Raw genomic sequence first — 71,886 nt, 5'->3', positions numbered from 1 at the left:
TCTAAACTAGGAGTAAAATACAATGCATTTCATGAGGTACTTTAATGAATTTGTATAAACCAGTGAAGAGATGTAGGCCAGAGATTCTTTGGTCCAACTCAAAAGGATGGCAACATACTTGAAGAATATTTTATTATTGCACTTTCTAAGAGGAAAGCATTTCCATTGCTATTAGAAATACAAAGAAAATGAGTCTTGGCTGGAAAATGCCACATGTCCAAAATCAGTCAGATATATCAGTGGCAATTTCAGGGCTCAAGCTTTTGATTCAGGCCCCAATTTTGATTCCAAAGGCTGCTCTGATGCAGAGGATCTTGGGTGTATAAACACAGAGAGTCATAGTTGCTCTGCAGTTCCTACTACCCCTAAATACTAACTTTTGGGGTTTTGTAGAGCAAGGAGGTTTTTTCCATTCTAGGTTGCCAAAGAGCTGTTTCTTGAGAAAGCAACACAATTCAGCTTGAAATAAGCTCTTTCCTGCCTTTCTTATACATAACTCATCACACCCAGATTTTAATATTTGTGTTTTTGTTTCAAACCTACTCCTCTAATTTATTGTATGAGTGACGTCTTGATTTTCATGCTGTTGAGCAAATTTCTCAGAAAACTTCTGGTTTTAGTGCCAGGTATTATTAGTGGGATAGTTGGACCTGCTGATATAAGGCTATATACGTTAGTATTAGGAAAATACTGATTAGTGCTTACATTTAAGCATAAAAATAATCTGCCATATATTCAGTGAAGTATTTCTGGCTGGGCTTTACTTTAAGCACACGTTTAAATTCAATTACCTTCATTTTAATAATGGACTTAAGTGCTTTGCTCTCTCAGGATAATAAGACCATTGGCATTTCATTTAGCTGGCTGAGCTTGTTTTTAAGTAAATTTTGTGCTCTCAAACACAAACTGACAAACATGCAAATAAGAGTTACCTTTTTGCCTAAAGACAGAAAATGATAAACCAAGTAGTTTTCCAGTCCATGAGGGGAAACACCTAGGCAAGGAATAGCTTTTCATTTCCCTGATACTATCATATTAATTGTCTGGAAGTGAAACATTGCCTTGCAAGGAGGCTTTGTGCCATCTTTGATCTCCTTCTGTGCTTGAGCAAGGAGAGACATAAATGTTGTTTTCCATTGAAATGAAGAACGTTTGTTTGCTTGTTTTCTAGACAAAAGCAAATGTCTTTGAGACATTGTGGGCCATAGCTCCACTTGATACAAATTGGCATGTCTCTTTCATTCCAGGGGAATTACACTAATTTTACACCTCAGAGTACATCTCAGAGACTTTCCACGTCATGTATAAACTTGAATAGAGACATTCTGTATCATGAGATGAGATCATAATATGCAAGACACAGAACTATGAAGTCTGGGAATGCTTGATGGTAGCTAGTAAATACAGTATGGTCTAGTCATTAAATGGGACCAATTGTTTATAAGCAGAATAAACCAGTTGGTAAGAAGAGCCAAAAACCAGTTTTATTTACCATAGCACTCCTAATTAACAGCTTTTCCTCACTCAAGCAATAAAATGAAAAATTATAGTTGTATTAAGCCCTATGTGGCTCAAAAAAAGCCCTTTCAAATATCATTAACACTTGATCCATTCACCAGAGAAGTAACCATTTTAAAAAGAATTAAAAGAATAATTGAAAATTTTGAGCATAAACCAGCTTATAGAATTGGCAAGGTTATTTCTGATGCAAATTGTGAACTGGCCTAAAACAATGCCAATTTTACCACCATTCAATGTTAAAGGAAATAAATTGTGTTATGTTGTCATAGTTACTTCAATTAATGTGAAATAAAAGAATTGCAGTATTTTCTGACACTGTTACTATTTATAGAACGAGACCAAAAGCAAGCCCAGCAAAATTGCAATTTCTGGTTTTCATTCAATTACTTCTATGAATAATATTAGCAAAGGCTCAGTATGAAAAAATACCTTGAAGACATGTAGCATACTTCCATTTTTATATTGTGAACATTGCTGTGATTATTTTCACATACAGGAAGATGCATTCCTGGCTGAAGAACAACAATACTGAATGGGTATTGGGAGAACATCAGACAGGAAATTTGGTACCTTCAAATCCAAGAGTTCTGAGTGACTCACAGCCAGTTTAGAGCAGTTCACCTCTGCAAGAACTGTCAGGTGGCTGTGGGTACAATCAGCACCTGAGCTGCTACACTGTCTTGGTTTGAAAGACAGGTATCTGCTGAGAAAGGCAGGAGTCTCTTTTGAAATGGAAAATGTAAAACCTCTCCCTCCAAATTATTATAGTTTTGAAATTAAGGAGTTCTCAGGCAAAGATATAGGAATAGGAATAACAGTTCTTTACTAGGAAATAAAAAATAAAATAAAATAAAATAAAATAAAATAAAATAAAATAAAATAAAATAAAATAAAATAAAATAAAATAAAAATAAAATAAAATAAAATAAAAATACAGCAATACAAAACAACAAAACCCTGACAGAGTCAGAATACAACCTGACATTCTATCAGTCAGGGTGTTGGTAGCAGTCTGATTAAATAGTGGCTGCATCCTCCTGGAATGACAGGTGTGGTTCTGTTGAAGCAGTGGTTCTGTGGAAAGGTTTGATTTTCCTCTGGCATCCAATGGAAAAAGGCTGCTCTGATGTTCCAAATCTCAGATTTTGTCTACATAGGAAATGTTTGGCTCCTCCTCCTGGCTGGAGCATCTCCCAGTGGGATGATGTAATTTTATCAGTCATACAATGGGACTCATGGCCCATTAACAGAAGATATATCCCTGGAGGAAGAATGGGTTGTGGAAAAGATAAAGAACACTGCCCCACCTGCTTTTAATAGATGGTGATAGAATAATTTTGGCTACAGCCTGCTTTGCAAGCCAAGACACGCATACTTGAGCATATCCATCATGTACCCCAGGGAGATGGTCCAGCCCAGAGAGATGGAAGGAGAGTGAGCTTTCCCTCCTCCAGGCCAGTTCATATGTGTAAGAATTAAGTGATACTTTGAGAAGTTTGCATGAACACTTAGGGGTTTTCTCTCAAATTAAAGCATATTGATGCTGCTGGTGGCTCAAAAATTTACAGGCAGTGTAATGCTAAGTAGGATGGCTTCCCCAAGTCCTGCCCTTCATCTGACTGGTAAACACCTTTTTCTAAGTTGAAGAAATACTGTTTGGTTTGAAGAGGTCCCTCTGGCTGACTGCTCCCCATGGCCTGCCTTTTGTCCCTACTCCTTACTTTCACAGGCTTTGCATAATCTGTGTATAAGCCCTAAAGATATCATTTAGTCCTCTCTTCTAAAAGGTAAAAAAGTCTGAGGACAGAATGATTTCAGGCAGTTCAAATTCCTGACAGGAAAAACCCTGTGGTTAGTCAAAAGTAATCCTGTTATTTCCACCAGTTTTACAGCACTATAACCATCACTTCCCGTTGGGTGGTTTTGAAGCTACATCAATGCGAAGGGAGAACAAAGTTGAACCATCCCATCTTCTGAGTACAGAAGGGCTTTGGAACATCCATAAAACTTCACTTCCTTGTTGTAAATGAAAATAATTCAGGACAATTCTTCACAGGTTCTTTGCATTTAAACATCAAATGATATGCAAGGCTTCAGTAACACAATCTGTGCAGTGAATCAGAGGAAAAGAAAGCAGTGGGAGTTAATAACTTCTTTGGAGCAAATCATCATTTACAGCTGGTTCACCATTAATGTGTACCTGAGCAACCACTGTGAGTTCATAAAGTTCAGTTGATTCAGTAAATTTAAAAGAATTATTGTACATTAAAGGCCAAGTCATATGTGTTTTTATGTGGGCAAAAGCTTCACTGTTTCTTTCTGAATAGGGCCTGATTAACAACAGCAGAATTCAGCTCTATATTAATGCACTGTTTAGTGCCCCACTTTTGCACACTGCAGTGCTGCATCTTTGCCCATTTCATGTTCTCAGCTAAGTTAAAAGCCAAAAAGAATATTTTGAAATGGTGCATTACAAGTGTCTCACACATAGTCTTGCTCCTAAGTTGAACGGCTTTTTATGTTACCAAAAAATGGCTTCCTTTCCTGACTGGAGACCTTTTCTAAATCTGAATCTGGCTTTTTAAATTCTTTATGGTAGCAGAGAGAAAAACCCCATAATCTACACTCATGTTGTGCTTACTTGTCCTCCTTGCATGGGGCACAAAGAGCTGCCTGGCCGGTGTGTGTTTCTGCGGGAATCATCCATTTCTATCACTTTCAGTTATTGTTTCCTTCCCTTGCCACAAATATTTCCCACAGTGCCACTGTTTTCCCTTGGCCTCCTTACTCGTCCAAGCTAATAGTTAGGGGCACACTGGGTATTCTGTTATGCTTTTTTTTTTTTTTTTTAATGTTCTGGTAAGCATGAAAACACTCAGTAGGGATTCCATTATGTTTTCGCACTTGTGTTGAAGGGTGAAATAACTTCACAGCCTGTCAGAGGAGTGATGCATCATGAATAGTTCCTTCCTTTATTCTACATATTTTTATTTAAACATTCCTAGCCATGTTTTGTAACAAGCTGCTTTCACTGTACTAGACTGTCCAGAGGAGGAGGATCTGTTTTAACTTTCAAATGACCCTGAAAGATTGGAGAGAAGCAATAAACAAGAACATCTCTGTGTTAAGTTCTCAAACTTTTTGCAGGCTGAGGCTGGAAAGCCAAATATTAGCAAAGAATTTTTACCTTCGTTCAAAGTTTTGCTACCCTTGTTTTCAAAAATTGTTATTGTTTTCACCTTGGTATTGATTTCTTCTCAAACTGTGACAATTTTATCTCTCTTATAATTTCTTTGAAGGCTGAATGTGTCAGAATTTAGATGGAGGGAGCAATGGGACAACCAGTGTTAAGATCCCATTGGGTACCCTTTTACTGAAAATCTTCAAATTGTTTTCATAAAATTCTGTTTCCAGCACAAGAAAATGTCAGCTTTGACATTTTTACTCTGTTGCAAGAATTCATCTCATTACCATATCCAGCTAAATAGCTGCACCAATCCTTTTATTAATGGACATCTCTGATGAGTGAAACACCCAACCTCCTTTTAGGATATCAAATGTGTGAAGGTCATTTAGCCTTAGTGGGTGGCCCTGCCTGGAAGGGACTGTGACACAGTCAAGAATGGATCACCAGGGAGTACAGGAAGGGGCATTTTCCTTCTCTTGAAGCTTTTCACAGTGCAGTTCTGTTCAGGCCTGAAGTTACTGAGTATTTCTGACTCTTCATCACCTCTATAAGACAAGTACCTCAACAATGGAAGGGTTTTGTATATGCACAAGTTGAAGTCAAGTCACAAAAGTTTGCAAAGTCTTCTCCATCTGATAGTTTCCTTCTGGCTTACCCAGCTTCCTTTTGCATTTGCTTTTGGAAATTCTCAGGGGTTGGCCAAAGCCACCAACTCTGATGGTGCATCAAACCAAGATAACACATAATCAGCACTGCAGCCTTTATTATCTTGCCTTATGCACTGGCCTGTGCTTGCTGTTAACATTGCTTAATTAAGCCACAACATTTTATGCCCCTCCAGATGTTCACCTTTAAAACCAGTCTAGATATAAATTACTGAATGCTAAGTCAAAAACCTCAGAGTGGTATCTTCACAATTCTTGAATACTTGAATACTTGTCTGAAACATCTGTTGTCCCTTTGCCCAAGGCCCCACTCATGGTAAGCATGACACACACTGTCCAGAGGCAGGCTGAGAGTTAAGTCATGACTCAGGGTGATGTTCATCTTCCTTCCCCAGGGTTTTCTTCCTCCTTGTGTCCAGGAAGTGGGTCATACACCAACTTTCTGCCTAAAGACAAAGTTCATTAACAATGTTCCCCTTATAACCTGAACTGGGAAAATTCTTTTCCGCTCTTGACTAGGAATATAACCTAAGAATGGCAACACAGTATTTTCCTATTGACACAGTAGAGAAAGTTTCAGAACTGATTAAAATATATGGCTGTGTGGATTCAGTGGCACAGATGTGCAAACTAAAAGATAGCACTAAAATAATACCAGAAAGCTTTAGAAAAGCAGTAAAACATTTTGAATCTGTCCTCAAGCTGCATTTCCATTGATTCACTATAATGGGAAGAGTTGAAAGGAAGCTTTAGCCTCAAAACCCAAAGGAAGCAATAACAAGATCCCTGAAATAAAATGGCAAATTTACATAAAATAAGGAGAAATTTTGGGGAAGTTCTTCACCATGTAACTAGGCTGCTCTTTTAAGAAGTCCACATAGTGTCTGTGGTTTGCAAAAGCTATTCAGTAAGTTTAGCAGCATGAAGGTAAGAGTAACTTGGGGATTTTTTCATTCAACAATATTGATAACAGATCCCTTTTCTTTTTTTCAGTTTTCTGTGAATTTGGAAAAAAAAACACCTTTTTTCCATTTTTTTCAAAAGAAAATCAGCTTTGCTTTTCAGATCTATTTGTAATGGATGCAACTGTGAAAGCAGGATAAAATTACTGGCTGCATACAGTGTGTGCATAAAGGACACAGACCAGACTTCAGGCTCCCTCCTGCCTCACAGACATTTTATCAGTTGGAAGAAAATTAATCAAAACCCAGAACTGATTTGCATTTGCAAACTCAATAGAAGAGAGGGAATGCAGAAAAGGTAATCACATGGGAATTGACAGAATATTAAAACCAGCAGCAAAAGAGTGAGTGTATAGTCAAAACACAGGTGTTTCAGCACCATATTTTCACTCAAGTACCCCTATCCTCAAATAACCTGCACAAAAATCCCTGGAAGAGGTGGTGGGAGGACTCTGGAGGATGAAGGAAACAGTCTGAGGAGAGCATGGAGCTGTAGAATCACAGGCAGCAAAAACATTTTGGGTTAAACTTCTTCACATCAATACAAAGCTGCCAGTCACAGGCTGGGCTCTGTACTGGGTGACCTGTTTTTGTCTTCCCAGAAGAACAGATAGGACCTAATAAAGAAAATGGACCTTTAAGGTTTTCTTGGTTGTAAATTGTACAGTTAAGTCAACATGAGGTTGAGAAGCAGCCCCTTGCTGAAGAAGGGAAGAGGAGAGGGCAGGCTGGACAGCACAGAGCTCAGCAGTGCCAGCTGCCATAGTGAGTGCATTCTTCATGCTGAGTGTGCTGGAACTGAATCACAATGAAGCAGATGCCATAAGTCTGGAAGTGTCTGTGTCGTGTTACTCTGGTCACACACTCCTCTTGTCAGGGGAAGAAAGGTGCTTGGGCAGCCAGAGCCACTGAAGAGATTTCCTGTACACACTTTTACCATCTGGTCAGAAGAAACAGGAGAGGAACTGTGTGTGCCCATAATAACAAACCAGGGGCCTGATCCACAGCCTGTTGAAGTCCATTGAAAGGTTTCCAATGACATTAGCAAGCTCTGTTGGGCCCCTGGAGCTTCCCTGCATGCTCACAACATCATGACTGATGTCAGCTGGATCTTTGCTGGGTGAATTTTGGGACTAGCTCAGACACCCAGTTTCCTCTCCTGTCATGATGGGTAAAAGGGCAGCCTGCAAGAACAGGGCTGCAGGTTTTTAGGGTGGGTCTAAACAAGGACCAGGCTTCTGCATATTGTGCAGCAGCCTTGGGCTGTGCTAAATTAATGCCATCTGCTCCTGGCCTTCCTCCCTTGGCCTCCTCCCTCAGGGGGCTCCTGACAGTAGAGAATAGCTGGAGTACAGTCACAAGCATCACGCCTCTTCCTGTCCCTAACACACCCTTTGCACCCTTTGTTTCTCTCTAAGTGTCATGGGTGGAGTAGGATCCCAGTAGCTGGCTCCAAACCAGCTGGCAGCATCTGGCCAGCCTCAGCCCCATTTCTTCAGGCTTGGAGGACCTGAAGCAGGCAGAGCCTCGGCTCTACAATCTCCAGGGGTTAATGAGGGTTTTTTTTTCACCCAGGAGAGGAGTTATTTCCAGTGACATCACTCCCAGCTGAAAGCTTATGAACTTTCCAAATTCAGAGGAGAACTGCAAATACTGAGTGAAATCTTTCTCACCCGAGCCAAGAGCCCTCTCAGGGCAAGGATCCCACTGCTAGTCTGAAAGTTCAAAAGGTAGGAGCCATTTCTCACTATCAGTGTTTGTGAAACCCAACTGAAAGGAAAGATCCTAATTACATTTGGCATTTCTAATAGTCAGTCTCCCGCTAAACAAATGACATCATTTGTGGCAGTGGCAGTAAAAGAGCCCACTGTAAGGGACTGTAAACAACAGTCCGTCCAGCCTCATTCTGCTGCAACAAAGGAAAGAGAAAGGGGGGGAATCTCTCTAAATGACCCTGATGCCCACTTTTTTTTCAAGGATTAGACATGTCCTGATACCTCTGCAGAATGGAACAGTGGATGAAGCACACCCAGAAACTGGGAGCTTTGGAAATCCCTGCACTCTGCAAGGTGCAGCAGCTCAGGCTGGGGGCTTTCTGCATCTGCATTTTGTGGGTCTGAAAGGTCTGTGAGGTTGGTTTGAACCTATCTCTGATCATGCAATGCTGTATTTGATATTTCCATGGGATGCATTTTCCAAAACTCTCAATTTCTCTTGGAAAAATGTGTGCTCCTTCCTCTGCACCTGAGGGGCTCACAGCTCACCCCTCTGTTGTGTGGTTGTATGTCAACCTAGAAGGAGCTCCCTCTAGAGAGGAGTTATCATCTCTTTCAGGGATGAACTCCACAGGATTTTGGGGTAGAAATGGATCAGCCTGGCCTTACCAAGGAAATGCAGGAGCTGTGCTCCAAATCGTAATTAAGGGAACAGAGAAAAATCTCTATATATAATATGTAAGGCTGCTGAATTTCAATCTCAGGTTGTGTATTTTCTGTTTTTTTCTGTGCAGCAGCATGTCACAGGGCTTTGCTTAGAATCAGGACAACGCCAGCTCAGAGTGACCCATGCTGCCAACGCAGGAGCTTCAGAGCTCTTATTACCTTGTAATGATCCTGCTTGACTCTGCTTAGTTTGTGATATTTGAGGGCATTGCAGCACGAGGTGGTACAAACACAGCCCATTAATTGTAACAGGATGCGGGTAGGGGAGGTTTGATATCTACATGCTGTAACTGTAACCTGCATCCAGCTATTTTCAGCCCTTCATGAAAATAAAAGCAACATTTATATTCAGATTGCCCTTAGTGCATAGATGTGATGGATAATAAATTAAAAGTACAGTGCAAGGACAATACTCATCTGTGCCATGGCAAAGGGTTGGTTTTTGGGTTTTTTTTTTGTCTTTGCCAGGTTCTGTAGATGGATGCCTTTTGCCAGATTTCTTTTTAGACAATTGCACTCATCACTGGAAAACAACTCTTCATTTGGGCTGGGAGATGGAGTGTTGTCTTTATACTTTCCCACTACTCAGTTTTTGAAGTTTTTTTGGTTTTTTTTTTCATTTGCAAAAATATGGGATGCATTCTTGATCCAAGTCTATGGGAAAATCCCCTACTTATGAAAGGGGATGTGTTCATAACGTTTCTTTTTCTTATTAATTTAGTTACAAGGCACTCTCTGGATCCTGTGCAGTATCACCATTCAAACCCTTTCACACTAGTTAGGCTTCATTCACAGGAACACTCGCCTTGTGGAGTGTGAAAGAGGCCATTTATGCTTAATAATGATAATAACCAGCAGTTGGGAGAACTGGGAAAATAAAGGAAAATAAAACCCTGCAGAACTTTACAGGAAAGGACATTTGGAGTTGCCAGGAGGGTGAGGAGGTCAGACATCTGGTGGTTAGTCTCACCCTGGATTACAGGCAGCAATGCCTGGCCACAGAGCTGGGGCTGGGCTGGCACTGTGGCACTGGCACTCGTGGCCATTGGGACATCAGGGTGCCCCAGTGTGCCCCCCATTTGCACCAGACCCCTTTGGTTTGGGGCTGCAGAGCACACAGTGAGCTCATTCTGCATAGCCAGACTCCCAGGGAATTGTCAAAACTTAATGCAGTTAAGTTTTAAGGAAAAATGTAGGAGATTAAGTTGGGATAAAAACTACCAAGGAAATTTTTAGGAAATCCCTCAGAAATCAAGTCACATTCATTCTTGTTAACCATGAAAATGCCCAAGACACAGGATCACAGACACCTGTGTGCTCTGACTGGATGGTCCCAAGCTTTCTGGGCACAGAAGCCAGTGACAAACCATTGTCCCACTTGTAGGTGATTCCATAAGGAGCCCCAGGCATTGCTGCTTCATTCCACTCCTCTAAGAAAGAAATGTTGAGAGATTGCTGAACTTGAGAGTATCAAACCCCTGCAGAGTGCTCCTGAGGGAACAGTGGGATGGAGGACTCTGGGGTCTCATTTGGCCAAGGTCACTGAAATACAGAGAGTAAAGCCTACAATAATGCTGAACCCACACGTTGTATTTAGTATCAAAGTGTAGGATCTTACAATGCTTTTCCTTTGGTGCTGCAATTTCAACTGCCCCAGCATTTCATTGTAAGTTATCTCAGACATTCACTGTGTTCAGTTTATGTTCATCTCCATCTATTTTTAACAAAAAATAAACTGAAATGCACATTGGAGCAAGACAGTATTTCTCTGGAGTATCATGAGACTGCTTGATCACATCTTTTCCTGGCACTTAGTCCATCAGTTTATGAATTATTTTGTTATACTGACTACATAGTTGATAGTTTAATGGCTGGGAGTGATTGTTCTCAAAATATGTATGGAGTTGTCATGAAAATACAGAGCTAGGGTTGCTAAGGCATGGTTAAATTAAGGCATGCATTGAATTCTCTGTTGTTTTGGCTGTTCTTTTCTTGCCATTTTTGGAGAACATCCTATGTGGTGCAATCCTCCAGGACATCTCACTGGATTCCCCATCAGGCTATGACTAACCAACACTTTGAGTCACCAATTTGCCACCCTGGGCTCCAGCCAGGCCCGTGCAGCAATGGAGGGGCAGTGATTGGCCTCCAGCAGTGCCTGTTTGCAGTACCAGGAATTCCTTCCAGCCCCTTTGAACTAAATTCTGAACAGACTTGCACTTCAACACAGCATTTGGCTCCATGATACACAGCAAGGTTTTCAAGAGCATGGAAAAGTTCAGACAACAGTAAGAGCTGGTTTTCTAGAATTTGATTTTTGAGGGTATTAAAAGCACTGATAGCAACAGATGGGGTCCAAGGAGATTTTCAGAAACACATATTGAAAGTGTCACCCTGGGTTTGCCTGCCACAGGCCCATGCAGCCATTTGTTCAGAGAAGGGCACCATAGAAATTTCAATTAGAAACTCAGATAAAGAAGATTTTCCTTGAGTATCTCTGTACTTCTGATAGACCACAGCATTTCTGGCTCCTCTTGAGAGAGCTCAGCTGACACCAGTTACATCTCTGATCATGTGTGACCTGTCACTGGGAATATTTTTCATGGGTGGGATGTGGAAAGCATAATTACCCTAAAAGCAGCTCCCCATAACCAGCCCACTTCAATATTCTCTGTAGGTTTAGTCTGTGCCTCCCCATCTGCATGCATTGGAAAAGAATATGTACCAAATCCTTATTTTTGAGCAAATATCTATGGGAAAAGAGCATTATTGGCAATTCCATGCAAGGTCTCAAATCCATGCAGGTATTTGAAACATGAAACATTCAGACTGAAACTCAAGGAGAAAAAAAGCCCAAAACAACCAAAACCAACAAAAAAATCCAATCCAAAAGAAAATAAAAGGCCAGTCTGTGAACATGTGGAAATAAAATTTTCAGACTTGCTATGTGAAACAGAAGCCCTATATTTATCTCTGAACATCCTATTGCTCTGGACAAAGGAAATTCACAGCAATAAGAGCTAGCAAAAAAAAGTTTATCATCAAATCCAGTGACATAAACTAATAACTACTCATTGCAACTGCAAGTCAACACCTTTCTTGTTAATCTAGCAGATAAATACTCACGGTCCTGCATGTGATCTTCAGCCTGCAGTGAAGATGACCCCAAGTACATCCCAAACACATGGAAAAAGGATCAAAACAAAAAGCACATGGTGGTTCTTAACAGAAATTACATTATCTGTGGAAGGGACAAACACACATGGCCTTCAGATTCATGTAAAACAATACCAGGGCTGCAGCAGGGCTGGGACTGGGAAAAGCAGATGCTGCCCAGAGTGGGATCTGCTTGTGAAGTTTAACATGCACAACACACATCAGGAAATCAGAGCCCTTTCATGAGTCAGAAGAGCTCATGGAAAGTGCATTTCCAGCAAGCACCAATGAACCAAATGACAAAGTCAAGAATTCAGCCAAGGAGCCCTAAGTTCACTTGGTCTGGCTGAGTTTGCCTGGATGTTCAGATTCTTGGTAAGAAAGGAGCCAGATACAGAAACAAGACCTGGCTTAAGGTCAGGAGCTACCGAAAAATGTAGGAAGAATTCTGCAGCATTTCCTCTTAGAGATGCTGTTATCCACAGCAAGGAGCAGAACAATTCAGCTTGTTCATGTAAAATTAAAATCTCACGCAAAGTACAAGGGTCCTGAGACACATAGGGAGGGGGTAAATCCCTCCCCCAAGTCACATGCTTTTGACTCCTCCAAAGACAAATTCAATTTTACCTTCAAATCTAGAGCTGTTTATGCAAATGTAAGAAAACCTCTAGATTTTAATATGTACCAAATCCACTGTTTTGGCTAGAGACTTAATTAGCCTTGGACCAGTGTAACAGACTAAGTGATTTACTGAAGTCACTTTCACAGTGCCTGCCATAATTTTATAAACCAAATACAAGATGCAAGGAGTTTAAAAGCATCCAAAGGCAATATTGGCCTCCTTGTACAGTACAAAGCTGTGCAGACCACATGGAAGTTACCAGCATTGTTTCTGACAACTAAAACATGTTCATTCTTTTAGCATTAAAGGAGTTTGCAAAAACATCTTCATTCTTCTGCATTCAGAGTAACAGACGTGGAAAATTTAAGCCATGTTTACAACCGAGTTAGAGCCAAGACATGGCTCAACTGTGAAAAAAAGACAGATCAATCTCACTAGATAAAGTAGACAAATATTGGTGGTGTTTATGTTCATGGTGTTGATGAGTATCTCCAGAGGAATTATCTCCATGAATGGTCCTGGTGGAAGACATGAAGCTTCCTCTGTGTGTGCAGTTGGGAATTCATTGTTTTCTGTGCACACAGCTGACAGATGGGAGAAAAAGAAACTTCCACACTCAGCTACAGCTGCCTGAAGGAACAGGAAAGGTCAGGTCCTCCATTCTTTTCCTACACTAAGGTATTTGCAGTGAAATCTTGGAGCTCTAAGGAGACTAAGGTTTTTCCTCATCTGCCATTACCAGGTGCAAGGAGGTGATGCTCAGAGTCCCAGGGAGGAGGTGCAGGCATCTCCATCCTCAGTCCTCTCCACCACAGCACTCCCAGCCTCTGTGGATCTCCTGTGGGATCTTGTGGAGCCCCTGCTTGTGAGCAGGGTGAGGTGAGCAGCAGAGCTCAGAGCAGAAGTGGCTTGGGAAGCAGCTGGGTCCTGTGCAGGGAGGTGGCCACAGCACCAGTGTTGCTGTTGGCTGCCTGCCCTGCCTGGGGCATCCCAAGGGCTGGGGCATCCAAAGGGCATGCAGGAGTGCAGGAGCTGCAGCTGCCCAAGGCTTAGGATGTGAACAAGCCTGTCAGGGCAAAGGAAAAACAGCTTGTGCCCTAGAGCTGTTCTTCCTTTCTAAACAAAAAAGCAACTTACTCCAAGGCCCAGAAGATTATTCAGAGCACAGGGGTGACACCTTCTCTGAAAGGGTTTTTAAAAGAATCCTGTGCTTTTTCAGAGTGTTATCTTGGGGAGTGTTATCCCATGAGCATCACGTGAGGCTGGAACTCCCCTCTGCACCCAGAGCAACAGCCCTCAGTGAACCCAGCTCTGGCACTGGCACACATGCTGCCAGCCAGGAAAACATGCAAAGCAGCCACTTGAAAAACAAAATTCCCCACTTTCTCGTGCATGTGGAATGAGCATGATTTATCTGGGAAGGAATTTGCCCTCAGTGTTGATCTCCTTAAAAGAGACTGTTAACTAAAATAGCTACAGGCCACTCGAAAATTAACCAGTTGTGTGCAGTGCCCTTCCCATTATTTCCCCTCATCCCAAACCCAAGCTCCCATCCCTGTATCCATGTCAATATGTGCTTAGCCCCTCTCCCCAGCAGACAGGGAAGAGGTGGGTGTCCCTGCAGAGGGATGCTAATTCCACAGAGGAGCTGGGGTACCACTGGCACTGGCAGCTGAGCAGAAGAGCTGTTCCCAGCCTGCTTGGGCAGAGGGCTTCCCAACAGTGGGAGAGTTATTTGGGAAACAGGGAAGAAGCCAACTGACACAAATCACTCACCCAGACAAACAGTCAGGATTGCAAGTATCAGGAAGCAGGATTAGAATCACCATTTGTTGGCACAGACATTATTGGCTTAATATTGTTTGTGAAACCTAAAATGAATTGACTGGGGGGAAGGAGGGGAACCAACCAGCCATCAAAAAAACCTCTCAAACAAAACAGTCTGTCCTTTGTAGGTTCGTATACAAACTCTCCCACACAGCCTGGGACCAAGTTCTGGATCAAGGCCTCAGCTTGGCTTTCATTTTCTGGCCAAAAACAACGGAGTGGATTTACAGGGGGCAGGGCTGGGTGATGTGAGGGAGGTTGTCATCTCCTTGTGTTGGCTGGGCTGGTTCATGTTTCCCTGTCTGCATCCCAGCTGTAGCTGCCTTTGCAAGGAGGAGGGAGAGGAATCCAACTCACTTTAAAAAGGTCCTGATGAGTGCTCAGAGCTGGGTAGGATTTTACCCCTAACACCTACAGCTGTCTGTCACCAAGAAGTGATATCAAATCTGACATGCCTGTGGTGATGGGGCACACCTTGGGCAGGAGAGCTGCTGAGGGCAGTGAATGCCTGAGGAAGCTCCAGACAATTAGGTGCTGTCCTACACTCAGGCATCATCAGGATGTTTGTTTCAGCATCATAAAGATGATGAGGTACCACCTGATGCAACAGCAGGTTTACCAAGTCTTTTAACTCAGGCCATTATTCCCAAAAATCTTTGGTTCAGTCTTTTGTTTAGAAAAAAACAAGTGGTTTTAATTACCCTTTAAAGACATCACTGCAAGGACTGCCAGATTAACTTCCTAAAACAGCATTATTGAGCTCCTGGAAATTCATGGCAAGGAAACGTGGCTTTAATGTACCTCATTGAATTCCTCTTATTCGAAGGAGTCAGCAGGTGTATTTCTGTGAAACACTCAAGATGCTAATGGAGACAGAGTGCTGTCAACAGCCTGTGCCTTGCTAGAACTGGAGTTACACAGTTGGAAGGAAAAATACTCTTTTCCTCTTCTCCCTAGAGGTCTCCAGAGGGAAAGGGATTTTTTCAGTATCTCAAGATCCAGGCTTTTCATTCCTCTCCACTGCTTCAGCTAGAATTTATCCCCACTTCACTGTGCACTTCACACAGTTCGGATACCCCATTCCAGCAAACTTCCCTTGATTGACCAATGCCTAAATATAGAGGCACTTATTTATGTACTACTCTTGCAGTGTCAAAGTAAATACTAAGTGATTTTCTGGAACACAGCTTGAATATCTGCCCTAAGCAGCTGATTATTGCTCTTGGAGCAAAGCAGCACAGCCTGGCTCAATTGAATCAATGCCCACAGGACCAAAATCAGGGTGATGTCACAAGTGAGACAGGACAGATCTGTGTTTGAGGCACAGAAAACCCTCACTGTCCTGCCCACTCACTGGGGAACTGCTTTATTACCTCAGCTGAAACACCACTATGCAGTTTCTGTACTTGCCCCAAGCTGTTGCAGTTCCCATGACCCAGCACAGCCTTTCCCATTTTCCTCCCTGCAGACACAGCTCCCCACGAGGTGCAGTCACTGCCAGCCCCACACTCATGCAGCACTCAGTGCTCCAGGCTGAAAGGCTGAATTCCTCTTTTTTTTTCAAGAAGAAACTGAAAGCTGTCTCTTGCACTTCCCCGGAGGCTGACTATTGACAGTGGCTTGTGGTCCTGCTTTTTTTACCCTGCAGATAAGCTCTCAAATAATTGAAGATTCACTGATCTGAAAGTGGGATGCTATAGCACTGCTTATCCTGGCCTCAGGCAAAGTGGAAGTGGAACAATTCTGGTCTTTGCTCCCAGAACTGCTCCATCTGATGGTGAATTGATGTAAAACATATCCATAACTCTAGAAAAGCCCTTTGCTCTAATCTTCCACCCCAAACACCAGCTCCTTTGGCAGCCTTGCAGCAGGGTGCCAATGCTCACACCCAGCTGTTCAAACACCTCTTAGCACAGAGGCTCAGGTGCTTAGGAGGGAGATGTTATGAAAGTGCCACCCACAGCTACCTGTGGAAGGGACCCTCCAGAGCACCAACTCCAATCCAACATCCCCAGGGCAGCAGCCTGGCCCCTGTGTGAGAGTTCAAAATGAGGTGATGTCTACCCTCTCCTCCCCAAGCCTGGCAGTGCTCCCAGATGCTGCCTGGCCCCATCAGAGATGCTGTTGGTGAGTGTGCAGAGAGCAGCACCACCCCCAGATTTTACCAAAGGGGCATCCTCTATTCCTGGGAACATAACAGCAAGGGAAGAATTGCAGGAGAGGAAGAGACATGTCTTTATTGCCTGACTTTGTGCTCTCTAGGGATAACAGTGCTGGGGGCCTCTCCCAGCTGGCCAGTGCTCACTCTCCCTCTTGCTGCTGGTGCCAAGTGTGTGGCAGCAAAGATCAGGATTGAAAACAATTGCTGCTGGGCTGGGTGCATCCTAACATGAGACAGGAGACAGTTAGAGAAGGGAAAAAGGGAATTATTCTGTTCTTTCCCACAAGAAAACTCTAGATTTGCTAATGAGAGATGAGGACACCTTCTGCAAGCAGAGCAGTTTGAAGCAATGATGCTGTTTCCTTTGTTTCATTAGACCTTCCTGTGTGGCTCTGAAGAACACAATCCTTCCTGATGTCCTGCATCTGCTTTACTCCATATCCACATTCCTTTTTCTCCCCTTATTTTCCTTCCCATGCAGGTATTTGTAGAACAGTGCAACCAGCAGCTGATGGGCACAAACTCCCCAGCCCCTCTGCCCTCTGTTTCCCTCTGTGCAATGGGTTTCTGGAAACAATGTTGGATTGCTCCTGCTTACTAAATCAGTCCTGGTTTTTACAGCACCATTTAAACTACTTCCTCAGGAAATTTCACAGGCACAGTGGCAGGCATTGATTTCAAGCAGAAAATATCCCAGCAGGAAACTTAAAAAGGAAAGATGTGCTGTAATTATATCTGTTCTGGGCTCACAAGGCAGAGGAGGACGAGATATAAACTAACACATGCACTGGAGCTATAAGATGCAGTAATGCTGTCATTAATACCATCAGAGCACTCCAGAGCACAATTCAGAGCAGTTTTCTTGCAAACAGATTTTTGAAGCTGGAGTGCACAGCTTTCTCTTTGGCCACACGTGGTCCCAGCAGCATCAATGCTAAATGGCACAGACCATTGTCTCATCACTTCTCAATCCACTTAGAGAGGCACGAACAATTAAATAACTGTGACACAAGAAGAGTGGACATGCAAGTCCAGCCTTTCAGTCAGTTTCTGGAAACAATAAATGCTTTAATAGAAGCAAGAAAAGTGCACATTGAAAGAGAATAAGGACTCTGAGACCTATGAAAGTACTTCACAGTCACAACAACAGATATTAATTTTACACAGCTTCTCCAAAAGTGCCTTTTTTTCTCAGCCAGTTTAGGATCTGCACATACAGTCTGCCCTTTACCTAACTGAAAATTTATCTGTGGTGCCTTTTCCCCTCAATGCATACATGATTTTACAAAGCATGGATGGGTTTTAGGGTGATACTCATTTTCAAGTGAAATTCCCAAATGAAGAAATGAGGGTTGTGGTAGGGGATGACTAGATTTACAACATTTTTTATTTCAATTAAACTGATTGCAGGTCTATTCTCTGAAAGGAGAACTCTTCTAATCAAAAGCTATATCCTACTCTGCTACTGTCCCAAAGCTAGCCCCTCGTATTGGGCAACATGGACAGTCCAGAGCCAGACAGTATCACATAAGGGTTTAGAGAGGGATTAACCCTGTTAGACAAGATCATTTGGGATGACATTGAAACCACAGACCTCCTTGAACAGGCTGCAAGTTGGCACCAGAAGCCACTGAACAAGAATGTTTTCACTTTGGATGTCCTTGAACCTGCACTTGTAACAGACTGCAGAGCCAGTCCTTCTCCAAAGTAGCAAAACCAGTAACTTCACTCAAGGGATGAGAATACAGTGAGGATTTTGCTAAGGTGTACCCATACTATTGAAAAAAAAAAAAAAAAACCACTATGTAATTCTTGTATCTAAAAATTTGTCAAATAGAAACTTGATTTTTTTTTCTGAACCTAAAGTAACATTGTCATTTGTATTTGTGACAAATAGCACGTTTAATTATAAGAGGGGAAAAAACTAATTTTACATCTCTGCTGAGAGCAGATCTGTAGTTTGCAGGGGGAAAAAAATCTTATTACTGGTACAAACAGGAAATCCAGGCATAACTTTATGACCATGTTTTATAGATCTGCTTTGTGGACAGGGCATTCTTGGAGACTCTCCTTTCTCTCCTGGTGACTTGTTCCACTTTCCTCACTCGGGAGCTGAAGAAGATATCAAGTTTTGATTTCCCGGCTGGGTTTTGCGCTGTTCCAGCGCAGCTATTTATACTCGCTGAACAATGGGTGACCTTGGCCGGGCGCTTTGCGCAGCCCGTGCCTGCATTGTCCGCAGCGCTCCCACCGCCCCTGCCCCTGCCCCTGCCCTCCCCGGCCTGCCAAGCCTCGGACGCAGGGTGGGACATCACAGAAACCATAAACAAAGCCAGAAAAGCACAGCCTCCAACTCCACCGAAGCGTGTCCCAAGGCGGGGAGAGGTGATCCCGCGGCAAACAGGGATAAACTTCTCCCTGACCTCTGCCGTGGGGTTGTTTCTGTGCTACCAGCAGCTGCTCCTTCCAGTGCAAGCAAACCTCTCCCTGGTGGGTTTCTTCCTTGCTTCCTGGCAAACAAGGCAGGCTGTCCCGGGTTGTTTTTGCGCTAAGGAAAGCGCAGCTGAGAGGTGCGGGGCGATCACCCTGCCGAGCCCCGCGCCCCGCTCCAGGGGCAGCGCCTGAGCCGAGGGAGGGGATGCGGCAGCCCCAGCGCCCCCGGACACAGCCTGGCAGGCAAGGGGCTCCTGGGCCGCTCCTGCCTTTGTGGAGGCAGAGCCGCGATGTGCACACAGCCCGGGCCAGCCTGCCGGCAAGGACGGGTATGGGGAGTCCTTCCCGAGCTTGCCGGGGCGTCAAGGGGACAAACCCGCTGTGTCCAGCCCGTGGGGAGCCCGGGGCCGCAGAGGGGCCGGTGCTGCTCCGGGCTGGCTGTGGAGCGGAGATCCCCACCAGAGGGACCTCTTGCTCAGGGCTGGGAGCTGATCCCATGCGGATCCCGCTGGGCAGCATCCCTTTGGGCAGCATCACTTTGGGCAGCATCCCCCTGTGCAGCATCCCCCTGGGCAGCATCACTTTGGGCAGCATCACTTTGGGCAGCATCCCCCTGGGCAGCATCCCCCTGGGCAGCATCCCCCTGTGCAGCATCCCCTTGGTCACCATCCCCCTGTGCAGCATTCCCCTGGGCAGCATCACTTTGGGCAGCATCCCCCTGTGCAGCATCCCCCTGGGCAGCATCCCCCTGGGCAGCATCACTTTGGGCAGCATCACTTTGGGCAGCATCCCCCTGGGCAGCATCCCCCTGTGCAGCATCCCCTTGGTCACCATCCCCCTGGGCAGCATCCCCCTGTGCAGCATCACTTTGGGCAGCATCCCCCTGTGCAGCATCCCCCTGGGCAGCATCCCCCTGTGCAGCATCCCCCTGTGCAGCATCCCCCTGGGCAGCATCCCCCTGTGCAGCATCCCCCTGTGCAGCATCCCCCTGGGCAGCATCCCCATGTGCAGCATCACTTTGGTCACCATCCCCCTGGGCAGCCCTCACTTTGAGCTCAAGCTCAATGAGTATCTCCGAATACAGCTGAAGCACCAAGAGAGCAAAGTCCTGTTCTCATTTTTAAAGAAAAGACACATGCTCCTTGTTCCAGCATCAGGTTCCACCAGTGCATGTGGGGAAGGAGCTGCAGGAGTGACAAGGTGCTTTTGGCCTCACAGCTTGGCAAAGCTGCTGAGGAGGCACCATGTACACACTGCAAGAGCATGGGGATTTAAACATGTCAGCAATTTCTGCCCTTCCACACCCATTCCTGATCAAACCTTGGTGAACAAGAGAAAATGCACGTGCCCATGAGACAGACCAAGATCTAATAACCATTCACTGGGGATCACATTCCTTTTCTACCTCATTTAGACCAGAAGCTTGTATTTGCAGTTTAAATCCCAGGAGAGAGAGCATTTAATCCCCCACCATAAGATTTGTGTAGGGATTTAATTGTGATTTTCAAAGTTCCCCAGCAGAATGGAATTTAATCAGTACTTTTGCATACAAGGATTTAAGTAAATGGATTCCTCATCTCAAATTAAAAACCACTTTACTTTGGGATGTTCCCATCCACACTTTGGAGGAGAGATGGAACACCCATTAATGCCCACAACCAAGAAGCCAGATACAGTTAACCCTTCCATGGGTAGACTGGAGGCTGAATGGACCAAGGGGACATTATCAGAGTGTCTCTTTAAAGCTGCACAATTTCCTCCTCCCTCTCCTAGCAGGACCCTGAGCTGGCAGGTGCCCAGGGGCAGCAGGAGCCTCCTATGGAAGTAGTCCTGAATCCTGGCTGCTCTGGTGGGAGAATTTTTTTCTCTCTAGCATGAATCTGAGTATAATTAAGCTCTCACAACAATTGGACTAGAGGCTAGATTGCCTCCCCAAATCCCCAGGAGAACCACAAGAACAAGCAGAGGATATGGAGCTGCAGTTTGTGCCAGCACACACCTGCAGCAAACCCCAACCAGCCTCACAAACAGCAGCCAGCAGGTGATGGAACAGGGAACCTGTGACCCAGCAGCTCCCACAGCAGCCCCTGCCTCCCCTTTCCCCAGAGCCTGGGTCAGCAGAGGCAGCCTCAGAGCAGGAAGGCAGGGATGGGGGTTAATTGCTGATGGTATCTGCAGAACAGGTTCAGGGGTGAGTAAACACACACAAACATTTATGAGTAGAAGTCTGTGATTAGGCCCAGTTTCCAGATGGCTTCCTTGGAATGGCTCTGGGATTCCTCAGTTGCAGCATGTGTGGTGCTATCTGGAATATCACTTTAAAACCTTTCTCTAAAAATGCTCAAACACAGAGTTTTCCTTCCAGGCTCACATTCCCAGCACCTCCTGGTGCCTCCATCCAAGCTGCATGCCCCAACCACATCACCAGATTTTACAGAATCTGGTTTTAAAAGGCCTTTCTGCCTCACATCATCACCAAAGAGATGGCTGGCAATTTCAGATTTTATTTTTGCTGTTAAAACATCCACCAGTTGTTGGGAGTTTTTTGCTTATCTGATGGCACCACAGTTCAAACATGCTCTGAATGCATCACAAATCAGATACAGATTTTTAAATATAATTTTGCTGTGGAACAATTTTCAGTGGTGATAGGAATGGTAGTTCTAAATGGTACCTCAAAAAAGTGCTGATCACCCATATGCACAACTCCACCTGTTTAATAATAAACTTTGTACTGTTTAATAGTGAGATGGCAAAACTCCAATCCCAAAATTGCCCCAGCCTTCACAAACATCATGTGATTTCTTGCCTGAATGATAAAGTCTAAAACGAGCAGTCTTTCCACGAGTCAGAAATAATGACTGCAAGCAAGAATTACCAGGGCTCTGCATTATGCACAGATTAATTACTGTATTGATGTTAAGGGGGTTTCCTTTCCTGATATGATAATTTCCTTTAACTGCTGAACTTGGAAGGGAGCCATCCCTGTGCAGTTGGGCAGGGCTGCACTGTTCTGGCCATGGAGATGGTGTTTTTGGAGTGGGGGGGCTGCTCCCAGCTCTCTGCTCCCCAAGTTTCAGAGTGTGGTGTCAGGGGAAGTCATCTCACAAACTGCACAGAGGAAAGCCCCACACTCTCTCCTTTGGTTTGCTGCCCACACTGGGGTGTCTCTGAGGGCTGCTCTGTGAACACTGAGCCCCATGACAGCTCCTGAATGTTCCACTAAAACGCTCAGGTCTAGTCTTAGGTTCCCTTTTTGGGCAAAGAGTGTCTCCTCACCAAACACCCCATCCTTTCCTTGCCCTTTGCTAGTTTAAAACCATTACTTTTGTCCCTAAAAAGGTCAATTTAGGTTAGATGTAAGAAAGATTTTTACAATGAGGGTGGTAAAACACTGGCACAGGTTCTGTAGACAGTGGTGGATGCCCCATCCCTGGAAACATTTGGGGTGAGATTGGATGAGGCTCGGAGAAGTTTGGTCTGAAAAGTGTCCTGGTCATTATAGGGATGTTGGACAAGTGACTTTTACAAAGCTCCTTCCAAGCCAAACCATTATATGACTCTGTGATCTATCACTTGTTGCCTGTTCCAGCCTTTTAGCTTTTCTAGGCACCCTCCAGGTCGCTCTCCTGCCCCACAGCTTTCAGTCAATGGTACATGTGTGCAGATGCTGCTTTGATGGGTGATTGAGCAACATGTCCCTGCAGCAATCTCCAGGCAGCACTGCACCAACATCTGCTCCAAACTGTTTCCTCAGTGCCCCAGATGTGATTTCAGCACCATGTCATGTTTCATCAGTAGCTGAAGCAGCAATGCTCTAATGATTGTGTGTCTGCCTCATCCCACTGAGCGCTGCCCATTAGAACTCCACAGGTTTGAAAGAAACAATTCAACGAAAACCAAAGAGCTACAAAGGGGAAAATATTCCCTACAGCCAAGTTGAACTCCCACTGAATTCCCTGTAAGTGTTTCCACTGACTCCAGGGTGAATTCACTCCAGGGCCAGTCACTATCCGGGAGGCAACCTATAAATGGATGATATTTCTCTGTGAGTCATCTATATGTACAGCCAAATTTAGTTCCTTTCTCCACTAAGTCTTTTGTCTTGTCATTGCTGTTTATGTAAGGAGTCTGTCCTTCTGTCACCCCAACACTTTAATGACCAGACACTTGGCATCACACACAGGGTGGTGACCACATGCTGCAGAACATGGAGCATCACCTCCCAACTTTCTGCTTCAACATGAATTTATTTCTTCCTTCATAGAATTGTAGAATTATTTTGGTTGGAAAATGCATTTAAGTTAATCAAGTCCAACCCAAAACTGCCAAGTTCAGCACTAAATCATGTCCCCAAGTGCCACATGTCTTTTAAATCTCTGCAGGGATGGTGACTCCACCACTGTCCTGGAAAGGCTTTTCCAGTTTTTTTCCTCATATCCAATCTACTCCTCCCTTAGCACAACTTGACACCATTTCCTCTCGTCCTGTCAGTTGTTACCTGGAAGAAGAGACCAACTCCCACCTGGTTACACCTTCCTTTCAGGGAGCTGTAAAGAGCAGTAGGGTTCACACTGATGTCATCATTTCCTTATGAGCATCACCTTCTACAATAAAAATGTGTTTGCTCCATTTTGAGATAGCACCTTGCCATGAAAAAGAAAGAGGGTTTCAGAGGACCACACTGGTTTGTAAAGGCATTTTGTTAGATGGCACCAAAACAGGTGCTTGCCCAGACTCAGGTCCCAGGGAGCACACCCAGACCTGGGGCTCCTGGCACCTCCAGCAGTGCTGTGCTTGTTACAGCTGTGGTAGTACCCAGCCAGCTATTGCATCCTCCCTCACTGATAACTGTGTCTAACCAACAGCATAAGAGCATGGAGTCTGGAAAAAAATGTCTGGAAATTGTGCTGGGAAATGGCATTCAAAGTCAGAACATCACTCAGCTGTTCCCTGAAATCTGATGAGCACCAAGGGAGCAGGGAAGGAGCTACACCCCCAGCTTTGTAGATCCAAGCACAAGAAATTACCCAGTAAATTCTGCGTCTGGAGAGCTTCAAAGTGTTTGAAAGAAATAAGCAGCTTTATCTGTTAAAAGGGTTTAAGCAAAGTGAGACCAAGAACACCCAGAAAGACAATCAAACATAGGAAGTAAATCTTTGTCTGCTTCCCCAAACTACCACTCAAGTCAATTTGAAGGAATTTAGAAGCACCTGATGTGTTTTGAGAGGAGATTGCTGAAGACACTGGAGGGAGAAGTAATGTAGGAGAGAGAGAGAAGCCCTTGAGAAGCAATGAGACCTCCCTCAGACCATGTGTTTGAGGCAGAGGAAGAAATGACTGCTCTAATTACTCAAAGAAAGCCTTTCCAGACCCAAGAAATATCCAATTAAAATAAAGGCAGATAAATACAAGGCAAGCCTGAGGACAAGCAGCAGTTCCATATTCCCAAATGGACCCTCTATAAACAACATTTTCTGCTAGAAACTGGAATTCTGAAAAGGCACAGCCAAATCCCACTTTGAGGGATACTTCTGGGGAAACTATTTGTGCCCTGAAAATACAATCCTCTCATTTGCCAACCTGTGTACTGCTGACCTGTACCTCAGGCACATCACATCGAAGCTTTTACCAGCCACATCCCTCCCTCCCTGAGGACCATGACCTCAAAGACTCACAGATGCACAGTGGGATGTTGTCAGGGAATGCCCAGGGACACCTCTAGACAGTGTGACAGGATCACATTCAGGAAACAGAAGGGATGAGAAGCTCCATCTCCTTAGTGGGTGTTTATTCAGGAAACAGAAGGAATGAGAAGCTCCATCTCCTTAGTGGGTGTTTATTAAGGAAACAGAAGGAATGAGAAGCTCCATCTCCTAGTGGGTGTTTTTCCTGCAGGAGCCAGGAGAGATGTGCTTGGCTTGTGCTTGCTGTCGTGCCTGAAACACATGCCCTGCCCATTTGGACCTGCCCAATCTTCCCTGACATTGCATTCCTGCATTACTTGGCTTAGAATCTGGAATTGTTAAGTTTGGAAAAGACCTCCAAGATCATCAAGTCCAATCTTTGACCTAATTCCCCTCTGCCTGCTAAGCCATGTCACAAAGTGCCACGTCCATTTGTTTCTTGAACACTTCTAGGGGTGGTGACTCTGCCATTCCACTTAACAGCATGATTGGCCAAGTGTAGTCCTAGAAGGTGTTGAACTCCCCATGGGCTACAGCCAGAGGCTCAATAGTAATGTCAGAGATGGTCAAAGTAATTTTTTCAGGCTATGGAAACTGGGTGTGTGATGGCTGCTTCCTGTCACTTTCCTGGATCAGCTTCCCTACACAGCTCAGTGCTTTTGTTCCACTCCTCATTTCTTGGTGTTAGAAGTGAAATTGTCTTCACCTTGAAAGATGAGAGCTCAGATTTTCTCTGAGGAAGGAAAACATATTAAAATATAAATATTAATGTAATATTACCTCTAAAAGAATAGTTCAACGACGTTCATTTTTCCACCTGAAATGTAATTTTCGGCTTTGAAAAATCCCATTAAATTAAATTAAATTAATTGATAGCAACAAAATTAGAATGTAGATAGCTGGAGAGATTTCCTTTAATTTGCAGTTCTTCTGCTTTTTAATTGCTTGGCTCAAAAGCAAGCAGAGCTTTTCTTATCAGTCTTACATGCTTATTGTTAATTTTCTTCTATAAATGAAACTCCAGACATCTTCCTTGTAAAAGCATGCCAGAATTTACAGTGGCACCACACTAAAGCAGTAACTCCTGCAGAAACTAAGCAGATTTCATTATTGTCAACATGTTTTTCACATCATAGTAAAAGGTTGGACAATTCAAATGTCATATAAAAGGTGGGATCATTTTACTAGAGGAGAAGACTGGATGATCCCAGTCCCTTGATATTTTAACAGTTCTAATTCCTCCCACAAGGCAGAGAAGAGAACTGTAGAAATAAATAGAAACAAAATACTGCAACATTTTCAAATACTTTTAATTTCAGCAGAATTTGAACCAGCATGGGTATGCAGAAATAACCTTATCTGCATCTCTTTCAGATTTTAGAGAAGGTTTTGGCATCACTTTTAGCTGGAGAGACTATTTCTGCATGAAACAGGTCTGCAGGGAGGTTTGTTAAACTGAGGAAGAAGCCAGAAACCTTTCAAGAGAGAAATCCATCCTGGAGGCCAATGTCTAAATTCATCTTTAATTTTCTATTCACCTTGTGCAGCCCCAGGAATTCCAAGAGTGCTGGGAGATTAGACATTTATCTTTACATCCTCTCAGCATCCCATTAATTTTATTTTTAAGGCAGCCTCATTTGTATCTTCACTTTTTCTTGTTACAGCCTCTTGTTTGAAAGTTTAGGGACAGCAAGGCCAGCTCATGCCAAGGGACATTTCCTCAGTCTGTGCTGGAGAGTACTGCAAAGAATAGCAAATGTCAAGAGTCCCTTCTTTAACTCTGTGATTTGCAGGGCAAAAAGCCCAAGAGGTTATAGGAGGAACTGAGTACACAGAGGAGAACACAGAAATAGGTATTTTACCATGACAAGAGCAGAGGTACTTTCAACCTGTGATCACTAATGGCAGGACAGAAAAGCTCAAGAGCAGCTTTTAGAGCTGAAAACCCATTGTTAAAATGTGGAAGGGTCCAGAGGAGAAACAGGATCCCAAAATAAACCTCCCAAAACTTGAGGAGCCTCATACCTTTGGGCTGTTTTCCACAAGGAGAGACAGAGAGGGTGATGCTCAGACACCTGCATCTGTCCACACTGGAGCTCAATTTCTCCCCCACAGTTTATGTACATGGTGCTGCTCAACTGGTGGCAGAGGAAGGATTTAAAGGATTTAAGAGAATACTTTTTCCATTTACTAGCCCACACCCAGGTTGTTCCACTTTTCAGTGGAGTAACAGAAAGTCCACCAAGTCCTGAGACTGTTAAATAAATTGAAATAATCTTAATTACGTGACAACAGACACATATTGTGTTGATGTTTAACAGATTATAAAGAAATTGAAACTACAGTTGAGATTTGCAGTTGATTTTTGAAGGATTTCTTGATGAGACCATCAATGCTGACTCCAGAACAGTTCAGTCCCAGAGAGACTAAGGCTCCAGTGTGCCTGAACATCACTACCAGTGATTGCTAGAAATGTTAAATCAGGAGCCAGCTGGTGGGTGCATGGCCCATGCCTGGCTCTCCATCTGCATCAGCATTCCAGATTGCACAGTGGAATAACACAACCACACAGAGAGCCACAGTCTTTGAAAACCACAGGGCTCAGCCAAAGACCTGAGCTTTTTGGTTGCAATAGAAACAAAATATTTTGTGAATAAAATCAGAGTAGAATGCTTTCTTCCAGACCTTAGGGTCATGCTTAGAATCTGACATGTTGACTACAACCAAGAAAGAAATGGCACATGGTAGAGCAATAGCCAGGAATCCTAATGGGTTTGGTACCTAATGGCACCATCCTGGTTTTGGCTTGACCATGAATTACTATTCAAGTAATGTGCCATCAATTCATTTTTTAAGTTAAAAATTAGCCACATCTGAAGGGAAGGAACAACAGCTCTTGAGATGAGGCTCAGTGAAATCAGTCTTGATTCTACAGGACACAGCAAAAACACTTCTACTTACTCTGAAATACTGGTTAATAATTGCTTAAAGTAGATCACAGACAGTAGCATATCTAAAACAACTTTGTGGATGGTGAGTTGGCTGCAAAGGAAAACCCTGGACACAGAATGTTGTAGACAGAATGAAAGCTTGAAACAGCAATAAATTTAAGGAAATGATACCTGAAATCCCTAGGCTGTCTATGTGCAGTCCGAGTATATTAAAACTGCTGTGCTCTTTCCACAACTGAAATACTTGACATGCTTGAAGGAGCCCTGTGTAAATAGGCATATAATATAATTTGCTTATATTTTCTTTAGCAAAACTGCCATTTTTCATGGCATGGGCTGTGAGCATTGACACAGCAAGTTGTTTTCATTTTCAAAATAGAACAGAAAAGAGGAACAGGTAGTGTGAGAGACCATCCCAGGAAAATAACACAATAATGTGCAAAACACCCTGACAAGCAACTTTCTGCAACAGCTACCTCCCTTGCTCTGCTTCTGCAGGAGAAACTTGAGGAAAGAGCAGCCACTGCAAAGCAATAGGCATTCCCAATGAGAAATTCTACATTCTTTACCTGTCATTAAAATTTCTATTTTTGTGTGCAGCACCTTCCTGACCTCTTTTTTCCAAGTGCTTCAAAAGAACATTCTCTTTCCATTATCTGTTTATCCTTTGAAGGAGATGGTTGCTTTGGAGAAACCAGCCAGAAGCTTGTTCAAAAGGCTACAGTTTGGCCATGAATGCAAGAAGGGAATGGCTTTCAGTATTAAAAAGTAATTTTCCATTAAAATTTAGATGTCAAGTGAGTAATTCAGCATGTGGAAGGCTACTGCTGGGAAGAGATGTTCGTGTGGTAGTTAATGAGCAAAGGTTGTCCAGCCCTTACAGCCTCTGGAACTGCCTGGATGTTGGAGACAAGACAAGAGGAGCTTGACTCAAAATCTTATGGCCTCAGCCCAGCCTCTGCTAATGAGTCATTCTGATCTGGGAACGTTTCTTCAGCACAGCTGCCTTCAGATCTGAGCACTGACATGCATGGTTGAAGTCTTCAGAGACACAGGAGAGTCAGGCAGTGTTTCCAACTTGAGGGAATCCACAGAATCCCAGAGGAGCCACCTGGGCAAGCCTGTTTGTGGGCTCTCTCTGATTTAATGAATTCAGGAGTAGCAGGAAAAATTCCAAGTAGCTCCTATATTCATCCAAACCTTCCATTTGCTTCTGACATTTCTTCTTTCCCTTCTCCCTTGGCCTCCCAGGGCCAATAACATTTTCATGCCATAAGCTGGAAACAATTAAGGCAGAGACAACAGAAAAACATCCTTTACAGATTAGTTCACGTAAGTAATTGCATTAGCCTTTTCAGCAAAGTGTGTTAAAGCCAAAAGGCTCCTGGCTTCACTGGCTGCAGGAGGTTCCAATTATAGTCACCCTTGAACAAATAAAAACACAGGCTTGCTACAAGTGACAGCAGTTCTGCTCCTACAGTAATGGTGTGATCAGTTAGGACATATCTGACTGCCAGAGACATGGATATCTATTCTCCAGAAACAATTTACTAGAACCAGAAGAATGTGGATGGAGTTTATAGTCAACATCATTACACTACAACCTTACACTAGTGGTAGGTTTTCTACTACATAAGGCTCATAAAATGCAAGGCATCTGTCTGTGCAAAATGTAGAGTAATGGAGGAAAAAATCCTCATTAAAATCCAGCAGATGAAACACAGAATAAATTCCAGAGGCTTTGCCAGACTGAGCTAGCAGCAATTGCAGCCACTGGAGAACAAGCCCTTATAGATGTCTGCATCCCATCAGCACACAGTTACAGAAAGATGGGTAATCATTCCCAAATACATCTTGTGCCATGCTTTGAAAGGCCACACTAAAGTGAACATGCACTTTCTACACGGATGGAGCTGCTGTAGGCAGCAGTGGTATCACATACTGCATTACATGTGCACTGAAGTACACAGAGTACATCTATTAAAGTTTGAGTGAGAAGCAGATTGCCCTGGGAAGCTGTGGGTGCCCATCCCTGGAGCCATTCAGGGGCAGGTGGGACAGGGCTGTGAGCCTGTGGAAGATGCCCAGGGGAGCTGCAACCAGGTGATCCTTAACATCTCTTCCAACCCCAACCATTCTGTAATTTGCTGGTCTGACAGTAGTAGCCAAAGCACTTTTAGGGCTGAACTGCAGCAGCATGAGGCTTGCACTAGGTGATCTTCAAAGGTCCCTTCCAACCCAAACTCTTCTGTGATGCTCCCAGCACCATGGGAGTCAGGAGGGGCCAAACCAGGAGCTGTCTCACACCCACACAGGGCAGGCAGGTGCCCAGGGCCATCACAGAAAGGGCTGTGAGCTGCTGCAGCACCATCACACATTTAAATCCTGGGCAGGGTTGAAAATAGCAAGGGAAACAGAAGGTTTCCAGAAAGGTGTGGGCTGGAGGAGATAAGTCAAGGGTATATCCATGAATAGATCCCTGGTGGGTGAAGCTCTTTAAGAACACAAATCTTTGCTGTTGGATCATATAAGTCACCAGAGGGTGGGACTGTAAGGGGTAAGTCAGCCCAGAAAGACACATGTGCTCCATTCCATGGAGAAATCCATGGGTGAACGAGCCCAGAGCTGCTCAGAGGTGGGTGCCCAGGCTTCTGGTCACTGTGCTCTTGTCTCTGAGCTGCCATCATGCTACAGCCTGAGCTATGCAGTGCTGCATGCAAATAGGTTCATCCACAGCTTCCAACACAGCAGAGCCTCAGCTCTTCTGAAAGATCCAGTTTTAAGGGTCTAAAGGAAATTTTGAAGTTACAGTCATTTATTTTGTGATGAAGAACCAGAAGCAAGCTGTAAACTGGCAAGGTAAATTTTAATGCATGGGAGGGTTTATTCAAGCTATTCCACTATTGCAGCCAGGAAGAGTCAAAACCCTGCTTAAACTTGACAAGTTAATTCTCTACATTGTGGGGCCAAGAACAGATGTGAACTTCCTCCTAAATCCCCAGCAAGTCCTGTGTGCTCAAAGAATGCCTCATGACTGGCCCATCCAGCACTGGGCAGAGCTTAGGGTACATCCTCTCCTCCAAACTCCAGAAACCTGGAGCTTTGTGAGGAGCCAGCCCACTCAGGAACTGCCCAGCATTAGTTCAGTGCACTGCCTGAGTCCTCCCAGAGCCTGGATCTCTCAGGTGGGGAAAAGCACCAAGCTGCACCCAAGGAATTAAAGAGTTTCCTCTTGCCTAAACCCAGCCCAAAATACCACCCTCAGTTTCTCCAGTCCAAGTGTGAGTTGTGCTGTGATTGTCTCCATCTATCTCTTACCAAAAGTCCCACCCAGGTTAGAACAAGAAAGCAATTTCATCATGACAAAGTTTTACATTCAGTGAATCAACAATTCCCAGCAAAGAAGGATTTCACTGGAAAATTCCTAAACCAAATCTAATTTGTTCATAAATGTAATAAAAATTCCAGACCAGATCCTCGAGTGCTGCAGCTCCAGTGCCCGAGGCAAGGAGGAATGATGCCACCTCAGCAGTGACCTGGCACACAGTACTTTGGCCAGCTGTTTTCCTTTTGCTCTTTAGGGACTTCCCACTTTACCCTAAATAACCCAATTTGCAGTGGGCAGCTGCAGTTAGGTTTGTAACTTGCTCCTTTTCCCCGTCTTGCTGTTCCAGCTGTCGTGGTGATCTCCTGCTCTGAGCTCTCTGTAATCCTGTGTTTGGTTGTGGCTGGTGCAGACCAACGTGCTCATGATTCAGTGTTTGCCTTGGTCTGCAGTGAGTCACTTTGCCTTCCAGGACATGGCATTCTCCTCCCATGTGGTGTTCTCCGCAAAGCCCCACAAAAGAGACTCTTGGCACTGCTCTGTTCCTGCCATTCCCTATGTATCTCATGGAGTCTGGGAGAAGAACATCAGAATAGAACCTTTGTACTTATTTGTGTTAAAATAGAATTAAAAAAAAATGCAGAGGAATCAGGTAGTGCCCATGTAATGCCCATGCAAGCTAATGGGCACAGACTGAGAAGAAACTACAGCCCAAAGCCTGAGCACCCTGTTCTGGGAAGAGTAAAGTTCCTTCTAAACCAGGTTCTTATTTAGAGCTTAGTGGTAGGTTACCAGAGTTTTCTCATCAGTTATGCAGAAAATGGGTTTAATTGCTGGCCTTTCCAAACTGGAATGGTAAATGGAGCTCCTAGTCACAGCCATGGCATCTGAGTCCAGTTTGGTTGCTTTGTCGTGCATTGGTGTGTTTGGGACCCTGCTGAACCCCTGTGATCACAGGGAGACATTGGCCATGGAGAATCTGAACAGGAGCCACAGGACAGCAGGGAGGGAAGAGCTGAGGCTGCTCCCTCAGTGCTGATCACATCAAAGAGCTCAGGGACTTATACCTTACACCTTACCCGAGGGCAGGGAAAGGCCTTAAATGCTTTTTCAAGCTGCCCTTGGTGACACCTTTTGCTCCTGGTTTCTTTGGGGATCCCTAATGCTTAACTCCCAGTTAACTCCTCTTGAACTCGTAATTAAGTATTAACTAGGAGCAAGACAAAACATTTCCCTTTGCTAAGAGATGCCCCTCCTGACTGCCCACACATCTGCAGAGACTCAAAGCCACATTTCTCTTGCACTCTCTGGTTTGAATTAGACTCAGGAACTTGTTCCAAATGCCAAACCATGGAGAACTCATGACTCATGCTCTGTCATGCCTATCCTGGCCCTGGGGAGCCTGGTCCCTCCTGTCCAGGAGGGAAAGGAAAGCCCAGTGATGCTTTGAAGGGTATGACAGGAGGTGCTGCAGATACAGGGAGCTGCTAAGGAACCTGTATGTGTGTACTCAACCAGGATCTGAGAGCAGTCAAGGTCCTGCTGGAGGTGATTAAAGTCTAAGATGGATACATTCCACAACAGGACAAACACTCTTCTGCACAATTCCTGAGGGAAAAGTTACTGAGGCATGACAGACTCTAGCTTGGCAAACCTGTGCACTTGAGAGAGATGCAGCATTTGAGGGAGCTTGAGGACTGAGTGATGACAAAGAACTAGCAAGGTATCCTGTAAAAAACCTTGTGACTGACAATATTTATGGGGATGAGATCCAAGGGTCCCCACTCTTCCAGCTGATGAAAAATTCCACTTTGCTTCCTACATAGTATCTGGAGTGACAGTATAAAAAGTAATGGCACTGGGATGTTTTCTGTCGTGCATGGGGAAGGGACAGACAGGATTTCTGCCAGCACCACCTGGCTGGAAGGATGGAGACTGAGCCCTCCTTTGGCCCCATGTGCATCCTGCCAGGGTGCTGAGAGAAAGAGTGAGAAAGACCAAAACTAGAAGGTGAAAGTGGGATTTTAGAGGTGAAACTCCTGCAGTTTTCCCATGTCCTGAATTTCTGGATAGCGAGCTGGAAATGTAGCACACCACATTCTCAAGGAAGCTGGCAGAGACTCTGAGCACCTTCAGTGTCTCTGCTCACCTTCATCCCACCCCAGGCTGAGACCCTCCTTTATTCCAGTTCCACAATAACTCAACTACTCACAGGGCTGCCCACCTGGCTGCTTAATTTCCCACCCAGAATTAAAACAGATCCATTCATGTAGAAAAGCTATGAATAAATTTGCTGCTGAACTACAGACTTTAAACTGTAATAAAGGCTTCCTGAAATTTTACCACTATTAGTCTCTAAAATTTACAAGAATTCTCAAAACTTCATTTCCCAGAACAATTTTTTTGCCTCCTAAGATGGATTCTGCTCATCAAAACCCACCCAGAGGGTGCAATGCAATTCAGTCTATGCACACTGTAGCTCACCATACACCACTGACCTGCTTCAAAGAAAATTAACTTACAAAAAAAAAGTGGATAAAAATTTGCTACCAGCAGCCGAAAGTTAAATCCAAACAAATTCTCAGCATCAGAGACCTCATGTCTTTCCACTGAGGTACTATAGTGAATACAATTTAACTGAAAAAAAATGAGATTAAAAATATCTGTATATGGAGATAATAGTGGGGATGGTAGCAACTGAATTATTTTGATAATTTATTCTTCAAAAGACTCAAGGTTTTTGATCTGCACCTCAGTGAAGATGCTCAAAGGATACAATTTCAGGTTTTATGTGTGCACTGAGGACCTTTGCTTTATTCCATCTGTGTTTCAATATCATTGACTAGGGAATGACATAAATCAGTTTTTTTAAAGTCCAATAATGCTTTTTGCCTGAAGTTGTGTTTAATGAATTCATGAATGACAGAAGTTGTTTAAAACAGCTAATTCCACGAAGATTTAGTGTAACATTTTTTCCATGTTTTAGTGTTCAGAAATATTTTTTTCAATACCAAGTACTAAATAAGCAGGAATAAGAAAGCCCTAGAAAAAACTTGAGAGGGGGAAAGAGGAGAAAGCCCAAAACATGAAGTGCAAGATAAAACAGGGCTCCATTCCTTCAGGTGGCCACTGCCCCCACCAGCCTGAGCCCTGGACCACTGGTTTTCTTTTAAGTTGTGTATTCTTATTTTTTTCCTTCGAAATTACAATAACCATGTCTGTGTTGAGATCTAACCTAATTTTCTTCTTTAAAGTCACCTCTTATATTACTGTGCAGACACACTGCTTATATGCAGATAGAAAATGGCCTGGCTGAAAGAGCCAAGACTTCAAGAAATCATGAACTTCCCTCAGGATATGGAACACTGGAAGCCTGTTGCTATTTAGACTTTTTTTTTTTTTTTTTTTTTTTTTTTTTTTTTTTTAATACTGATCTTAGCTACAGTTTACTTTCCCCACTTAGAAACGTGGAAAATTTTGTTCAGCTTAAAATTTCCTGTTTGGCATCAGCAGCTGCTGGCTATAATATTTATAAATATTTCAGCAGACATTTCTAGGGAAATCTGGTTACAATTAAGCAGTGAGTGATGGGGCTGTGCTGTTCCCCCCTCGCAGGCAGGATCGAGGTGACCCCTGGGAGGAGAGGGGCTGCTGCTGGGTGAGCTGTGTGTGCTGCAGGCAGTGTTAGCAGCCAGCAGCACAACTTCAGGGGGTCTGTTTTCAAACAGCAAAGTGCCTCTGGTATCCAAATATAGTAGCTGGGGAGGAACATTTGGTTAGCAGGCCTGGGACCACCTACTCTGAGCACTGCTCACTGTGCTTCCCTCACCCCCAGTGCCCTCGGGCATCCCCAGGTTGTGCAATGCAGAAACTTCTCCAAGCAAAGCAACCCTCCCAGCCTGTCAGCTCCTTCCATCCCATGTCATCCTCTCCCTGAGCACACCAACCTCAGCTTCCCCCCAGTTTCCATTGATATGAGCTAAAGATCAGCAAGTCAGAGAAAAGGGCAGAAGAAGACCCCAGATGAAAACAAGACTGATTTCCCAGGCAGGTCTCTCCACAGCTTTCCAAAACATTCACCTCTGCAGAACCAAAAGCAGGTTCCTGCCCTTCAGGCAGCCACCAGGACAAGTTTCTTCTCAGCTTTTTAAAACAGCCTCCAATATGATCTGAACTGCTCTGCTCCTTAACATAATAAAACCTCAAACATCTCAACATCTCCCTGGACTCAGAAAGATTTTTGTGCAATTGATGCACTTCATCCTGCATGCTCACACTTCCAACCCTCATTGCCCCATTGCTCTGTGCTGGGCAGAGAAGGAGAATGTGACTTCTCAGTGAGCCAGCTCCCCCTGAGGAGTCAGGAAACCTCATAAACTCAGGCAGAGGTGTTGCCTCAGGAACCACTAACCTGAAAGAGCAGCTGCTCTTTTCACTGCAAGGGTGCTGAGCAAGGGAGAGATTACTCAGAGGAATGGCAGGTGGAGAGGACACGTGCCAGTGAGTTGCTTCCCCCTCTGCTCTGGTTGTTACATCCCTGATGCTGCCCCTGCATTGTGTAAAGCCAGGGCACCCCAGAGCCTCTCCACTGTGCCCAGGGACAGCCAGGGGCAGCTGGAGCCTCGTGGCAAGCAGGGTTTGCCATGCCCAAGCCCAGGCAGTCAGGTGTGAATGAGCATCATTCCTTCCTTGTCTGCACTCCTGGCAGAGGGCATCTCCCAAATCTGCTCCAGGAGCTCTGCAGCACACAAAATGGTCCAAGCCATCCTACTGTGGCTCACAGTTCACTGCTGATCCTGCTCAGTGCCACATCTTTTGGGTCCTTAAGTCAAAGCCTCTGTAGCTTCAGAAAACTTTAGAGCATTACAGTTTACCTAGTTTATTTCAGAGTTAACACCTGCAGGAATGTAAGGTAGAGGCAGCCCAGAAGAAGAAAGCCCATAAAATAATTCTGCGGTAAAAAAATTTTATGGGAGAAGCGACTCTAAGTTCCTCATTTGCTGGTTTTACGTAAAAAGAGACAAAATATGCTGAGCAAATAAAAGGCAGAATGGCACAGCCTCACCCCCAGCCTGTTTCCTGCCTCAGGCACCACCAACTCCTTGAAGAGCAGCATTTCCTGAGCCTGGAGTGCTTGCAGATGGGGCTGTCCTGGAGCCTTTCTGCTGATGCTCCTCAGTTCCCCTTGCCTTGCGTGACACTCTGCAGCTTGCTTTGTTTATCCCACGTTTTCCTGCTCTTTAGTTATGAGCCAGGGAAAGGAACCAGCCACTTCTGCTGCTCCAATCCCGCGCGGTGCCAGCGCACATCCGCGGGCACCGTGGGGTGTGTCACCCACTGCCACTCTCGTCAGCCACCATTGCAAAATCACATCCTCCAGCCTCGGGGCAGGGAGCACAGAACCACACAGTGGCTGGGCTGGAAGGGACCTTAAAGATCATGTACTTCCAAACCCCTTGCCACGGGCAGGGACACCTCCCCATAGACCACGATGGATCTACCAACATCAGGGACAAGCCTGTCAATATTTCTGTTGAGAAGTTTGTGTTCTGGGTGATAAGAGGGGTGAGGATCTGTTGCCTGGTATGAGTAGCAGGTGTAGCCAGGCTTGGTCCAGTCACACATCCTGAACTTTGAGATGCCAGCTCCAAGCTGGAAGCCACATCACCACATGGGCGTGTGGTGTCCCAAACACATTGGTAGGGGAATATGTGTGCTGGGCATGGATTAGGATGCCTACAGCTTACAGCAAATGGAGGTATCTTCAGGTCACAGTTATAAAACCAGTCTTAATTATAAAGTCATGACTGCTGTCATGGTCATCATGATACTGGATCTTCCTTCAGAGCAATCCTCTGGCTCTTCCCTTGTGGAGGTTGGTAACTTCCAAGTGCTCCATGTACAAACAGAATACTGGAATACTCGGGGATTATCTGGGATTTCCACCTAGAGGTTCCCAAGAAAGGTCATTTATCCCAATTGCAAATTTCAAAACAAAGGTAGAAAGCTAGAAGACTACACAGCAACACTGATAGAAATCTTGAAATCCAGGAATTTATCCTCCTGCTGCTGCAAAATTTAACAAATGCCCCGAGATGTCCTCCAGCTTCTGCTCAGCTATTTTCCAAAGAGGAAACCTTGACTCTTCTCCCAGAAGTAGCAGTTAAAATAAAATGAGTTTTGCATTTGCCAGCTAATGCACAAGCTGTATGTGAAAGCAATGTGTGACTTCCAAAGTCAAATGAAATCCCCTTAGAAATGCTGAACAGAGACACAATAGACAGGTCAAAAGCCAGAGGCATCCAAGCCCTCTGAAAATCTGCAGAAAAGTCAGGGGTAAGTGTAGCAGGACAGATATGCATGGGTCAGCCCATGGCAATTCTGTGAAGAACTTTTGAGCACCATGAATGGCATCACCCAGCAAACCAACTCTCCCTGTCACCTTCCTTTCCAGGAGGTGAAAACAAATCCTTAGAATATTCTCCCTGAGCAGGAGATGCCTTCTGGTGGCACACTGCTCACCACAAACTGCTACCCTCTGCTCCTGCTCCTAGGACTGACTTTTCCTAGGAAAAGTGCTGAGCTTTTGCGAAGTGATCATAAAAATCTTACAAAAAAGTAAGAGGTCATTCATTGTTGGAAATAAAGTCCCTCTAAATATTTTTCTTTGGAGAATTTACAGATTTCTGAAAAATCTCTCAAATGTGTCTCCAAAAAGGACTCAAAAGAAAAACAAAATAATGCAAGAGTTGCTTGAGCCACAGCTGAATGCCTCTGACCCCAACTGCTCCTTTGAGCCTGTCTTTCACCAGCACTATTACCATTGGTTTTTCTCTTTGCTCCTCCTGGGACACCAGCTAACAGTGCAACAACTTTCCAATAAATCACATGTAGAAGCAGGAATTTCCCTGCAGCAGAAAAGCAGTACAGTTTTCCATGGACAGCCTGTGGGTGGCTTCCCCGTGTTCAAGTGACCCCTTCCAGGGGTCATCCTCCTGCAGCACATCTGGCCGTGCTGCCTTGGCTTCTCTCAAGCCTCTCCTGGCCTTTGACACAGGGAAAGGCTTTGCCTTTGCTCCCACACTGAGCAGGGGAGCTGCCTCCCCTCACCCCACAGCCCTCCCAGATCCCTGGCACTGGGGGAACACGTGTTTCCCACTGCAGCCCTGCTGGGATCTGCCTTGGGACAGAGCTCAGCGCTGATTTTCCTCTTACCTTAAATATCCGTGCAGAAGGCTACCAGAGAGTAAAAGAATTTTCTAGAAGAAAAGCATCTCTGGTTAATGAGCAAAACCACGACATGAAGCTTCCCAAAAGGCAGCATTTGCTTTTCCAGCCCTTCAGAAGCACCACTTTCTGTTCCCTGCTCCCACCCTGGAGAGAGAGCACTGTGGGCTCTCTGGCATAGGAGAGACCCACGAGCAGCAGCCCAGCCTTGATGGCATCATTTCAGGACATAGAGTACACACTTAAAAGCTGTATTTTTCCTAAATGGATTTCTGCATGCATTTAATTACTTTGCTTAACTGGAACTGCTGCAAATGAAGGAATCATTACTCTAAAAAATAAACAAAGGCAGCTGCACATCCCTACAAATTTTCAGTAGCAAAACACTCTTGACTCCTAAGGAAGGAAAAACAAGATTCTCCTCCTAGAGACTCTTCTCTGGTCTCAGTTTACTCTTTTTGCCTCAGTCCTGAAGGGTGTTCCTGTGGAGCACAGACATGGTTGGTTCAAGGTTGGGGTGACATTTAACCACACTCTATGTTTCATGTGGAAATACTCTGACAACACTGAGAAACCAAACCCCTGGTGCAAGATGGCTCCGTGCTGAGCACCCCAGCACAAAGGCAAATCCTAAATGCTGCTCATGCCAGGCTGCCCTGACCCTCACTCAGCAGTTTCTGAATTGGACTTTGCTTCTTCCCTTCCCTGGGTGTTGTTATCTGAAGGATTCTGCAGCTCTGAGATGGGATAGGTACAGGGGAGTTCCAACTCCTCCATGGCACCACAGCCCTTGGCTGGGGCATCCCCTGGGTGCCCAGACCCAGCTGGGAGCTCTCTGCCCCCAGGCAGCACTTCCCCAGGGAAGTTATGTTCTGCCTCAGCACCAGCAACTTCCTTCTTCCTTTCACTTCCACCTTCTATCATATTTTAAAAAAATATTAAAAATAATTCTTTAGAAAATGACAGATAAGTTTTTATTCCCATCATCTCAGCACTCCTCATTTCCCCATCTTTCAGCTGCTCTCCTCTTGCTTCATTCCTGGGCACCCCTTGAAGGCTGAAGCATTAACATCTCACTCCCCTTGCTGGAATAACTGGCAGCACTCACCCTCACATTAATGAATAAGGCACAGTGACAAATCCATGGAGAAAATTATCCCCAAAGTGTCACTGAATCAAAGCAAGTCCCTACTGATAAACTCAGACAGCTCAGCCACTGATCAAATCCATCTGTGTATGAGCACAGAGCGTGAGGAATCCATTTGGAGCAGGGAAAGGGAAGGCATTGAGAACTTTCAAGAGTTTCCACCATGAGCTGTAATCTGGAGACACCAAAATCCTGGGGAGCTGCCCAAGCAGACTGCCTGTGGGGAGGCAGCCTGTGACAGCTCCCCAGGCTGTGGGATTTCACTCTGGGCTTTTGACAGAAGGAGAACTGTCAGGGTGTTTCTCTGCCAGAGCAACCAAAACAATCTGAGTTTTTGTGGTCTGCACTTGACACCCTCTTCCTCTTTTCTGCCTGGGTTTCACCAAGGTGATAACCACCAGGGAGGCAGCCTGAAGCTGTGCTGTGAGTTAATGCTGTTGGCAGCAGGGAATGTGGCACTGAGCTCCAGATGAGCACCCAGCTGGGTGTGCACAGCTGCCCTGTGCTCCTTGGAGAGTGACAGTGACTGCTCATGAAAGTACCAGGAAAAAATGATGCCAGGCCAGGATCAGAGAGGAGAAATGCTTTGCCATTCCACTCAAGTAACTATTAGACCTATTAATGTTGCTCCAGCCAAGTCTGATTCCCCTCCTTCCCAGTGCTCAGGTTTGACCACCTGGTGCCACCAGGCAATTCAAACCAAACAAAAACCCAACCAAGCACTGCCATCACTTTTCATATTTATATTTTTGATTTTATTTTTAATTTTTATTAAAAAACAACCATTATTAAAAATGTGTCATTTACTGGAAGGCTTCAGGCAGGGAGAACTCTCATTTCAAATCTCATTAACAAAATACAGCACAGTTATAACCCATAGGCATAAAAAAAAGACCCCAATTAAAAAAAAAAGAGAATACTTCAAACCATAGCTTATAACTATGCAATTTTCTCAATGTCAATAGAGAGAATTTTGTTAAAAGTCTGCAATTCAGAATTTCATGGAAGACTTTTAAAATCCAAGGGAAGAAGGAAGGACACGCTTGTTTAAAAAAAATCAAAGGCCCTTGGATGTACTTATCAAGCCCAAAACAGGGTATGTTTAAAATTGAAAGTTGGTGAACAATTTTTATTTTAAAAAGAAACAAAAAAATTAAACAAAACAAACAAAAGACCTCAAAACATTTCCTTGGTCTGGGAACTTTATAGTCAAAACCAAATAAAAATGATCTTAAAATATATACATATATATGGCTTTTCATTTTTCTTATCTGTTTCATTGCAAACAAAAATAAATTTAAGGGTGGTATTTGGTTTTTAAAAAAGGTTCTGTCCTTCTCTTCAGCTGTCAGCTGGAGTGGATGGGAGGGAGGCTTGTGGCTGCTCAGGCTGGGCTCAGAGTCCCCCCGAGCTCTCCTTCATCCTCGCCAGGATCCGGGAGTACACGGGGGCTGCCGGGGAAGAGAGACACAAACCATCCCACTGCCCCTCTCCTCTCAGCCCTGCTGCATCTTGCTCAGAGCAAGAGAACAGGAGAAACCTCTCTTTAAGGGATGGGGGGACACAGTGGAGACTAGAAATGAGCTGGAGAAGTTGTTTTACCTAGTCGAGGATTCCTCTGAGAAACCTGCATGGAAAGAAAACACAGGGTTTGCATAAATGCAACAGATCTCCAACAGCCATAAGAACATATGAATGTATTTTTTCCTTAGTGTCCAAAAACTATGAATGAGTGACTCTTTGTTTTTGGAAGCTGATATATGCCAGGGCTACATTCAATGTGCTGCAAAGTGAAGCTTTGTTTTGCAAAATGTATTATTATTTCTTATATTATTAAATCATGCAAGAATAGAGGATGGCTCATTCCATGAAACACATACACTCACTTTCCTTGGAAACCAGCATATGAATGTGACATGATCTTCCAATCATTATTACCAAAATATGATTTTGGCAGTTTTACAGTGGGAGGTTGTTCCCTTTTACCTTGGATAATGCAGATGCCTGTTTGAAGATTTCTAATGCGGGATCTGCAGGCTCATCACCTCTTTCTTGTGGCCTTGAAGCTAAGAGTGGGACATTGAGAGCATTGAAATACTTGTCAGAGCATGCAGTCTGCTTCCTTCCACTATTTTCTGCTGAAAATCCCACAACTGACTCATCTCTCCTCACCAAACTGAGCAATTGCCCTGTGTCCTCAGTCCCTCCCAAAACAGTTTTGCTGAATAAGGTTGCTCTGGACATTTCTCACCATGGACCTACCCTGTGGCTGTAAGACAGAATTCACAGCATAAATGACACCATTTGTGGCCATGATATCACTTTCAGCAACAGGCTCCTTGTTGATATGTATTACATTGTTTTTCTGTCAGTAAAAGAAAAAAAAAAAAAAGGGTAAAAGATGAAAATCTTCTGTCATTTCCAGTGTTATTAGAAAAAAAACCTCACTTTGCATTCATTCATTTACTGGATGGCTGAAAACATTTTCATTCCTCTTGCACATTAAGGAAAATATAAGGACAAATTATGGCCTGAGCAGTTTGTCCTGGAATGGCTGGCAGGCTTTGGACTTCCTCAGTGCCACTGGCTGGGAGTGCTGTCCCATGGCAGCAGAGCACATCCCTGCCAGGGGGATGGCTGTGGAGATGGGATCAGGAGAGGATTGGACATGGGAAGAGTCCAGCATGAATTCTGGCCAGTTCAATGCATTTGGAAACACAGACCCTTCCATTTCTGTCCTGTGTTTTCTTATGCATAGAGTGGGCCATGATTGCTTATTTCCTGAATTGTTTCCTCCTCAACTGAGGATCCTACATTCCCTTAGCATAGTGCAGAGTTTGTGAAATGAAATTATATATCTAAATAAACTCTGCTGTGCTAAGGGAGCCCATGCAGAGATCATTTTCATTACACAAAATGATATGTGAGCTGAACAAGCTTTTCATTTCATTTATTTATGTTTTTCCCCCATGACTCAGGGTTAAATTTATAACAGCTCCTGGAAATCATTTACAACTGGTCTTCTGGGGAGAAAGCTGAAGCAAACCACATTTCATTCTTCCAGCTTGTTGAACTGAACACATGCAACAGTCCCTCCAGCAGAGCCCAGAAAACACTGGTGGGACTGTGCACACTTTCAGGAGATGTTCCACACCACCCAAACGAGCCCAGACATGCATGGACAGCCAAACACTGGGCAGCCCTGCTGACAGGAGCCCATCTGAGTGACTCACCATGCTGACTTCCAGTTTATCTCCCTGCATGGATTTCAGCCTCACCAGGGCACTGACCGCGCCGCTCACCAGGATCTCGTCAGCCACGTGGAACTTGAGGATGTTGGCAAGCTCCTTGGCATTACCTGGGGGAAGAAAACCTTTACATCTGTAAACAGCATCGGCACTTGCTTCTCATTTTTCATGTCCTGGAGTGGAATTACTTGGAAAACACCATAATTTCCTGAAAGTGCAAAGAAACAATGTAAAATTGAGAAAACAAACCAAAACTGAAAGACCTGGTTAAGGCATTGAGGCCATTCCTGCCTGGGCAGGTCAGGCTCCCATGTCCAGGACACTCTCCCAGTGTCCCACCTTGGTACCTACCAAGCCTGCCCTACACATGAAATCTCTCTTTCTTGGGTTTTCATCCCTCATTCTCTCACTGTGCCAAGTGAGAACCTGCTTCTCTTGCTGCTTTCACTTCCCAAGGAAGTCTGGGATGGGGTGGGGAAAGACCCATGTGAAATAAGGAAGCAGATGGGGCATTCTGGTATTTTCAAATGTCACCAAGGCCAGTGTCACTTGGCAACAATCCTCACAGCTGGGTAGGAAGGAGAAAAGTGCAGGAGAAGTGATACTCATGGACTGATGCCCTGTTATTGAATCTCTACTCATACAGCTGTGCTTTGAAAGATTTTAGGAAGATAAGGTGCCTTCCCTGCACCATCTGTTTTCCAGAAGAGGTGGTGAAGTGCACAGCATGGGCAAGTAGCACTTCTCCATCTTCTCCTTCAGAGGACACAGGGCAAATGACAAAACCCAGAGACCAGCAGGGTCATTGACAAGCCCTACAGACAGCTAGTGCAAAGGTGGCCTCCATCAACAGAGCAGCTCCCTCAGCAAAGGGGACTTTTTCTTGCAATGCTCTCAAAGATTGTATGCAAGCTTTTTTCCATTATGGTTTTCCTAGCATGGCCACAGTTCACTCTGCAATCCTCACCAGCACAATCCACTTCATCAGAGGCATAAGCTAAATATTTGTGTGAGAAAAGAACATCTGAAGTGTCTGCATCTGGGAATCTTCATTCCTGCAGCCATTTACAATGGCTGCAAAACACTTCTGAAATATTTATGCATGAAGCATAAGACTGGACTCATATTGCTGGTTCTTCATCCCTGCACTTAAAAGGATAACCAGCTACCATGGGCAAATGCTTCCCAAATTATGATGTCAATGTTTGGCTGGGTTTTAATGACAAGAGGACATTACATTCAAATACCTGACATTGTTTCCAACCACAACCAGTTTTCAACATGAACAAAATAAAAGATCATGCTGCTTATCCAGAAGGGAGTTATTAAACATTCCCATGCTTTTCCCCACACCCAGCCTGCATGCCTTGGCTTTTCAGGATAGTGATCTTCATCTGAGCTAGAATGGTACATTGTTGGCTTCCCAGGATTAGAGTGGACCTCCTGCTTTGTCCATGTACATGGAGAAGGAGGAACAGCCCCAGCCCTATCTTACTTAAATTCCATACAGGGTAACTTGAGGCTGTATGTGGATTGTGTCTTCTCTTTGCAAAACTTACTGCAGACCCCCTGATCCTGTAATGTCGAGTCACATTCTCACTTCTTTCATCCTTGAAACAGGCAGAGGCCTCACTGGTTCTTTTAGAAAAACCTGGGAGTTATCCCACTTACACCACCAGCACAGCTAAATTAAAAGTCACTGTGAGTTTGTGACACTCACTATAAACATTCCTCCAAGAGCACAGGCAGTACAAACCCCACTTGGGGAATCAGTGCCACTCTGTGCACCCTCAGCTTTCTGCTCATACAACTCCATTGGGTGGGAAGCTCCAACAGACAGAGCCAAAGACTGAGATACAGCAGAGAAACTTGGCCATTCCTCCCCATCCCAGCAGTCACACAGCAGTTTGTCACCTGGGTGTTCTGGAGATGCTCACCCATCAGTTTGTTGAGCTCCCCCTGGGGCATGGCTCTGAAAGCTTCGTTGGTTGGAGCAAACACTGTGAAGGTTCCTGGCCTGTTCAGGTTCTCTGTCAGCCCTGCAGACTGGATTGCAGCCACCAGAGTACTGCAAAGCAAACATGCATCAAATGCTTCACTGCAAACCACTTCACTGGTCAGCTGAGTGCTGGGCTCAAGAGAGTGCTGGGAAGTTACAATTGTGAAATCCTGCTGGGGTCCAGCAAATCAAATAACCAAAATGGTGACTAGGGAGGAAATGAGCCTGTGAGGTCCAACCAGAACATCTGAGAAATGGTGAAGCAACCTGGGAGTGCTGGACTCCATGGGGATCAGATGGTATGGGGGTCAGAGAGGTCTGGCTACAGTGGATCTGATGGGCAGAGATGGCTTCAGAGTCAGATTCTTATGGCATTAAGAGAACCACTTACTCTTGGCTCACAATTGATTGAGGGTTATTTGAAGTTTCACTCCCTGTAATTTAGAGAGACCATGGTTTTGGATGATCTTTCTATGCTAAAAAAAACCATATACATTGTCATGACTACGACTCATAATAAATAGAAACTGCTTTTGCAACTCTTCTGCTTCTAACTGGCACTTGGGAAGAGCAGAAAGGTCACCTGAAGCGATGGTCTGCCTTGAGAACATCCATCACTGAGCCAGTCGGTGGAGTCAACATTTTGTCCACGCTAAAGAGGGTCCCAAACCTTCCCCTCTTGTCATGGGCAGCAATGCAGGCATTTTCAATGCAAAGGTTCTGCAAACACAAGTGCAGAAAAGAAAGCTTCATTAAAATATGCTTCAAAAGAGAGACGTTGATACTTTCCACAACGCTCATCTCCACTTTTTACACAATAGCTGCCACATCAGAGCATCGCTCAGCCCCACGGAGCACAGCACGAGGGAAGGACTCACATTGCGGTACACAAAAACTCTCAGCTCCTTGTCCCCCAGAGTCTGCAGCTTCTGTCCATGATACAGATATTTAGAGGAGAGCTGGTCTTTAACAATGTGGTTCAGAAGCAAGTTTCTCATGTTGCTGTCAATTATGGGGAGTCCATCTGCAGCAAAAAGTATGGAAAGAACCACTGATTCATTTAAAGTGGCTATTGAGACATTGAAAACCATTCAAATACAGAGCATTACCCACATCAGTTTTAAATTGTAAACCTAGATGCCACTGCCTCAAGGCATTTGAGAGAGGATTTGCATACTTGTGCACTGAAATTTGGCTGAAGACTGTTTGAAGCAGATCTGGTGGAAGCAAGGGATTTAATCCCTGGTTTACCTTTGAACACATTATTCACTGGGGCAAGGAGGGTCACTCGCTCACTGCCAGTTAGATGAGAACTGAGACCAGCTTGTCTGAAAAGATCTGTAGACTTGGAAACTTCAGATTCTTGTGCCAACTCAAACACGGTCTTAGCTGAAAAGAAAATCAACACACAGTTACCTTGCAGTAAGGGCTATCCACTCATCACCATGCCCTCTAAATCCAGGATTTCCTTGGCAAAATAGGCAAAAGAAAGGCAACAGAAAGAACTCTGCAGAGAGGCAGCAGTACCTGAGTCTGGGATCAGCAGCTCATTTACAAAATGTACAACCCCATTGGTTGCCAGGACATCCTTGTTGGCAATGATGGGCTTCCCGTTGAGGGTCAGCTCTTCCCCACTGCAGCCCACATCCAAGGTGGTTCCTTCCAGAGTCTCCATGGTCAGGCCAGCAATGATGGCCTCAGCACACATGGCTGACTTCAGGATGTGATGGTTCAGCAGGTCTGTGAGAGAGGAGAGTGTTTTAGTGAGCTGTGAAAGTATTGCAACTTCCAGGGATCCTGATCAATGGCCAGGGTGTACTCCATAAAATGCAGTCATTTCAAATTGAGCTGATTTTAATTCCACAGCCTGCGAAATAAAATGCCTAAAAAGAGTCACTTTTATACACTTTTGCCAACTTCAAAATGTTTCATGTGGGTACTCAACTTAATTGTCAGGGAAAGTTTCATCAATTAAATATTGCTTTTCTTGCATTTTGCTGGATCAGTAGAAATCACCACTGCATAAAGTGCTAAAAGAAAACTCAGAAAAGGGACTGTTTAATCTCCCTCATCCATATCTGGACCCACTCCTGTAATGCCTGCACATCTACAACCAAAGGGAGCTGGGCTGTCCAGTTAGAAAAGATGGACTTGTCACATCTGTTTACTGCAGCTGTTGTCAGAGTCCATCAAGGAACTGTTGACTTGTCCTTGAGAAAAAATTTAGAAGAACTGAAAAATACTCTTCAGTCTCTGAACAGCCTCAGTAACCAAGCACATACCCCTCAGGGCTTCTGGGTCTCCCAGGATCCTGTTCAGTGTTTCCCGTGGGATCTTCTCAAAGGCTTCGTTGGTCGGAGCCAGGAGTGTGTACTGGCCTTCGCTTTCCAGCAGGCTGCTGAGGTCAGAGGCAGCCACAGCAGTCTTCAGAGAAAGGAGGAGAGAGGGGAAAACACATTCAGCCAGAATGCAAAGGTCAGAAACTTTGCCCAGGGACACACTAAGGGCTGGACTTACTAAGGCTTTTATAATTTCATAGGACTTACAAAAAAAATCCTGAATAGCTTTATTCAGCAGATTGGTCCCTTTATAAATTTGATGCAGCCCCATGGTTCTCTGGTGTTCCAGAAATTTGAGTACAAGAGTATTTTTTTTTTTTTTTGGCAAGACTGAGAGTTAGTTCAAATACCAAGATATGCCTGGAAAGGCTCACAGTACTTCCAGTGAATAATTCAGATCAGAACCCACAGCTGGCTAACTGCAAACCCCCTGTGCATTTTTCTTAATTTGGCAATTATCAAGGCAAATAAATCAGGACATATCAAATTGGAACAGCTGATGTCTGCAAAGGCTAAAACTCCCATACAAGAGTGAGGAGAGAGACTCAATCTCTTTTCTGAGTAGCCATAGATGGGTGACAATTATTGTCATAAACCCCTACTTGCACTGATAGCAAACACTTCTCCTCCTAAATCACAAGGGGCGACATTGGTACAAGGAGTTCATCAGCAGCTGCAGGGTCACAGCCCAGGACACTGGCAGAGCTCTTCAGCCAATTCAGGGGCAGTGGGATGAGTGAGCACGCCCCAGGAGAGCTGGAGCAGACTGTGCTGACTCACCCGGAGGGTCTCCAGGCTGTCCTCAGTCTCGATGATCTGCTGGATGGTGTTGGTGGTGGTGGCAATGACTTTGTCGATGACATGAACCACTCCATTGGTGGCATGGTGGTCAGCTTTCAACAGCCTGGCACAGTTCACAGTCACAATCTGCAGAGGGAAACACCTATGGGCTGTTCCATGCACTAAAACAGAAGGTAAAGCAGCCTCTGCTGCTTTTCTATTTCTGTTTCTAATGCAGTGAGCTCTTTGTTGAATACAAAAGCAGAAATTTGATTTCCTTAAAAGTCACACCAAAAGTGAGAATGTTCTATTAAGAATGTTTAAAATATTTCATATGTAAAGACCTTTGAAAATCATCAGTGCTTTTGTCTACCCTCAAGACTAATAAGCCAGAACCAATACTCAGGTAAGCAGAGTTACACAGCAGTGTGAGCAACTGCCCTGCAACAGCACTGAGGAAACCATCTGCTTAAAAATATTCTTTTCAAACTCCTTCATAATAATATCTTAAATCAATATTTGTCAACCTAAGCATTACAGAAACCTGGAGATCCCAGGACAATGTAGGAGCTGCAAGGCAGCCAAAAAATAAAGCCTGCTGTGGGTAGGTTTAATATGAGGAAACACTTCTTTACTGCAGGTGACCATGCACTGGAACAAGTTGCTCTGAGAGGGTGTGGGGTCTCCCTCACTGCAAATATCCAGAACCATGTGGACAGATGTGCCATGTGCTGTGGGATGGCCCTGCTAGAGCAGGGAGGATGAGCCAGGTGACCCACTGACCACTGACCCAGGTGCCTTCCAGCCTGAGCCACTGTGGCAGTGAATGCCTTACCCCGTTGGGATAGTGGTGGATCTGGATGGGCAGGTTCTGGTACATGGAGTTGAGGGTGGTCCCGTGTTTCAGATCGTCTGTGAGGACCCGTTTGTCCACCATGTGGTAGCGGAGAGCATTGAGCAGCTCAATGTTAACATTACTCACTAAGGAATCCAGAGTTTCCTGAAAATCAGAAAAATCAATTGAGTGCAATTAGGAATCTGTTAGAGAGTACCAGGAGGTCTGGCTACACCCAGGATGCTCCCAAGGTGGGGGTGTGGGCATGAATATTCAAGTGATTCATTCAGCCTCATGCCATTTGTGTAAATTAAGAGCTCAGCTTCCTCAAATCTTTATCTTCTGCCTTAAAAAAAACAGCCAAGAGCTCTGACACCCAGGCCTTGGCACACAAAGGGATTGCAGCTCCAGAGTGGGATCATTGCATTGAAATGAGCAGCAAGGCAGCAGGACCACTGACAAATACACTAAAAGATTTTTCCCAATAGCATCATCCCTGCAAGGGGCTCTGCTGGGGCATTTGTGGCAGAGGCTTGGCAGTGGGGAGACCCATAAACATCCCCTCCCAGCCCTAGTAGCTGTTCTTGTTCACAAGGATTGACTGGGATAGGAGCACCAACAAGACAGCAGTGACCACTTCAGGAGTGGAAATATCACAACATATGGAAAGAGAAAATTAAAATGAATGCAAAGGAAACATACATCTAATTGAGCAGGGGACACACTCCTGTGGGAATTACTGAGGCTCCAGGGACTGGCTATTTGGACAAACTATGAACAACCAGAATGGCAATGTAGGGTCAACAAAAAAACTGCTAAGGGATGGGGAGCTTCTAGTGCAGGTCTCAATTCAATCTCTAATGGTAACAGGCAGGGAAAACTGTATGAGGGGATTTTTATATCCACATCTCTCTGGTGATGGGATCCTTCAGAAGCAAAGCTCTGGAGCTGATGGACCAGTACAGTGATAACCATCCTGAAAATCCGCAGCCTTTCCTCTCTCCATGTCTATCCTTCCAGACCCCTGCAGAGCTGGATCTCCACTAGGAAAAACCAGAAGAGGAGGAGAAAGCAGAGGAATTATCTTACAGCAGACAAGGACGCCCAGGCCTCATTACTGGGAGCAAAAATTGTAAAACTTCCAGGTCCTTCAATTTCTGGCCTGAGGTTGGAGCGGTCGGAGTAGAGCTGTGTGGTGGCTGACCCAACCACTCCCAGGGTTTCATAGATGTTGGAAAGGGGCAGAGCTGAAAGAACAGAATTAAAGCATAACTGGTGAGAATGCCTGGGGAAATGAGGCACATCAGAAAATTGGTGACTTCCAGTAATTGGATAATAATTAATCATAGCCTGACAGCTTCATCCTCAGTTACAGCAGTGTAACGAGAACCTACTGTATTCTGGCAAGATTGAATGGACTTAGTCTGGATTTATACAAATGTGATTTAGGCAAGCAAAGGTCAAAGGTATTGATTGCTTTCACCCAATCCTGTTTGCATTCAGGCTTTTGGGATTTGGTGCTGGACACTGCTGGTCTCAGTATCCACTGACCACATGCACCAGCCCATGTGGTCAACTTGGAGGCATCAGATTTTTGTGGAAGGAAGTGTTCCAAAAGTAAAAGCAGATTATGGCTTTCTTCAATAAATCCAGTTTATTTCACACACACCCCCCCCCAATATTAACTGTATTTTCTCCTAAATATAACTTTGCTAACCCTATGCTGGCCAAAATTTTCAAGGCTAGGTTGAACGGGGTTTGGAGTAACCTGGTCTAGTGGAAGGTGTCCCTGCCCATGGCAAGGGGTTGGAACCAGATGATCTCTAAGGTTCCTTCCAACCCAAACCACTCTATGAATCTATGAAAATAAAAATGAGCAGAGATTGGCAGAGCTTTCAATTACTCTATCACTCCTTTGCATTGAATTTCCAATACAGATATATTACTTTCTGCAATAAGTAGTTCCCTCTGGCCTTCCCATGCTCGATTAAGTTCAATTACATCCAAGGTTCTAAGTTGTCTGGAACATTTAGCATGCTTTGGAGCTGATCTGACCCTTGGCTGGTGCTCTACCAAGTCAATTTTGGATTTGTTCATGGCAATATTGTGCAGAAATTGCAAAAATCAAATCCACTTTGAGCAATTTTATAACATTTCCCTTTACTAGGCAGCTGTATAATTATAAGAAATCTAAAAAAATGTCAAACATATTTTTACCAGCTGGGCAGCCTTTTTCTCCAGGAACTTTTTCATATCCAGGACAGCACTCATAACTGATTACTCTGAAATAAGAGATGGATACAGCAGATTAACCAGCAATGCCTTACAGCTTTTTCTCTATTTGCTACAGTTCTGGGTCCATCCACATTTGGGGATATTCCCAACCAGACTCTTCATTAGAAATACAGACTTCAACAAAAGACTAACCACACTTTTATCTCCTTCAGGGCTGCATGTTGCCAATTTCTCCACAGAACAAAAGCAGACACAATTTCTTTTCAAAAACCACACTTTCCAGGAGACTTTATGCAAACAGTGGATGGAAACTGATTCCACAGTCCCTACAAGACTGCCAGTGCTGGTTCATCTGGGCACATTTCCCATGGGATTTGGGGATCTCCTCGGCTGGCTGCTGCTGTCACATCTCATCACTGTTCAGGCAACACCCACAACTCCCCCGTGGCTGTTGGACCAAACCAGCCAAGCATTTCCTTCTCATTTCACCCTGGTTTTGTCCACCACCAGAAATTATTTGCTTACTTATGGCAAAACCCACAAGACAGAGCTGTAAGGAGAGGAGAATTCTGTTCTCAGATATGTGTGTTGGCACAAGGACTTGGGAAAAGCCCTGCAAGGAGACACTTCCCCAGTGGTGGGAACAATCATCTGATTCTCAAAGGTGGCCATTTGAGGGAACATGGCTTGATATTAGAGGGAGAAGGAAAAAAAAGAAAAAAGGAAAAGGAAAAAAAAATCAATCCAGAAGTTGCCTGTTTATTTTTCCCAGGGGATTCTTTCACCTATTGCTCTGTGCTTGGTGTAAAAGCAACAAGGACACCTGATTGATGGGCTGGGAGAATCAGGGAATAAGTGTTCCTCCCAAAGACAAGCATTTCCTCTGTGCTCCCAGTTATGTTTGAGACAAGTATAATGCTGTATTGCTGAGGGTCAGCACACTCACTAGAAGAGAGGAAAATCCTCAGCTTCAGATATCTGTCATCATTTAAAAACTGTTAACAAACACTGGAAATGCCTGGGGTTTAATAGGGAATTCTTCAGGGTAATTAAGAGCCAGAAAGTGAAACAAATACCTGCTTTTCTTTGACAGAAGCAAATAAATTCTGTGTCACGGTTTCCTAAGAGAATTACAAAGCAAACCCAGACTGATTGTCTAGACATTATATATTCCATGTGGGAAAGAGTTTGCCTAAAGCAATCCCCTCCTTTGACTACTGGAGATCTTAACACCCCGCTGCTCTGCTTTCCCAGCCCCCCGTCTCGTGTTCATTGGAAACACACACTTCCTTCCCCCACCACTTCCCTCTCCTACCTCCAATTTTTCTTTTTTTCACCCTAGAAACTAAATCCAGTCTAGACAGTTCTCTTGGTTCAGACCTGTAATCAAAGATGAAGAGCTGATTAAAGAGAAATCATTCCAAAGTGCTGAGGAGGGCTTTGAAAGCCTTACTTGTAGATCAATTGGAGATGAATGAGCTGCTCCAAAGAGGCAGGACACCATCCAGTTCCACCCCCTGCCATGGGCACACTGGCTCAGAGCTGCCCCTGCCCATGCCCCAAGGTACTTGTAATGCAGGTACTGGTCAAGGGGAAGATGTCCCTGCCCATGGCAGTGGGGGGAACTGGATGGTGCTTAAAGTCCCTTCCCAGCTAAGCCATTCTGTGATTCCATGATTGCACCTCCTGCTTTTCACTCTACGGGCATCTCCAGCAGGAAGGGAAGCTCATGGCAAGAAGCACCAAGGCAGAAACAGGGCCAGCTCCACTTGGGCAGGGTCTGTCTCAAGTCCTGTGTCTCCCTCTCCCACTGAAGGTGCCTTCAGCAGCAGCTGGTATGTGTCTGGCACATCACCATTCTGACACTGGCAAACTGCTGCACAGGGCCAGGGGAACACAGAGGTGCTTGGCCAAGGGCTGGCTCCTAAAAGGAACCAGAGATGAAGGTTATAAAACACAGCTTCAGCTTCAGGCATTTGGCCTCCCAAATGGTGGACCAGGTGGAAACAAAAGACCATCCAGCCCAGCCAAGGGCACTGTTCAAGGGGTTGCTCTGGGTGGCACCAGGACATGTCCCCAGCTGGTCCTGCAGCCACCTCCAGCCCTTGGAGAGGAGCAGCAGAGCCATGGCTGAAGAATGCTCTGCATCTCCAGGCAGCACTGACAGAACAAGAGCACACAGTCACAAGCTGCACCAGGGGAGATCAGGTTGGATATTAGGAAAAAGGATATTAGGAAAGAGTGATAAAGCACTGGAATGGTCTGCCCAGGGTGGTGGTGGAGTCACCATCCCTGGATGTGTTTAAAAAAAGACTGAATGTGGCACTTGGTGCCATGGTCTAGTTGAGATGTTTGGGCATGGGTTGGACTCAATGATCTTGAAGGTCTCTTCCAACCCAGTGATTCTGTGAATTCTGTGAATCTCAGCTCTGCCATGCCCTGCACATCCATGGGGGAGGGAGGGAGGGGGCTGCTCCAACACACCCTGCTCCAGCTGGGTCAGAGCCACAGGCTGCTATAGCTTTTTAGCCTCTGGTTTTGAAATACTATTTCTTTAATGTCTATCTGTGTCTGCCTGCAGAAGCAAGCTCCTTCAGTTTAGGCTTTTATTAGTCATTGTTCCACTGCTCTTGCATTCTTAGGAGCTGAAATTAAATTTTAAGTGCATTTTTCAAGGTAATAAAAATAAGCTTAGGCATATATTGGTGAAAAAAGATCCATTTGTAATAATTTCCTGTAATAAAGCCCATATGTTTTGTTTTTGTAAAATAAGTGCCAGTAACTTTTTTCTAAACTGAGGAAAGTACATCACACATGAAAAAAGGAAAGTTAAATTAAAGGGGGGGGGAGGGGGGGAAGAAATCTATTAATGGGTTATTCCTCAAAAAATAGCCAAAACCAAAATTTATGAGTTGTCTTTTCAATCTCAAGACAAAACAGTGTATGGGAATGCATTCCATTGCAACCCCAATTCTGAAAGAATGAGTTCAATGCACAAGGGAAGGGAAAGAATATGAAATACACAGGCAAAATGATGAAAATATACTCTGAATAAACTATTTCTTTGACTTTGGAATAACTAACAGTGGAAAGTTACCTAATTACCAAAACATTTTTGTCTCAGTGCTCCTTGAAATGAAAGTGTCAGACTTCTTGCCAACTATCTTATCTCACTTCATCAGCAATGATAAAAACTCTACATAAATCCTCTACCTAATTTCTCTGTAACTGTGTGAGCCAATACTTCAACAGAGAAAAACAAATTAAAAAAAAAAAAAAAAAAAAAAAAAAGCAGATAAAGAGGTAGGAGCCTTCTTCTGATGGATGAGTTAAAATTTCCATTGTGCACAAACAGGCCCAGTGGAGTCACTCCACCCCTGTGGGCCAGAAGATGCTTCCCAAGCATCAAATAAACCTCCAAAGCCCCCAGAGCCTCCCCAGCGAGGTGTCAGCTCTTTGTTTCTGCCAGCAGCCAGGGAGGAGCTCAGCACAGCACCTGCAGGTGACTGAGCCCTCCCAGCCTGGAGCAGCAGCCCAGAGGGGAGCACAGAGCAAGGACACACACCAAGCACATCTGGGTTCCCAGGCTGCCTTCCCCTGCTGCTCCAGTCACTCTAAGGCTCCTGATGCAGGATGTGATCATTCCACAAGGAGTGAAGTTGTGCTACAGGCTTGAAGCAACTTTTCTGCCTTCCTTGCTGAGGGATGAATTTTTCTGCTCTGAGCCAGCTCTGCAGGGGCTCAGCTTTGCTCCTCAGCTCCCTCCCCATTACCTGTTTGAAACAGTGCTCAGAACAGGAAAATGAAGGAAACCAAGAGCCAGGCATTTTCACCTGCAACACACATACAGCTTGTGGCACCACTGACCCTTTAAGCAAAATGAGAGGAAAACAGCCAGGTCAAATGTGAAGTAGATGAGATGGGTCAAGTGTCTCCTCTCCAGGAGTGCTGTTCTCAGGTGGAAAACCCTTTCAGGAGGAGAAGAAAATGACCATGCTCATGCAGTTCCACCATCCCCTGGGGCTGGTGGAGGGGATCCCCCCTGCATTGAGAGGACCCTGCACACAGCTTCAGGACAGGACTGCTGACTACAGATCCCAACCAAAGGCTGGATCCACCCACTTATGATAAATGTGCCAAATCCTAATTTTTCTAGGATTTAAGGGTATTCTCAAAACTTCTCATGGACCAGCTCAGTCCAACAGGAGGGGCCAGTTTGGAGGTTCATGCTGAGCACCATCAGCTGTGCCCACCTGATCTCCTGGGCTCTGATACCTGAGCACAGCACAGCACCAGACTCCTGACACTGCTGTAAGAATCTGACTGCTACAGCATAATGCATCATGTCCTTTACAGCCCAAATGACTCCTGATTGCTTCCATATGCCAGGCCCACCACATCCAGAGGGAGCCATCACAAGCAAACATTTGTAATCAGAGCTGTCCCAGGGTCTCCCGGAAAATCTGAGTCAAGGCATGTGCCTTTTGTTCTGCACCAGCACTGCAAAAGGAGAAAGCAGGGCCCAGGCTCAGGAATGACTGGGGAGAAGACAATAACACCCATTGTGGAGGTGATCTAAAGCAAAGAATAGTGAGCAACTTCTGTGGATAATGGAAAGATTACCTCATAGGTTAACAGGCAGGTTAATGGTTTGTGCTTCTCTCAGTGATGCATCACTGAGTGAGACACTTGGGTAAAAGCAGAGAAAATGAGGTAGAAGAGTTCACTGCATCTCCTCAAATGAAATCATGAAATACTGCCAGATGCCACTTATTCCACCTCCTCCTCGAGATACGTGGCTGAGTTTGTCTGTGCCAAATAGAGCTGCACACTTGGTTTACAGAAGTTTAGAGTCTCACTTGCTTCAGAGCTAAAGAAATCCATGGCCGTACTGCTTTGCCTTTCAGTGACCACAGCAGCAAAAACTCCCACATCCACAGCTGAGTTGTGTTTTCTTTGGAAATGAACTAAGCTACTCTATAATCAGAAAAGGCAATGATGAGACCATATTGCTGTGCCATAAACGTGTCCATTTCATGTCACAAAGTGCCATTATTCAGTCAAGATGACAGCCTGAACTCTAATCACCCAAGTTAAGCTTCCTCAGTATTTTGTTTGCAGAATTAAGGGGGGTGGGGGATTGTCAATCTAGTTGCTTGTTTTTACAATATTGCCTCTCCTATTTTTTTTCTGTAAAGACAATCAGACATAAGGAAAACAATGGTACATGCACACTTGGTACTGCCAGCAATAAATCCTCCTAAGTACAGAATTTTCCTCCTTAGGGTAAATTCATGTGCAGTACAATGAATGGCTAAAAACTGAGCACAGCCATGACTCCTGGTTTGCTTCCCTCCTCCCCACACAACACCACACATGAATCCTGACAGCCAGCTGTCACAGCTAAACCAACAATGGCAACGCAAACCCACAGTGAAAAACAGTGAAAAACATCTATGTTGGTCTAGATCTATTTACAATTTACACTGAGCCAATGGGGGAAATGAATAAGATTATTTTTTTCTCTCTGTTCTTGACCCTGCAGATCCAGGATGAGACCTGGCCCACAGCTCTGGACTGCTCAGAGAATCTTTGCACTGGCCCTGGGTGCTGTGATGGGCCAGCAAGGGTGTCTAAAATCCTAGTCTGGACTACAGCAAGGAAAGATTCTCTGCTCCTGATCTACAGCCTGGCAGATAGTCAAGCATGCATAGCCTTAATTATCTGCTGACTGCATCTTCCAAAAGAATGTCCCAAGGCTGCTCACACAGATTCTTCATGCAACAGCTACTTGAATATTATTGTTTGCAATTTTAGACGTGGAATTGGCCTGCAAGTCTGATTAACTTTCCTGGTGGAGTCAGTGAGTGCTGGCTAAAGCTGACACCTCTTTCCTTTTATTTGTTTTCCCTTCCAAAGCAAACAGATGGAGATGAATTTTACGTTCTCTCCAATATCCATCAGCTCTGGGTTGCCTTTCCCCCCATTTTTTATTTCTTAAATCTAGGCAGCATTGATCCTATCATGGAGACAGACAGTACTAGAAAACATCTGGCACACACTTCATTACAGCACAGAGAGCTATATAAGTATATATAGAAATGCAATTAGAATAAACCATCAAGGTTTATATTTACATGGCACTTTTCATTCTTAACATCAAAGTGTTTAGAAAAAAATAAACATTTCTTAGGGGGTAAGAAGATAGAACCATTTTTAACACAGACACACTTGACACGTGCACCGTGGGCTCTGACATCCCACATCTGGTGTCTGCTTCTGCCCCCAGCACCCACCTCCCCAGGGGGGTCCTTGGGGAGACCCTGCTGCACTCAGACTTACGTGGACTTCCCGCAGATCTTCCTCTGGTACCACTGCTTGCAGTTGGTGAAATATTTCCTGTTGGTGCCGATCAGCTTCTGCACCGCGCACACGTTGGGGCTGCAGGATGACAGAGCACAGAGGGTCCTGTCAGCTCCTCCTCCCAGTGCTGCCCCCAGCATGGAGCAGAGCCCACCTGACACTGCCTGAAAAGCCCTGCTGGGGTGGCAGGGGAGGAAACCTTGAGGGCTGCAATCAGCTTGCTCAATTTAGGCCTACAGTGACTATCATGAAGTGGAGGAAGCAGTGAAAGAGATCTTTCTTGGGTCTGCCAGAGCATCTCTCTCTTCACTGAGTGCAAATTCTTGACCTTTTTCCATGTTCCACCTCTCACCAAAATATAAAGTAATTAAGCAAAAACACCTTGGTCAGAATTTTCCATGACGAGCAGCAACTCAAAATTCAAAACTCAGCTAAAACCCAAGAAAGTTATGCAATATTACAAATCCTTGCAAAAGAAACCATTATTTTATTGTCCAGGACATAAAAAAGATAAGACAGATATTTATCAGCCTACAGACTTGCACCAAGCCCAGAACTTTGGCTGTATGATAGACTCAGCAAATTCTGGACTTGGATGCTGAGTTGAATGAGGGGAGAAGGAGCAGTGGCACTGCCCTCCCCTATTTCAACACACCAGAATGACAGCACAGATCAAGAGGGGCTCTGTCACCCCATAAGGCACCAAGAGCTCCTGCTCAGCCAGAAAGCCTGGTGGTTGGTGTTCCATGTGTGAGTAACCCTGCTGAGAGTCAACTGCAGCCCTGCAGATTTCTAAGAAGTGGCATCACCATGAGCAGAGACGTGGGCAAGCTGGAGCTGGGAGTTTCCTTGCTGCTGGTTTGGCCAGCACAGCATTTCCCTGCTCTGCCTGGCTCACCATCTCTGTGGTTTGTGGCCAGCAGCCCTGGCCACATGTGTAGGCAAAACATGGTCAGCACAAAAGAAGTGATTTATGGATCTGGGTTGCAAGGCCATCAGCTTCCTCTGGGCTTGACTAGAAGTGCAGCAAATGCCCAAGCAAGCTGAGGATGCTTAGCCCAGCTGAGGCTAGATTCCCAACACCATCGCCACGTCCCACTTGTAGCAGCATCACCAAAAATATACACAGTATTTGCTGCCAAGCAGATGAAGGGAAAACAAATAATTAAGCAAAACACATAAATCATCACTTCAGCCTGTCAGAAGCGCTCTGTGCCATCCAAGGCAGATTTTTCACTTGCACAAACAGAACTCCAAATGGGGCCTGGAGATGCTCTTGTGAAGGTTTGTTGCTGTGCTCAGGAGAGCAGGCAGCAGCCTGTGTCCTGCTGTGTTTGACCGAGGCACTGCCCGCTTGCCCCCCAGAGGAACAAAGGCAGAGTTTGCAGCTCCAAGTCCTCCTGCGGCCGTGCTCGCTTTTCAGCGGCATCCCGGGACGGGCCAGCCTGCTTCATTAGCATGAATTAACCTGAGCATCCCCTATAGCTGCCTGCCTGCAGTGCCAGCCCCCAGGGAGCCTGGCTGCCTTCAATGAGTCTTTGTTGCTGCGGCTGCAGGGCCCTGCATCCCACCCTCCGTGTCCCAGGCACCTTCATCCTCCCCGAGGGGAAAGACAGGACCTGTAGGACCAGGGGAGACTCAGCTCATCATTTCCCTCGTTACTGCCACATCCACTAATTGCAGCTTGTTTCTTCATGAAAGGATTTCATTCTGTTTCTGTATACAAGACAGGGAACCAGGAGCAAGAACCTACTGAAAAGAAAGTTAGAAATCACAAAACCAAATTTTCAGCTGGTGCAAACTGGCCCAGGCTCAGCAACTTCCAAGCCAAATCATCACTTAGAGAGACGTCTGTGCTCTCTGACTCAGCCCACCTTGGCCACCCGGCCCTGCCGTGGCAGAAATGTGGTTCCAATTACATCGAAATTCCAAACCTTGCCTTGATTTTAGCATCTGGCTGACGGCAGTGGACAATCCCTCTAATATTCATCTTGACAAGCCTGGCTACTGAAGGACTTGTTTGATCACTTCCCCTGCATCCCCAAGGAGCAGGCTGCCAAGAAAACCCTTGTGCCTCCAGGACAGGGTTTAACTGCCTTGCTCCCTCCTCCCTGCCTGGGACTGCAGCTCTGTGGGGCTGCTCCTCCCTCCCTGACTGGGGGAAAACTTCTTTCCAGTATTTCCTCAGTGTGGAAAAATCCCCTCTTAGGACTGTTATCAACGACTCCCGCAGGCACGCTGTAGTAGCGGCTCCCCGCATTGCATGTTCTGGTTCCTTGCCCAGTCTGGCTTAAAATGAATTTGTCAACACTCTTCCCTCTCCTCGTTGGAGTTCATCACCTCTGCCATGCCGTTCCCAGCCAGCCGCACTGACTCCAGGATAAAACTGCCTATTGTTCCCCTTCAGCCAAAGCCTTTTGCTTGGCAGCAGCAGCTGGGAGCTGCTGGGACAGGGGCTGCCCTTGGGAAGTGGCTGAGAAAAGCAGATTTAATGTACAGCCCCAGATACCTGCAGTGGCTGTGGCCATTGCTCCCCAGCATCACGTTGTGCCCACAAAGCTGGGTGGGTTTGGGAAGAGCACTCCAACTTTTTCATCTTCAAATGTTAATGTTCCTTATGCACTTTTCAGGTCCTCTCACTGACTTGAGCTGGTTCATTTTTAAAGAAGCTAATTAAGACATACAAGTTTTGCTGTAGAGCCAAGCTCTGCCTCCCAACTCGCTCTCGGCTCAATGGGGGCATTGATGGTGTGGGGGATGCTCACAGCAAAGGGTGGCACATCCCTCTGGGGCTGGCTTCTGCAAGCAACACAACATGCCCCACATCCACGATGTTTTTGGTTGGTTTTGTGCTGTTGTATCTCCTTGGCACATCATTAATCAATGCTCGAAATCCCATGAATGTTCAAAAGTTACTTGGTATAAATCACTCTCTCCATCAGAATGGGAGCAGTGAGCAAAGAGCTGTGGTCAGCTACACTGGGTTTGTATCAACTCAGATGGAAGTTCTGGCTCTCCAGTTTCTTGTGTCTCCCAAAGATCTCAGGCACCAGAGTGGACCACAGCCACATCCTACCCAGTGCCTCTGTTCATTGTGCAGGGAGTAACGTAACAAGCTTCTCTCTGCAGAGATGAGTGCACTGATTCACACCAGGACTGCTCTTATTCAGCCTGAGCAAACCTCAGTCTCATGGCTGTCAGCAGAACTATTTACTTGGTTTCACATCACACAGAGGTGGTGAACAAGATTCACTGTATTTCTACATAAATCACTGCAATTCTAGCATTATTGACCTATTACAAATAGATATCAGCTCAGAATTTGTCTGTTAGATTGTGTCCCTGATCAGACATATAAACAACACATCCCTTGTCAGAAATTCTGACCTGGATCCCTGCCAGAGAATGTATCAAATTGCAATATTTAAATCTTGGGAGGTTTTTTTTTCATTTAAAGCATTTCATGACCCTGCTTCCAGCAATGCACTTAAACAGAAGCTTCAACTCAATCACTGTCACCATCCTGAGAGATGGAAGCCAGCTGAAAGGTCTGTCATCCGTTCACCATTCATAATTCTTAATAAACTTTAAAAACAGTGGGAACAACTATTAACATTGGGTTAGTTTTCTGCATGTCTATGACGACTCAAAGTACCCACTCCATAACAGGCTGTGTCAAGAGACATCTACATGCATTTTTCCACAGGCCTTATCTTGTAAGGTTTATGAATAAGTAACTGATTTTTGTTAAGAAAACTTCCAAGATTAACTAGGGTTTCCAGTCAAAAAGTTGGTGTTGACTCCACAGAGAGACATTGAAGAGATTTTCCTTTTTTCCCCACAAATTCATGAAAACGAGAATTCTTTCCGCAAAATCGTTAACGGCTCAGAATCTAGGGATTTTTATCCCCTTTCTCCTTAACAGGGATAAACTGAATAAAGAAGCATTGAAGTGTCTGAACTGACATCTGCAACAGTAAGTTTCGTGATGGAAAGGGGGGAAAAGTTACCGAGAGAAAAAGTTATTGGAAGAAAAAGTTATTGGAAGAAAAATTATCGAGAGGAAAAAAGTCATTGAGAGAAAAAAAGTCATCGAGAGAAAAAAAGACACCAAGAGAAAAAAAGTTGTTGAAAGAAAAAGTTATCGAGAGAAAAAGCTATCCGGGGGATGGAAGAGAAGAAGCTGAAGGCGGTGGTTACCGAGAGCTGCCCACGGTGCCGCACGGTCCCGGCCCCGCACAAAGAGACGGGCGAGACGCGCCGGGCGCGTCCCCGCGGGCTGGGTCCCACGGGATTCGGCAAATGTAGGGAAAAGAGGGTTCGGAAGATGTTTCCACCCGCTCCGTGCCCCCCGTCCCCGCGCTTACCCGTGCTGCCGGCCGCGGAGCCGGCTGTGCTGCAGGACCTGCTGGTACGGGGACTTGGCGGCGGCGGCGAGCCCCAGCGCCAGCAGCAGCAGCGGCAGCGGCAGCGGCAGCGGGCGCGCCATGGCCGGGCAGCGGCACCGGGGACGGGACGGGCCGCGACGGGCAGCGAGCCCCGTTAAATGCGGCGGAGAGCGGGGGCGGGCGCGGCAGCGGCAGCGGGGGGAGCGGAGCCGCCCGGCCCGGCGAGGGGAGGGGACGGCAGGGGACAGGAGCCGCCCCGCGAAGGGATCCGTCCTCCCGTCCGTCCGTCCATCCATCCATCCATCCATCCATCCATCCATCCATCCATCCATCCATCCATCCATCCCTCCATCCCCCGCCGCTCCGAGCGGGGAAAGCAGACACGTATGTTTTATATCCCCCTTCCCAGACCAGCGTTTCATCTTCAATTTCTCTTCACCCGGACTTTTCCCCTCCATCCTCCCGCCGTCGGGACTCAGAGCGGGTGGTGGCACCGCCACGCTCCGGGTGTCCCACTGACCCCAGCCCCTTGATGATCCCCCTGCCCGGGGGCTCTCCTGGCTTCAGCCCAACCCTGCCCAAGCGGGGATGTCACGGCGGGGATGTCACCGCGCTGCCTCCCCAGGTCCCCTCAGTCCCCCTTGCTGTCGACTCACTCCCAGCCACTTCCAGAACTGGCAGGGATCACCCTTGGCAAGAGGTTTCTTGTTGCTTTTATACCAAACCAAACGAAAGCAGGAACTCTAAGGCTGAGAAAGTTGGGGGTGTTCAGACTGGACAAAAGAAGCTTCAGGGAGATCTCAGAGACCCTAACAGTACCTAAATGGGGCTTACAGAAAGGAAAAAAACCCAACTTTTTATGTGGATAGATAGTGTTAGGACAAAGGAGAATGGTTTTAAACTAAAAGGGGAGAGATTTAGATTTGATATTAGGAAGAAATTCTTCCCTGTGAAGGTGGTGAGGCCCTGGCAGAGGTGCCCAGAGAAGCTGTGGCTGCCCCATCCCTGGATTGTTCAAGGCCAGGTTGGAAGGGGTTTGGAGCAACCTGATCTAGTGGAAGGTGTCCCTGCCCATGGCAGGAGGTTGGAACAAGATCAGCTTCTAAGTTCCTTCCAAACCAAACTTTTGTGTGATTCTATGATTCACTGCAGCATCCCAGTGTTTGTAAAGGATTTGTTCTGATTGGACTGACATCAAAGTTGAAGGGCTCTTTCTTCCCTAAATCTTCCTGGGAAGCAAAAGGGGTCCTTTGGGGCCACTTGCCCTAAGGGACAGATCTGTGCAAAATCCTCCCATGGCTTTGCTGGGCGGTGGCCAGCAAGGGCAGCTGCTCAGCAAAGGATGGGAATTGAAATGTGTCCAGAGAGCAGCCACTGAGCCAAAGAGAAAAAACCTTTAGCAATATTAAGCACTTTAAATTTACAAATATTTTTTCCCCACAGTAAATAAATCTGATCTGCAAAAAACCCATTAATGCTTATTGGATAAAATACATTAAACCAGGTTTCCTCTCCCCAGGGAGTGTTTCATTACTTCCTCCATCTAAGTAGGTAAATCATGAAATCTTACCTGCAAAGGCTCGTGACTCCAGTGTAAAGGATAAGAAACAGAGGTCTCAGGCCTTTCTGAGGAAAAGGTGATATTTTAAACTCTCTTGAGTATTGCCTGAGAGGCTCAGATGCACCTCTATAAAATGGGAGCAATTTTGTGAGTCTGCAATTCTCTATGTAAAAGAGAGGAGTGATCTATGCTCTGCCCAGAAAGGGTGACTTGGTTCCCTGGCTCTGGGCAAAAATTTTCAGCTGTGATGCTTGATCTGATGCTTGTGCATTTTTCCAGGCCATAGTTAGACCCCTTGGTCTAACTCTTCCTCCACCAGCTATTCCAATTTTTTGCCAGGGCAAGGCTTAATACCCTTAAAAAATAGAATGAAAAGCAGAGGGAGATCAAGCAAAGGCATTGCCAACTGCTGCATCCTCAGAAAACAGCAGCCAAATGCAATTTCTCTGTGAAGAAGAATATCAAAGATCCCACAGGGTGGCAGAGCCAAGGCCCTGGGTGTGGGATCCTGCCTTGTTCCCACATGCTAGACTGTTATTTTGGCAATCACAAGGTCACAAAGCTGATTTATAGCTGTTTGAGCTTCTCTCTCGGACACCCCAAGGAGCAGGAGCCCCAGATCCTCAGAGGAGCACATTTCCCCAGGAGCACAGGGTTGTCCTGGGAGGAGCTCACCAGGAACATCATGTGCCAATTAGAACCTTCCAGAATGAGTGTTGGTGTCCTTGAGACACCAAATGCTGCACTATATCACAGTTTGTTGAACCCAAAGTGTTGGAAATCAACTTGACAAAGATTTTTCCCAGTGAAATGTTTCCCTGGATATTAAGCCAAAGGGAGTGAGGAGGGACAGCCAGCTGTGATGGGTCAGGGTGAGTGTGGGGAGGGATGGGACAGCCCATAGCCATGCTGTGCCCAGCACTGACACCTCCTGGGTCCCCCAAGTCATGTGCAGGCAAATTCACTGGTTTTATCTCCCACTGCTGCTTTACTTCCTCCCCATCCCTCCCTTCCAGCTGCCTCCTCGTTTCTCTTCAGTGCATCTTTATTCATTACTCCTCTCCAACAGGACTTTCTGTACTGACTAAGCTTGCAATTAGCTTCTAGAATCTGTTGAGAACAGTTCAAGTGTTGCAAAGAAATATTTAAATCTACTTGGCTATCAGACTGTAACAAACCTATTTGTGAATAACCAGTGCTTTGATTTGCACTTGTTTTAACCTCTGCTTCCAGACGGATGTTTAGTTTGAAATGAAATCCACGGGCAGTGGACTCTCTGCACACTCATACAAATACTCTAAAATCAATCATGTAGAAAATTGCACTTACACAAATAGACCCTTCTGTACACATTTCAGACATAACAGCTGCTCCACCAAAAGGGAGGAATTGAAAGACATTCCCTAAGCCAAACGAAGAAATCTTCAGCAATAATAAACATCTATTATTTAAAAAGTTCTTCCTGTATAAACAAAACTGAAGGTTGAAATTACTGAATCATTAAGACCATAAATATTTTTCACTTTGTTCTATGAGTTGCACAGAAAGGCCAGAAGGAGAGCTTTTGGAGAAAAACCACCTTTCCACCACTCCAGTAATAGTTTCAAGGTAAGTAATCAACAACAGAGTGGTTTGTTTGTATTTGTCTGCCATATTATATTTCTGCTGTCCTCATAATAGTATAATCTCTAATTCCAAACATAAAAAGTCACAGTGATGTTTGGTAAACCTCACATTCCTGCAACAGGCTGAACCTCCACTTCATTCAGAGCTTTACTTAATGGTGATTTCAGGTTGAATTTCTTTTTCCCCAGAGTAGCCTCTGCTCTTGTTTTCACACTGAAAACTTTTTTTTTTTTTTCACTGAGAAAAAACACTGAAAATAGCTCTGAGCATCTTTGTTGTTCTTTTGTTTGAAACTCAGCAGAATTTATTTGGAAGAATAAAAAGGTGATGCTTCATTGAATTCACTCCTGTGTATTTCTGGAATGCCAGAGAGATTGCTGCCATGGCTGGAGGCACAGTCCTGCATGGGACAGAGCAGGATTAGAGCAGCTCCAGCACATATGGGGCTGAAGCAAACAACAAACAGAGGTGGGTTCAGAATATCACAGAGCAATATTCCCCAGTGACTGCAGTGCTGACATCCAGTGGCTCATGCCTGGCCTGGGCTGGGAGTTCAGAGGAGTCAATTACTGCTGGGAAATGGCAATAACCACAGGCCTGTCCACACATTGGTGAGAGACACATCCCATCCTATCCCATCCCATCCCATCCCATCCCATCCCATCCCATCCCATCCCATCCCATCCCATCCCATCCCATCCCATCCCCTCCCATCCCATCCCACACTCTCACTTTGCTCCCTGTTTTTACTATCCATACTAACATCAGGGGAATATATTTCTCTTTTATGTCTTTCCAGTTCTTTTGGAACAACTTCACGCCCAATGCTCCCACATTTGCCTTTTGGGTCTGCTTTCCATGTCCCATGTGTTACAATGTGGCAGATGGTCCCTCATACCATGCTCTTGCTTTCACACATCAGTCTTGTACAAAGATCCCAATAAAGATCACACAATCCTCCTCATTTCCCCTTGCAGACAGCTCCATTTGATGTACCCAGAGCATGCTGGAAAAGGAAGAGAGCTAATTCCACTCCCTTGCACCACACACACAGGGAATTCATGGGATTTATGTTCCAGCTCCACTTCAAATTGTGTCCAAAAGACCCTCTATATGTTTGAAGTGTTATTATTATGTACAGAAACATACTAATAAAGTAGCAGAATACATATATGTACAGTAACATGCATAACAGGCAGGTTGGATGGAGATCTGAGCAGCCTGGTCTGGTGGAAGGTGTCCCTGCCAGTGACAGGTTGGTTGGAACAAGAGGATCCTAAACCACTGTTACAAACTGGTTTAAACACAGAAGAGCAAAGGAAACTAAGTCTCTCTGAATAAAATACAGAACACAGAAAGGTTTGAAATATACCCCAAAACCTGATTAAAGCTAAATGAAGCTAGATGTTGGTTCCAAAGGAAGTGATTTATTTTATCTAATATTCAAAGAGGAAAGGAGAAAGAAAGAGACAAGAAAAAAAAGAAAGAAATAGAAAAATAAATGTGTGGGGGTGGGGAGGGCAGGGAGAAAGTGACAGGGGTTAGGAAGAAGCACATCCCCCTTCTGGGGGACTCAATGACATTTTGTGGTTTCCCTGCATCTGGTCTCCTTGATGGTGCAGGTCCCCTGCCACGCTGCTGAAAAGTCTGGAATCCAGTGAAATAACACACATTGGGCCAGGTGGGAATGCCCAGGTGCCTCCCTTGCAGGGGGACACTTTGGCACTGTCCCTTCCAGCACTGAGGGTCTGCTGCAGGGTCTGGGGACCCCTTTGGGGTACCTGGGATGGGCCATGACACCCCCTCTGCTGTCCTTCACATGGAGGCAACTTTTCCCTGGGTGAAGGGGCCCTCAGCTGAGCTAGTCACTGTGCCCTCAACCAGAGGCTTTTTCACCACACACCCAAACCCTCTCCTTCCCCAGCCCTTTGGTGTGAGGGTCTGTGTGAGCCTGGTAGCTGTGGTCCCCATCCTGAAGGTGCTAAGCTTGATCCCTCTGGAAATGAAAGCTTGATCCCTCTGGAAATGTATTCTTCTTCCCCCAGCCCAGACCTGAGTCACTTTATCTTATCTCCATCAGCAAGCAGTGCAGGGTCTTAGGGTGTGGTGGTCTTCAGCTTTTATACAGTTTTGCTATAATAATCAGTCCTTCATGAAGATATTTTAGCCATAAATTGTAACATTTCAGTCTCTGACACCTGGTTGCTCAAAGTCCAACCCAACCTGGCCCTGCCACAGCCACTGGTGACCTGTGCCAGGGCTTCATTACCCCCACACGGAAGAATTTCTTCCAAATATCCCATCCAACACTCTGTCAGTTCAAAACCTCTCCCCTCTGTCCTGTCACTACATGCCCATGTACAAGCACTCTTTGTTTGGTCTCTCTTCTCTGATTAAAGATGAAGATACTATTGTAAGTCTTGTTGGGTCTGGCCCAGTTAATCTGCCCTGAGCAGTGCTTAAGTGCCTTCCCCCAGCATTTAAGCAGGGTTCTTGCCCTGAGTTAGATGGGACAGGCATCCCTTGTCCTGTCCTCAGGGGCCTCGGGAGCTCTGGCCAAAAAGGCAATTACACACAATATTCTGCTTCCTTTTAATATATCATTGTGAAGGAAGAAATATGTGTTTTATCTTCTCTTGTATAAATAAAACAATTCTCTTACTTCATCCTATAAGCTTGCAAGTATCTTCCCACATTAGATACTCTGAGAAAAGCATTTTTAAGAGCACCTCTCTGTTGCTGTTGCTCTCTCATTTGTTGGCAGGCACACACACAAAACAAACCTACTGAATCTCAGGAGTAGAGCTGTGGGCCAAGCTGGTATCTTATCATCTGTTTTCTATTTTCCCCTCCTTTCCATTGCCAAATATTGTAGATATATGATACAGTAGATTTACAGAGCAGGAAGTCACAAGAAGTAGAAATTCAACTTTCAGGGAATAATTCAGTGTCACTTCTTCATATCATCCATGTATATGAAAAATAAAAAATAGATAGAAAACCACTCCCACAAGGCATTTCTAGTCTTGTATGTTCTCATTTTATTCCTTATCCTGCAATTTATCTTCTTACTTTCAGCAAGCCAGCAATGAAGTAGAAAACCCCTAAGAAATCTTGCTCTGACATATTTTTCTGGGGAATATTCATTTCCATGCATAGCTGCATAAGCCATGGAGAAGTCTGTGGCATCACTGGAGAGCAAACCACTTGATGAGCAGTCTGCAGACCTTAAAATGGATAAAAGCAAGTTTTTTCTGGCCTGCTTTATGTGATTTAAAGGTCTGATAGACACCCAGAATCAGCAGAGTAATCTGCTGAGGTTGGCCCCAGGCCATGTTGTAATGCAGGAAGAGAGCAAACGTTGGAGCATCCTGAGCCAAATTACAACTGACTGTTATTTTGGAACGCTAAGCTTTGAAATCTGAATTCATTTAGTTTATTATGGTATATTGGAACTTCCTTAAAAAAAAAAAAAAAAAAAAAAAAAAAGAGGAAAGGAAAAAACTGAGCAAAACCCAAGATACTCATTAATTCTGGTTAAATAGAGCAGGCAGAAGGAGGCATTGCCTGCCAAAAAGATACACAAACCCCATTATGTCAATAGACCATCCCATAACTGGAGGTGCACAGCCAGAAGGCTCTGTTGGCCTACAGACTCTGGATGAAGTTCAGCTCCCTGAAAACATGACAAAACTCTGACTTCAAGGCCAGCCATAGGCACATGTGGCTCAGAACAATAATTTAAGATTTTCACAGTTTACTATTCTATACCTAACATGGCACGGTGGGCATTGCTCACAGATCAAGAGGCCTCTGCACAAGAATCTCTCCATGCATTGCATGTGTGATGGAAGAAAAGCAAAAGAGCCATTAAAGCACAAAAGTGCCAGCATGGTTCCTACTGTACATTTTCCCATTTATTATCCATATTTCTGAAGTAATTCCAAAGGTTTATCCAAGCCCTATGGGTTCTTGCAGTTAGGAGAATATTAAAATTATTTAAAAGCATAAAGTTCTGGGAAGGTAAGAAACTGGAGAACAACAGAGTATTTCTCAGGGCTGCCTCGCCTTGTTTGAGTCACACCTTAAGAAGGGATGCTGCATCTAAGAGAAGAAATAGGGCTTGAAATAATAAGGAATATTAAAAAATTAATGGTATCTCTTACATGTAATATTTGCATATTCCAGTTCTGTGGAGTTATACAAGTGTTCAATAAATGTGTTGATGTGGCCCTGTGGCACTTAGGGGCATGGTTTAGTGGTGGGTTTGGCAGTGCTGGGTTAATATTTGGAAGTGATGGTCATTTCCAAGCTTAATGATTCTGTTGGATACAGACCTGACACTGGAGGGGCCCTGCACAACTGAGAGGGAGAAAACTGACAGATCTCCCCTCTTGGTTTCTGTAACAGCTTGGAAAGATGTCACTGGCCACATCCACACTGATCCCCACAGGGCTGGGCTGTGTAGGTACAAGAGCAAAACCCCTTCATGTGCTTTCCTGCTTGGCATCACACCATTGGGCAGCAAAACACCTCCTCAGGCTTTTCTGCAGCTTTGACATCACACTTTGCAGGTGATTCTGTACCTCACCAGCTCCTTCATGTCTGGATTTCACCTTTTCCTCCTGCTTCCTCATAGAGAAATACCATTCACCACTGTCTGCTTTGGGGCTGCAGAGCTTTCCCCCAGTCCATGATGCACATGAACCTGCAAACCCCAAAACCATACAGACACACACTTCTCAGTTAGATATTGCAAGTCCATAGTCACCATGAGGAATTTTGGGGGGCTCATGCCTTAATTGAGTTGCAGTGGTTTTCTGATTACAGCTGAGTAGATAACATGACAGGGCTAGTGATTGTTTCTAGGAGGGAATGATTTAATAATACAATCTGCAGTGCTTGCAGAGGCTCCTTGATAAAGGGCCAGGCAGAGCTGGAGTGGTTTAGATCCATTTCCTCAGCACTGCTGAGAACCAATGTTGCAATATATGTCAGGAGGGCTGAATGGAAAATAATTGCCTTCATAATGCAGGTTCAATGTACAGACATATGTTCCTGGAAAAAAAACACTTTTACAACCAGCCAGGGCCATGTCACTTATTTTCCATAAAATACAAGGAATAGTCTTTTCTACAGGGTTCAGTCAAGTATTTGAAGCAGACATGGGCTGATTTGTCCTTCAAAGCACACACACATTTCTGAGCTCACATGCACATAGGTTTATAGCTTTTTACAAGAGGTGCAGGTGTGGGAATAGGTCTTGTAGAGGATGTCTGAACAGGCACCAGGACTTTGGCATAGCCAAAGCAGTGAGAAACTGGAGACATGGATTTTATAGGATACATAGCACGTTGTAAAGCAAGACATCTTGGGCTAAAATCCAGCTCCTCATCTTTAGGCAAACTGATCTCTTGATTTTGGTGGGACTTCTCACTGAGAAAGGGTCAACAAACTCATTGGAAGAATCAGAGAAGTTATTTCTTTGGTGTGATGCAATAAGAATTTGTATTCCCATTAGCCCCAAGTGCCTGGAAATCTGGAATTCAAAAGCAGCAAAGCCTCACTACAAATAAAGACTTTCTTAAAACCAAAGTCGTTTCCACCACTACTTTTAAAAAACAGAGTTGCCAGCTACTGGGAAATTGAGTAAGTGATGCTCTGGCCTGGGAGGATTTCAGTAGGATTAGTCAGGCAGTTCTAACTCAATCAAGACTGACTAATTTCTTCATTATTAGTTTTTGATTCTTCTAAGTCTGCTTTTCACAATGCTTTGGCACTGTCCACACTCCTCACTCTCCAACTCTGAAGCTGGCAAGTGGACACATTTGCTTCTTTTATTACAGCACAGGGATGGGCTGATTAACACCAGGAGCCCAGCGTGCCAGCAGAGCCAGGAAAAGAGGGAAGACAGCATTCCCTCCTCTAGCTGCTGCAGGAGAGATGCTTCATCCATGAGCAGGAACAAATATTTATCAGATGGGCTTTCCAGTCATATGGTCCTAATCCTCTCAGTAATGTGAAACTCCCTGGATGAGGTCATGGTTGTTGAATCCCAGACTCTACCTCTTTTCTAGAGGCCAGGTCAGGTAGGTGGAAGATGGAGCACACTTATCCCTGCCTGGGGCTGGCCAGGAAAAAAGCACATGGTTTTAGGACATGATGTGCAAATACAGACCCATTAACACACACAAGGACTTGCTCCAGAGCACCTCAGGGCTGCCAGCATTGAATTTCCAGCACCAACTCTGGGCACCCATTGCTCTAACTCTCCAGAACTAGGCAAAATCCAGTTGTCAAACTCCCTGAAAGCACTTTTAAGCAAAAATCCTTCTCAAATGTATAGAAAAGAGTATGATTAAACATTTTTGTAAAGGTCATTTAAAGGCCCTCTGAGCTGATTGCTGCTGGGCATGCTTGTTTAACTGGCTAAGGTATCTTTGACTTGCTCTTTAGCTTTCACTGGCCTTTGGTGATTTACACTTTAAACTGAAGAACTAGGGAATTCCCTGACCATTTTCCTTCAGTGACTGTGTGAATCTGAAATTGTCCAAATTAGGAATTGTATGTGAATACTACTGAGGTCTGAGCTTGTGGGTCCTGGACAGACCCTTATTATTTTAGCCCAGATGGTACTAAAAAAAGACCATGAGACATCCAATGGTATATTTTAGGAATGCCATGCTTAAGATAATAGTCCAAATAATGTGTCATACTCCTAGAAACAGCTTAAAATATGTTGCTCATCAGTACACAATGTATATCAGCACCATGTCTAGGCATGAGGTTACCTTGAGCAGGACTGAACCAAGGGAAAGAAAACAACCAACTTATTGTGGGTGGCATTTGCAGCTGGAAGGTTTCCCAAACGTCAGTCAAGATGAAATTTGAGTCACCCAGAAGAACCTGACAACCAAGTAGTCAAGGAGATTGTAAAGGCAGATCATGTCCCTTATTTTGAATTAGGCTTTAGCTGTTCAATTTTCTGTAAGACTGAGTGATTTCTGAGCATGACTAACCCAGAGCAGCCCCTTTACCTGCAGCCAAGCTCAGGTTTCCAACAGACAAGGTCTGTCCCAGTCACCAGCCACCAGATTTGACTTTGGGAAATCTCTCTGCCAGTTTTTGCCATAACTCTTCTTTCTTATGCCACAGGAAGGTGAGACCAGTTGAAATCTCTGTGTCTCTCCCCCAGGTCTG

General features: G+C 45.0%; 1 protein-coding gene across 1 annotated transcript; it reads right to left on the bottom strand.

Moving 5' to 3' along the window:
- Positions 1-40,044: 40,044 nt before the first annotated feature.
- Positions 40,045-61,639, bottom strand: TGFBI (transforming growth factor beta induced). Its single transcript, XM_079320110.1, has 17 exons — positions 61,479-61,639; positions 57,091-57,189; positions 50,731-50,795; positions 49,603-49,760; positions 48,514-48,678; positions 47,679-47,825; positions 46,842-46,983; positions 46,087-46,299; positions 45,811-45,948; positions 45,438-45,583; positions 45,143-45,279; positions 44,498-44,628; positions 42,546-42,670; positions 41,575-41,677; positions 41,299-41,378; positions 40,915-40,939; positions 40,045-40,763 (listed from the first exon to the last, which is right to left on the bottom strand). Exons 1-17 carry the CDS (start codon positions 61,598-61,600, stop codon positions 40,708-40,710), a joined length of 2,052 nt encoding a protein of 683 aa, XP_079176236.1. The 5' UTR covers positions 61,601-61,639; the 3' UTR covers positions 40,045-40,707.
- Positions 61,640-71,886: the final 10,247 nt, after the last annotated feature.

This window comes from Erithacus rubecula (assembly GCF_903797595.1).
Source record: "Erithacus rubecula genome assembly, chromosome: 16".
Lineage (NCBI taxonomy): Eukaryota > Metazoa > Chordata > Aves > Passeriformes > Muscicapidae > Erithacus > Erithacus rubecula.
Note: the sequence above shows the minus strand (reverse complement) of the source record. Positions and strands in the feature narration are given on the sequence as shown.

Coding starts and splice junctions, on each gene's coding strand:
- TGFBI (XM_079320110.1), bottom strand. CDS start 61,600: ATGGCGCGCCCGCTGCCGCTGCCGCTGCCGCTGCTGCTGCTGGCGCTG. Junction 40,940..41,298: donor AGGCATCTGCATTATCCAAG/GTAAAAGGGAAC, acceptor CTTTCCATGCAG/GTTTCTCAGAGGAATCCTCG. Junction 40,764..40,914: donor TCAGAGGAATCCTCGACTAG/GTAAAACAACTT, acceptor CTTCCCCGGCAG/CCCCCGTGTACTCCCGGATC.